Raw genomic sequence first — 60,738 nt, 5'->3', positions numbered from 1 at the left:
GCCAACTTTTAAACTTCTTTGCCAAATATATTTTCATTTAAAATATGCGCTGTGTTTAATAAGTTTAAAATGTGAAAAAATCCTCATCTGCACATCCCTAATAATACAAATCGAACAAATTGTAAGAATATATGTCCAGGTTATTTTCATATTCTGACCTAAAAGATTGATTTGGAAAATGAGATCCTCAGAGGAGCGCGTGAATGCCGCAATTGATCTGATGCCAGCTTATTTTATATTTTATATGTTAACATTCCTTCAGAGAATTTGCTAAAACGTATTACCTCACTAATGTTTTTATTAATACTTCGGCTGATATTTGCCTGAGATGGCCCGCGGCAGTCACGGGTGTCAAGTTCATCGGAGACAAGCAGAAAGCATCAAAACATGAATGGTTTTACAAGCCGATAAGAAAACATTTTGGATGAATTCCAAATGCTGTTTTGCGCCATTGAAGGGCACTTCACGAAGAGAATTTCGCATAAGCAGTCGATCCAAATAAAGAGAAAAAGACGCTGTATTTTATTGCTCTATTTGCCAAGTGTGTTTAATTAGCCACACTATGAGACACAATTGCGCAACTTTCTCTAGAGTTCAAGAGATCTGATCTTCGAAGGGAATAGGACATAGGGAGGATCACTTTCGATTAGAACTCGCCCTTTATCTTTTTGTGAGCGGCAGCCGCGTAGGCTTTAACCAATCATTGAACAGATTATTAACAACCAATCATAGAACATTTTTCTGAGCTCAAAGTGGAGTGTTGAGAAGATTTTATTAAATTCACAAATCAAAAATTTCATGAAAAAGAAATCAAGAATGCAGGTCTTAAAAGATGATGGTGCTTTAGGCAAATCATTAATAAACAAATGACAAACAGAAAAGAATTTTCATAGTGTTTTATGCTGTACTTTCATCTACCATCTTTCTGTGACTCTTTTTTTACAAGTACCGCTTTAGGCATCGTTTAGGCACCGGAACCGTTTTAAAAGTATCGATTTGGCACCGGTATCGAAAAAAACCCCAAACAATACCCATCCCTAGGCATTAGTATTTCATCTTTAAGGCCTTTACTGGCCAGCCATGCAGTGGAGTACTTTGATGTATGTGATGGAGCGATGTCTTGCATAAAAAAGTCTTCTTGAAAGATGCAGATTTTTTCCTGTACCACTACTTGAAGAAAGTGTCTTCTAAAAATTGTCAGTAAGTCTGAGAGTTGTTTTTTATTTCCATTTTCAACCCAAAAAGGTCCAACTAGCTCATGTTTAATAATACGTGTCTGTGTCTGCCTGCCTGTATTATATAAGAGACTTTCTTCAAGCAGGGGTACAGGAAAAAATTTGCATCTTTCAAGAAGACTGATTATTTTGCAAGACAACGCTCCATCACATGCATCAAAGTACTCCACTGCATGGCTGGCCAGTAAAGGCCTTAAAGGTGAAAAACTAATGACATGGCCCCCTTCTTCACCTGACTTAAACCCTAATGAGAACCTTTGAGGCCTTCCTAAGCAGGACATTTACAGTGAAGGTAAACAGTACACCTCTCTGAACAGTGTCTGGGAGGCTGTGGTTGCGTCTGCACAAAATGTTGGTTCAGACCAGATCAAGAAACTGACTGAATACGTGAATGGAAGGCTTATGACTGTTATCGAAAAGAAGGGTGGCTATATTGATCACTGAGTTTATTTTTTATTTTTTATTACATGTTTATTTGTAAATGTAGAGTTTGTTTATTATTCTCACTTTAACAGGTGAAAAAAACCAAGTGAGATCTTTGTTTTTCATTTAGTTGCCTAATAATTCTGCACACTAATAGTTGCCTAATAATGATGTACATAGAAATATTCTCTTAAGAAAGCCAAAATTTCACTTTTTCTACTTAAATGTTCAGGTTTGAGGGTTTGTTAAGATTTTGAATTGACCAAGAGCACTGTAGTTGTACAATAACAAAAGTAATCCTCAAAAATACAACTTGCCTAATAATTCTGCACACAGTGTAATATATCACATACTGTAGGAGCCTATTTTGCTTTAGATTCAGCCGTTGAATATTTTTGTTAGAAATTATCTTAATATGTAAGCTTAGTTTATTTATGTCATTTAGACCATTTAGACAAATATTCTGTGTTTACATTGAAAATATATAGTGTGTTAAAATTGTGTAGGCTATTGTCTCTTTAAGAATTTGAAGACAATTGTGTCAACGTGTCATATTTTCTAAAATAAATTATAATTTTTCTGATTCCATATTTATTTTAATAAGTTAAAAACGTCTCCAATGTGTCCTGCTGACAGGCGTGGTGTGCGCACTTCTGAGTCTGCCACCTTGAAAGACCGAGTGCTCAGGTCGCTAGCTTAGCAGGGCGCAGCCCTTAAAGGAATAGTCTACTCATTTTCAATATTAAAATATGTTATTACCTTAACTAAGAATTGTTGATACATCCCTCTATCATCTGTGTGCGTGCACGTAAGCGCTGGAGCGCGCTGCGACGCTTTGATAGCATTTAGCTTAGCCCCATTCATTCAATGGTACCATTTAGAGACAAAGTTAGAAGTGACCAAACACATCAACGCTCCTCCCACCTAAGACGAGCAGCCACACGAGCAAGTTTGGTGGCACAAAACAAAACGTAGCGCTTTTCCAAGCGGACCCAAAAGAGGAACTATATTTTATGGCGTAATAGCACTTTTGTGAGCACTTCGACTTACCTGAAAAGTCTGCTCCCCTTCTCACTCTCATAATGGGAGAGGGAGGGTGTTACTGCGCCGAGTCGAAGTACTCCCAAAAGTGCCACTACGCCACAAAATATAGCTCCTCTTTTAAATCCGCTTAGAAAAGCGCTACGTTTTATTTTGTACCACCAAACTTGCTCGTATAACTACTCGTCTTAAATAGGAAAAACGTTGATGTGTTTGGTCACTTCTAACTTTATCTCTAAATGGTACCATTGAATGAATAGGGCTAAGCTAAATGCTATCGAAGCGTCGCGGCGCGCTCCAGCGCTTACGTGCACGCACACAGATGATAGAGGGATGTATCGACAATTCTTAGTTAAGGTAATAGCGTATTTTGGTGTTGAAAATGAGTGGACTATTCCTTTAAATTAGGACACAGCTTGTGAAGCTTCCGACGGGAAGGGTAGTGCGCTCTTTGGTCATATATTGTTTGTATATTTTTTATGTTGGATTGAAATGATACACAGGATTAAAAAAGATATTTAATCAGAAAACGGAGTATGTTAATGATTTTGTCAGACGGGCACGCGAGTGGATTGTTTTGTCGGATACGGAGCGAGTGAAACTGAAACTAAATGCACACTCACACATATATGGAGTTTTAACAGTTGTACAGCAGTGTGAATATTTTTCTGGAAACAACAATCAGGGATCGTTCTCTTCCAAGCCGATGTAAACATAAGAATATATGAACATTCATTTATTACATTTGTGGACTACAAATGCAAGTTGATGTCATACAGGGATTGCTTGGCAAAGATAATTTACAAACATGAGACTGGATGAATTATGAATTGCGCACAATATTTAAACAAAGGTATGTTGTCCCGTTTAGATTTCATGTTCATTCTATACGCACTGTCAGCCATGATGAAGTTTAATGATTCATTGCGCTGCCCACCACGGTCCTGTGACGTTAGATCAGAAATGTCTTGTCTGCAAGTGTTATTTTTTTTACAAAAAAAGTAACGCAAGTAACGAACTCATTTAAATTTCAGTAATTGTAATTGCGTTACTTGATTTAAAAAAATACTTTGTTACATGCTCGTTACTGCTAAAAGTAGTGGAATTACAGTACTCCCATCACTGGTTCTAAGGTTGCTACACATAATTTGTGTATACTCTGTTCTGTGTCTTCTGAACAGATATTAAAGCGAGTTAATACAAACATACAAATTTGTGCTTATTCCCTCACCCAATGAGAATCGATAAGGAATCGGATCGATAAGCAACATCGATAATGGAATCGGAATCGTTAAATTCTTATCAATTCCCATCCCTAAGTATAAGGTACTCCGTCTACTACAGCACAGCAAATAAAGTCATTGTAACATTAGTAGTACCAGCAGCGCTATTCAGATTTGAGGCATTTTTGCTAAAATGCTTGTGGATTATTTAATAGATTAATTTGCATTAAGTTTGTTGTTATAAAATGTTTCTGTAAAACAATACGTGTCACTTCTCGTCGTATTTAATTGTATTTATTTATACCACGAGTCTGTTGAATACTTGATTCTGACTGGGTGAGAAATGTTTCATGGGTGTTGATTATTTTTTAATAACAGCACCCCTAGCCTTTAAAATGTCTTAAAAATAGGCACCAGAGCAATGTTTGTGGTAACTGTGTTATAAGTGGAATAAATGACTCCAGTCCTTTAAATTATTTGAAAATAATGCACACCCGCGGTGTAACGTCATTACCACCTAGGTTGTGCATTATTTTCTTATAATTCAGCTGCCTGTCGTCAATTATTCCTTACTTATCAAACTACAAAGGCTACCTAATTTCAGTATTCAATATGCTACTAAGTTGTAAAACCTCGAATTTAACTTGAGCAGTAGCTAATTTTCAAAATTCAAGCTCTATCAAGCCTCTCACAGGCAGCTGATGCAGGAAGAGGTGTATTACCTCGGATTTCCACTGACTACGGAGCGGCTGCGGATCCGCTGCGGAACGGCGGCGGAGTCAATCGGTTTCCATTCAAGTCAATGTGTGTATTTCCACTGACTGCGCTCCGAATCCGTCACAGCTCCAGCCATCCGCAGCCCTCCGGCATAAATACGGAGAGCTTCTATTGTTGACGGATGCCGGACAGCTCCGCAGGGCGGAGCGATGACTTTAACGCGTGATCATACCTGAATTCGCGAGAACTCGTGTATTTTTTATTAAATCTTTGCAATACAAACATTACAAACACACACAAATAAAGTGATTAATACAGAAACAACAAATAATAGACAAGAACAGAGCCAGGGGGAGTTTCAAATAAATACATTAAATATAGAGCATAAATAAATGTTTTAGCAGCCTTCTTATTTTTTGAATTTTGGATGGATTAGATGTACTGCTCTGTCTACGCAAGATCTCGTGTTGTGATCTGGGCTGGTTTGTAAAAACGTCATAATTCAACGACATAATGGGCAGAGACAGAACTAGGTATCGCACGATCATCAAGTGAATTTGCGAGACCTCATGGGTCCTCGTCACTTCAGCACGCAGCCGCTCTGCAACAAATACGGAACTGGTGGGTATTGACGGACGGCCGAGTGCGGAGCCGGAACGCAGCGGAGCCGATCTACAGCCGCTCCGCAGTCGGTGGAAATCCGGGGTTAGACCTTGTTCACATTGTCAGTCCAAATCCGATTTTGGTGCATAACTGATAGAAATCGAATCACATTTAGAACGTGTGAACGGCCAAAAACCACATGAAATCCGTTTTTTCTAACCCTTTTCAGGCTACATCCAGTGGTGGTTTAAATTGCATTTCCGGAAATCTATTTCAGTCTGACCGCCCAGATCGCATTTGTGTAGCTTTTCGGTTATGTCATGCTGTTGCGTCATGTAAACACGTCAGACGTTGAGGCAGATTGCTGTGCCAGCGCAACTTCATTGCCATAGAAACAGTGCAGATAATCCGGAAAACGGCAGAAGGCTACAGGCCGCACAGATCAGATCTGTACAGTTGTGAAACACAATATGGTCAGCAAATCTGTCAAATTGGATATGCAGCAAAATCAGATTTGGACTGACAGTGTGAACAAGGTCTTAGTTTTGATAGAGAGACTGCAAATAGCAGGGAACGTGTCACACGGGAACACACTTCATGTGTTGACGGTTTCAAAGAAGCTAAATAATCTTCATCATCAGATGAACTGTTGGCCAATTCCTTATAATGGTCCAAAGGATCCAGAATTGAATACATTTAAAGTTAAACGTTTTAAGTTAAACTGGACATCAGCGCAATGCAATTGTTTTGGAAAGAGCTAGGGAAAATATAATTAATTGATCTCTAAAAAAAGAAGTACTTTTTGACTGTAAATAAAATTGTAAGGATTAAAAAGTACTTTTTTTCTTTAAAAATGTAATTAAGTAAAAGTATTGATTTTTAATTGTAGTAAAAATCCCCAAAAATAATACTTAAGTACAGTAATCAAGTAAAATTACTCTCAAGTACTTTACACCTCTGCTTATATCAGTTGGTCCACCCACTCCTCTGCGTTTTTTTCCACGGTGTCTACACCCATTTAAGTTGCATTTTTCAAAATGCTAGTGAGGTAGACTGGAGCTGAAACAGCGGGATTTCATGAACCTTTAAGAACAAATGATCTGTACTTAAATATTGTATGTAACTAAGAAAATATACAATATTAAAACTAGGGATGTCCCGATCAGATTTTTTTGCCCTCGAGTCCGAGACATTTGATTTTAAGTATCTACGGATACCGAGTCTCGATCCGATACTTCTATAAAACACAAAACAAGAATAAAGAAGAGCAAAAAAAACAGATCCAGAATCTCTGCAACAATATCATGTCATGCTGCACGCGTTGCTGTTTCTGTGTGGAGTCAAAAGGGTCTAACTATGTGCCAGCGCATAACTATACATAGTTATCAATAATGTCACCTTTTTGTTGTGGCCGCCATCTTTAGGACCGTAGCACCACCAACCGTCGATTCCAGGTTTAGCTAATTTTACTTTTAATTAATAGTGTCTGTGATTCCAGGGGAAATGGCAAACGTTTACGTAAAAGAAACAGGCTATGCTAACGTTACTCAGACAAAAATCGCTCATCTCTCTGATAATAAAAAGCAAATGCTTTGACAAGAAAATTTATATTTTGGGTTTTGATCCGTATTAACTTCCAAATCAACTTCTGACCCTGCTGAAATCTATTGTTAACTTGCCAAACATGTCTTTGCGCGAGATTTCCGTCTACCTCATTCACAATTCTTTTCCATACAGTGGGGAGTCCCTCAAGATCTACAAAAGCACTGAAGCGTATATGTATTTTAAATCAGGATGGGTGAATGACCCTTAAGTTTATCATCTGGAGATGAAGAAACTTTTCTTATTTACAGGAAAGGTAAGATATTTGTTTACTTAACTTTACTAGCTACGCTTCTAACTTGCTTCGTGGTGCTACCTAGGTCAATGCAAGGATATTAAAGGAGCATTTCACCCGTAGAAACATTAATCTTTATTGAAAGTGCATCATATTTGTAGTCGAAATGTAACATACATTTCGAATTTGATGCCTATTTGACAGAGAAAAGTGGTGTTTATATAGGGATGCACCGAATCCAGATTTTTTAGGTTCGGCCGAATACCGAATCCTACTCGCATCCTTATTCCATTAACACAGTAAAGCACATTAATGAAGTAAACAACGTCCACAGCAGTGTATTTTTTATTTTATTTAATTTTAACTGTACATTATGCCAGGATGACAAGTTGGAAAACTATTTTGACAATTACCATAAGCCTATGCATAATGAAAGCGATGCGTTGCGACACGCTCGTTTTTCCAATAAGCAAGCAGCTCCGCGCTGAAAACTATATACTTTGAGTTAGAAGCTCCGCTCGTCAATGTCACAGTCTTCACACGGCCGTCCAATTACAGTGGAGGAGGGGCGGGACATTACCACAGCAACCAACCGGCTCACAGCTGAAGCATCACTGCGACCAAGCGCTCGGCTGAAAAACAGCTGGCATTTGGCGTCCTCAAGGTGTTTTCAGCCGTGTTTAAAAGTTTAAGTGTGTCCAATCCCTGTACTTCTCGCACCCAAGATCGCACGGAGGAAAAGCTATCCTGAAAAGGACGCTGATCTCCGAATATACGAGAGAGTGGCTGTCTTTAAAAAGACACAGAGCTCTCACGTATCACTCTTTAGGGAAATCACTCTTTTGGTGCTCAGCTGATGATGCGCACAGGGAGAGGCAACGCACACACTAAACTCAAAACAAAAAATATGCAGAGCAGTGGAATACTGCGAGCGTCCGCTGTGTCAGTACTGCTTGTCAATCAACTTCAGCAACCGTTCCCAGAAGAGCAGAAAGTAGCTTCTCAGTAGCAGATACTGCCGGCTTTCGAAGCGATAAAAAGCTGATTTCTACATTTGCACCTGTGGCTTATATACGCACCTGGCGGGGCGGCGCCAGCATTATGCAAATATCTCAATGCCAAGTTCATTGGCGTTTTAGTAGTATTCGAAGCAGATTGGTCTCTCTAAGCGAGTTCCCAATTCGTCGGTCACGACGTGACATCGTAGTGACCGACTGAAAGGGAACAGTAATTTACTAGGATACATATCCAGTTTAATTTAAATGTAAGTTTGAATTTCAAAAGGCACACCCTATTGTTTAAATGTTATAGGGTACAAAGAAAAAGGCTGAACAGAAAAGAACAGTTGGTGGTCCTGAACCCCCACATCACAACCCGGCAGAAGAGCTGGCCCTTGGGTTGAATGTGAACCAACCCATTGTTCAGGGCATATCTTCTTCAGACCCACAGCCGGGGACCAGTTGCAGCAGTACCTTCATTACTGGTAAAAACGCTGTTACTTGTCTTTGTATATTGTACAAATTGTTAACGCCTTTTGGTGAATGTGGTGAATCTTAAGTAATGCTAAATGTCATTGATTGACACAAAGTAAAATTTTACTTAATAATGTGTGCCAGTACTTTTTCCTTTTTGTAGTTTCACACTATACACCCACACTTTTACCTGTTCCCATGCAAGTGGCTGAAGCATGTGCAGTAAGTGGACTTGGAATACTGTTTTCATCAGTAGTGAAAAGTGCCTCACCTTGCAATACGTTTTGGAATAAATTAACAGGATAGTAAACAAACTCTTTTAGATGACTGCCCTTTGGAGGAAGTACCTGTAAGTGCATAACATACTTTTGTATGTACTATACTTTAAATTTTCGTCTGCAATTTATGTGGCAGGAGGCCTGCAGAGAGGAGACTGGGAGATAAACTTGTTGTAGTGAACATCTGTGTATGTCATTATTTGAATCTAGAACTTGATCTTCCTCAAAGGAATAAAACAGATGATAAAAATACGGAATCACCAGCAAAAACACATCCCGCCAGATTCTTTCAATGATCAGTGGTCTAGAGGTGTGCAGTGTAGGATTGTTTTTTTTTTTATTAATTGTTGTATGATGCTTGTATTAAGACATACATGACTGAGGGCATACTGCAGGCTCCAACATTTGGAGTTGCCTAGAGTGACTGGTAAGTTAGTTTGTTAAGAAATTTCACAAGCTATTTTTTTCCCAAAAATAGTTCAGTTTAATATACAGTTTATATAATGGTTCTAAAGCATTCAATATTCATTTTTGCTAAATAGAGGTTTTATAAACTGCTTTGTGGATCTTCAGAATGATCTTTTAGCAAGTTTTGCTTAACTTTTTAATGAAAAAAAATGTGTTTATGTTCAAAAACTGATTGGTTATCTTTTGACAATAGCAAACAACTAGTATTTCACTGGTGTTACTATTAACAAGAACAATTTTAAAGTCCAGTGCTTATTGAATGATATAGCACCAAAGTGTTCAACCTACTGTGAAAGTGTGGTAATTTCCCTGCAGCAGGTCAAGTACTTATCCTTTAAGTCCGTAATTCCTGTTAGTGTGTCTTTACGTATTTGCCATTGTTCATGAGTCAAGTTAATTTGTGGTGACTGAACTATTACAGCTCTGTCAGGTCATCTTGGTTGACATCGAGCTGATTAAGCTGAATCCCATAACGCCCCAGCATAGCCTCCAGGTTCTCATTGTACAAGTCTTGGCTAAAAAACATTGTTTATGGCTGTTGTGTCTTGTTGACGGTTGGCAACCACACCTTCTAGCAATAGCTGATTAGGGGAACTATTTCTCTCTGTTCTTAGCTTGTGGTTGTTCCATGCTGACCTAAAAGTGTCCAGTCTTTCCTGAATGACTGGGAGATAAACTTGTTGTAGTGAACATCTGTGCATGTCATTATTTGAATCTAGAACTTGATCTTCCTCAAAGGAATAAAACAGATGATAAAAATACGGAATCACACATCCCGCCAGATTCTTTCAATTAAATAATTCTTGTGCATTGATCTCCCTGTGATTTGGCTCCTCCTTTCATTCCCATAAATGAAATTCATAAGTAGAGCAACCAAAGTGTTTTCACCACCACTGTCAGACCTTACTCTAGATGGAAGCCAGTTTTGAAAAGTTGCTCCAACAAAATTGGCCAACACTGTGAAAGCTGTGTTGTAAAGACTGCTCTTAAAAAAAGTGATGACCCTTGAGTGTCCATCTATTCCTCCATGTGTCACTATTCCACATCTGTGTAGGTAGAGGAAAAAAGACACAGCTTAGCAAAAATGTTACTATTACATGCAGGCCTGGTTTCACCGACAAGGCTTATCTAAAGCCAGGACTATGCCTTAGTTAATTTAAGCTGTTGAAGCATCTTTTATAAACATTACTGGTATCGATCTTGAGACAAATCATTGGCACTGGCATATTTTAAGATCTGCCAGTGCAAGTTATTTTCAATTGAAACCGCTCAAATATGTGTTTTAGTCTAGGACTAGCCTAAAGCCTGGAATACACTGCAGGATTTTTGCCCTCCTATAAGATCATTACCTTATCACACTGTGCGACATTGTTTAAACTCGGGTACGACAAGCATCTAGATTGTACGATGATGACATGAAAGCTTCGGCGGCTGCGTCACATGTTAGCGCAGCGTCACCAGCATGCGCTCGTGGTAAACAAATACCAGCGAGCATGTCATAGCAGCAAACACACTGTGCGATGATCATGCCAAATTTCTGACACTGTCAGAAACTATCGTAGGCTATTTTTGGACGCAAGACCGGGAAAACAGCCTCTCATTGTACAACATAGGATCACTGATGAAGAGCCACGATCACAGAAATCGCGACGATTGTTTCACGAGGGCAATCTTTCGTCTGGGACAGCAAATAATCGTGCATTGTATCCCGGGCTTTAAGACCTGTCTGTGATCTCTTGTATAAAACACCTGATTCAGCTCATCAGTTTCCTCCCAGAATGTTGGAGATGTCTCGTTAATTAGCACACTAACACACTGATGAGTGTTTTAAATAAGGAAATCTCTAAAACATCTTACCTTTCCTGTAGATAGCTATTTTCTACATTATGTTTTTGCTAACAAGCGTAAAGTCAGATTTAAAAAACGAAATTCCATTGGCAAATGTCTAAGCGAATTGAAGCGTTTTAGACCATAAAACATTTTTTGTTACATACCGGAAACATCTCCTCACTATCTGATTGCTGCCTGTCCGCTGATCAAACTGTAAAAAAACGTGATCTCTGTAGACAGCCCAGGCTTCACAAACGGCAATATCAACATAGTGGCCAAACCTAGCATCACAAAACAAAACAAAGTATTCCAGCCAATAAACGACAAAAAGGATTTGGGGGTGGGGGTTGGGCGTGTTCATGAAAGCACGGAAGGGAGGGGGAGAGGGAGGAGTTAGCTACGCTCCGTCTGTTTGAAAACAGTTTCAAACGTCAACAATAACTAACGTCTCGCAGATTCGCTTAGAGAGCCTTTAATTAAAGGGACACTTCACCCATTTGCATTAATCTTTGTATAGTTAGAACCCCAGTCATGTGTTTAAATGGTCGTGCATAATTTCTTAAGTTGCCACTGAGACAGGAGAAATACAGATTTCAGTGTTGCACTTCCTTTTTTCAATGATGTAAAAATCACCATTTTGCTAATTTAAGAAGGAAGTGGTATATTTTTGTTGAGGGAGTGAGCCTATGCACCGAATCCAGGATTCGGATTCGGCCGAATATCTGGGCTTTTTGACGGGGTTCGGGTTCGGCCGATTTTTTTTCCACCGAACCGAACCCTAGGCTTGCGCTACGCTGGTCGACGTCACGCGGCCGTTGATTACACACATCGGGTGCTGACGTGGAGATGAGCTTTTTCTTTCGGTGAGCCTTAGGGGCTGGACACACTTAAACTTTTAAACACGGCTGAAAACACCTTAAGGACGCCAAATGCCAGCTGTTTTTCAGCCGAGCGCTTGGTCGCAGTGATGCTTCAGCTGTGAGCCGGTTGGTTGCTGTGGTAATGTCCCGCCCCTCCTCCACTGTAATTGGATGGCCGTGTGAAGACTGTGACATTGACGAGCGGAGCTTCTAACTCAAAGTATATAGTTTTCAGCGCGGAGCTGCTTGCTTATTGGAAAAACGAGCGTGTCGCAACGCATCGCTTTCATTATGCATAGGCTTATGGTAATTGTCAAAATAGTTTTCCAACTTGTCATCCTGGCATAATGTACAGTTAAAATTAAATAAAATGAAAAATACACTGCTGTGGACATTGTTTACTTCATTAATGTGCTTTACTGTGTTAATGGAATAAGGATGCGAGTAGGATTCGGTATTCGGTTTCGGCCGAATCTTAAACGGTGGATTCAGCCGAACCTAAAAAATCTGGATTCGGTGCATCCCTATATAAACACCACTTTTCTCTGTCAAATAGGCATCAAATTCGAAATGTATGTTACATTTCGACTACAAATATGATGCACTTTCAATAAAGATTAATGTTTCTACGGGTGAAATGCTCCTTTAATATCCTTGCATTGACCTAGGTAGCACCACGAAGCAAGTTAGAAGCGTAGCTAGTAAAGTTAAGTAAACAAATATCTTACCTTTCCTGTAAATAAGAAAAGTTTCTTCATCTCCAGATGATAAACTTAAGGGTCATTCACCCATCCTGATTTAAAATACATATACGCTTCAGTGCTCTTGTAGATCTTGAGGGACTCCCCACTGTATGGAAAAGAATTGTGAATGAGGTAGACGGAAATCTCGCGCAAAGACATGTTTGGCAAGTTAACAATAGATTTCAGCAGGGTCAGAAGTTGATTTGGAAGTTAATACGGATCAAAACCCAAAATATAAATTTTCTTGTCAAAGCATTTGCTTTTTATTATCAGAGAGATGAGCGATTTTTGTCTGAGTAACGTTAGCATAGCCTGTTTCTTTTACGTAAACGTTTGCCATTTCCCCTGGAATCACAGACACTATTAATTAAAAGTAAAATTAGCTAAACCTGGAATCGACGGTTGGTGGTGCTACGGTCCTAAAGATGGCGGCCACAACAAAAAGGTGACATTATTGATAACTATGTATAGTTATGCGCTGGCACATAGTTAGACCCTTTTGACTCCACACAGAAACAGCAACGCGTGCAGCATGACATGATATTGTTGCAGAGATTCTGGATCTGTTTTTTTGCTCTTCTTTATTCTTGTTTTGTGTTTTATAGAAGTATCGGATCGAGACTCGGTATCCGTAGATACTTAAAATCAAATGTCTCGGACTCGAGGGCAAAAAAATCTGATCGGGACATCCCTAGTTTTAATATTGTATATTTTCTTAGTTACATACAATATTTAAGTACAGATCATTTGTTCTTAAAGGTTCATGAAATCCCGCTGTTTCAGCTCCAGTCTACCTCACTAGCATTTTGAAAAATGCAACTTAAATGGGTGTAGACACCGTGGAAAAAAACGCAGAGGAGTGGGTGGACCAACTGATATAAAAGTACTTGAGAGTAATTTTACTTGATTACTGTACTTAAGTATTATTTTTGGGGATTTTTACTACAATTAAAAATCAATACTTTTACTTAATTACATTTTTAAAGAAAAAAAGTACTTTTTAATCCTTACAATTTTATTTACAGTCAAAAAGTACTTCTTTTTTTAGAGATCAATTAATTATATTTTCCCTAGCTCTTTCCAAAACAATTGAATTGCGCTGATGTCCAGTTTAACTTAAAACGTTTAACTTTAAATGTATTCAATTCTGGATCCTTTGGACCATTCTAAGGAATTGGCCAACAGTTCATCTGATGATGAAGATTATTTAGCTTCTTTGAAACCGTCAACACATGAAGTGTGTTCCCGTGTGACACGTTCCCTGCTATTTGCAGTCTCTCTATCAAAACTAAGACCTTGTTCACACTGTCAGTCCAAATCTGATTTTGCTGCATATCCAATTTGACAGATTTGCTGACCATATTGTGTTTCACAACTGTACAGATCTGATCTGTGCGGCCTGTAGCCTTCTGCCGTTTTCCGGATTATCTGCACTGTTTTTTATGGCAATGAAGTTGCGCTGGCACAGCAATCTGCCTCAACGTCTGACGTGTTTACATGACGCAACAGCATGACATAACCGAAAAGCTACACAAATGCGATCTGGGCGGTCAGACTGAAATAGATTTCCGGAAATGCAATTTAAACCACCACTGGATGTAGCCTGAAAAGGGTTAGAAAAAATGGATTTCATGTGGTTTTTGGCCGTTCACACGTTCTAAATGTGATTCGATTTCTATCAGTTATGCACCAAAATCGGATTTGGACTGACAATGTGAACAAGGTCTAACCCCGGATTTCCACCGACTGCGGAGCGGCTGTGGATCGGCTCCGCTGCGTTCCGGCTCCGCACTCGGCCGTCCGTCAATACCCACCAGTTCCGTATTTGTTGCAGAGCGGCTGCGTGCTGAAGTGACGAGGACCCATGAGGTCTCGCAAATTCACTTGATGATCGCGCGATACCTAGTTCTGTCTCTGCCCATTATGTCGTTGAATTATGACGTTTTTACAAACCAGCCCAGATCACAACACGAGATCTCGCGTAGACAGAGCAGTACATCAAATCCATCCAAAATTCAAAAAATAAGAAGGCTGCTAAAACATTTATTTATGCTCTATATTTAATGTATTTATTTGAAACTCCCCCTGGCTCTGTTCTTGTCTATTATTTGTTGTTTCTGTATTAATCACTTTATTTGTGTGTGTTTGTAATGTTTGTATTGCAAAGATTTAATAAAAAATACACGAGTTCTCGCGAATTCAGGTATGATCACGTGTTAAAGTCATCGCTCCGCCCTGCGGAGCTGTCCAGCATCCGTCAACAATAGAAGCTATTTATGCCAGAGGGCTGCGGATGGCCAGAGCTGTGACGGATTCGGAGCGCAGTCAGTGGAAATACACACATTGACTTGAATGGAAACCGATTGACTCCGCCGCCGTTCCGCAGCGGATCCACAGCCGCTCCGTAGTTAGTGGAAATCCGAGGTAATACACCTCTTCCTGCATCAGCTGCCTGTGAGAGGCTTGATAGAGCTTGAATTTTGAAAATTAGCTACTGCTCAAGTTAAATTCGAGGTTTTACAACTTAGTAGCATATTGAATTCTGAAATTAGGTAGCCTTTGTAGTTTGATAAGTAAGGAATAATTAACGACAGGCAGCTGAATTATAAGAAAATAATGCACAACCTAGGTGGTAATGACGTTACACCGCGGGTGTGCATTATTTTCAAATAATTTAAAGGACTGGAGTCATTTATTCCACTTATAACACAGTTACCACAAACATTGCTCTGGTGCCTATTTTTAAGACATTTTAAAGGCTAGGGGTGCTGTTATTAAAAAAATAATCAACACCCATGAAACATTTCTCACCCAGTCAGAATCAAGTATTCAACAGCCTCGTGGTATAAATAAATACAATTAAATACGACGAAAAGTGACACGTATCGTTTTACAGAAACATTTTATAACAACAAACTTAATGCAAATTAATCTATTAAATAATCCACAAGCATTTTAGCAAAAATGCCTCAAATCTGAATAGCGCTGCTGGTACTACTTATGTTACAATGACTTTATTTGCTGTGCTGTAGTAGACGGAGTACCTTATACTTAGGGTAAGAATTTAACGATTCCGATTCCATTATCGATGTTGCTTATCGATCCGATTCCTTATCGATTCTCATTGGGTGAGGGAATAAGCACAAATTTGTATGTTTGTATTAACTCGCTTTAATATCTGTTCAGAAGACACAGAACAGAGTATACACAAATTATGTGTAGCAACCTTAGAACCAGTGATGGGAGTACTGTAATTCCACTACTTTTAGCAGTAATGAGCATGTAACAAAGTATTTTTTTAAATCAAGTAACGCAATTACAATTACTGAAATTTAAATGAGTTCGTTACTTGCGTTACTTTTTTTGTAAAAAAAATAACACTTGCAGACAAGACATTTCTGATCTAACGTCACAGGACCGTGGTGGGCAGCGCAATGAATCATTAAACTTCATCATGGCTGACAGTGCGTATAGAATGAACATGAAATCTAAACGGGACAACATACCTTTGTTTAAAAATTGTGCGCAATTCATAATTCATCCAGTTTCATGTTTGTAAATTATCTTTGCCAAGCAATCCCTGTATCACATCAACTTGCATTTGTAGTCCACAAATGTAATAAATGAATGTTCATATATTCTTATGTTTACATCGGCTTGGAAGAGAACGATCCCTGATTGTTGTTTCCAGAAAAATATTCACACTGCTGTACAACTGTTAAAACTCCATATATGTGTGAGTGTGCATTTAGTTTCAGTTTCACTCGCTCCGTATCCGACAAAACAATCCACTCGCGTGCCCGTCTGACAAAATCATTAACATACTCCGTTTTCTGATTAAATATCTTTTTTTAATCCTGTGTATCATTTCAATCCAACATAAAAAATATACAAACAATATATGACCAAAGAGCGCACTACCCTTCCCGTCGGAAGCTTCACAAGCTGTGTCCTAATTTAAGGGCTGCGCCCTGCTAAGCTTGCGACCTGAGCACTCGGTCTTTCAAGGTGGCAGACTCAGAAGTGCGCACACCACGCCTGTCAGCAGGAAACATTGGAGACGTTTTTAACTTATTAAAATAAATATGGAATCAGAAAAATTATAATTTATTTTAGAAAATATGACACATTGACACAATTGTCTCCAAATTCTTAAAGAGACAATAGCCTACACAATTTTAACACACTATATATTTTCAATGTAAACACAGAATATTTGTCTAAATGGTCTAAATGACATAAATAAACTAAGCTTACATATTAAGATAATTTCTAACAAAAATATTCAACGGCTGAATCTAAAGCAAAATAGGCTCCTACAGTATGTGATATATTACACTGTGTGCAGAATTATTAGGCAAGTTGTATTTTTGAGGATTACTTTTGTTATTGTACAACTACAGTGCTCTTGGTCAATTCAAAATCTTAACAAACCCTCAAACCTGAACATTTAAGTAGAAAAAGTGAAATTTTGGCTTTCTTAAGAGAATATTTCTATGTACATCATTATTAGGCAACTATTAGTGTGCAGAATTATTAGGCAACTAAATGAAAAACAAAGATCTCACTTGGTTTTTTTCACCTGTTAAAGTGAGAATAATAAACAAACTCTACATTTACAAATAAACATGTAATAAAAAATAAACTCAGTGATCAATATAGCCACCCTTCTTTTCGATAACAGTCACAAGCCTTCCATTCACGTATTCAGTCAGTTTCTTGATCTGGTCTGAACCAACATTTTGTGCAGACGCAACCACAGCCTCCCAGACACTGTTCAGAGAGGTGTACTGTGTACCTTCACTGTAAATGTCCTGCTTAAGAAGGCCTCAAAGGTTCTCATTAGGGTTTAGGTTAGGTGAAGAGGGGGGCCATGTCATTGGTTTTTCGTCTCTGGGGCCTTTGCTGGCCGGCCATGCGGTGGAGTGCTTTGGTGCATGTGATGGAGCGTTGTCTTGTAAAATAATCAGTCTTCTTGAAAGATGCAAATTTTTTCCTGTACCACTGCTTGAAGAAAGTCTCTTATACAATACAGGCAGGCAGACACAGACACGTATTATTAAACATGAGCTAGTTGGACCTTTTGGGGTTGAAAATGGAAATAAAAAACAACTCTCAGACTTACTGACAATTTTTAGAAGACACTTTCTTCAAGCAGTGGTACAGGAAAAAATCTGCATCTTTCAAGAAGACTTTTTTATGCAAGACATCGCTCCATCACATACATCAAAGTACTCCACTGCATGGCTGGCCAGTAAAGGCCTTAAAGATGAAATACTAATGCCTAGGGATGGGTATTGTTTGGTTTTTTTTCGATACCGGTGCCAAATCGATACTTTTAAAACGGTTCCGGTGCCTAAACGATGCCTAAAGCGGTACTTGTAAAAAAAAGAGTCACAGAAAGATGGTAGATGAAAGTACAGCATAAAACACTATGAAAATTCTTCTCTGTTTGTCATTTGTTTATTAATGATTTGCCTAAAGCACCATCATCTTTTAAGACCTGCATTCTTGATTTCTTTTTCATGAAATTTTTGATTTGTGAATTAAATAAAATCTTCTCAACACTCCACTTTGAGCTCAGAAAAATGTTCTATGATTGGTTGTTAATAATCTGTTCAATGATTGGTTAAAGCCTACGCGGCTGCCGCTCACAAAAAGATAAAGGGCGAGTTCTAATCGAAAGTGATCCTCCCTATGTCCTATTCCCTTCGAAGATCAGATCTCTTGAACTCTAGAGAAAGTTGCGCAATTGTGTCTCATAGTGTGGCTAATTAAACACACTTGGCAAATAGAGCAAAGTGTTCATGCGAAATCCTCTTCGTGAAGTGCCCTTCAATGGCGCAAAACAGCATTTGGAATTCATCCAAAATGTTTTCTTATCGGCTTGTAAAACCATTCATGTTTTGACGCTTTCTGCTTGTCTCCGATGAACTTGACACCCGTGACTGCCGCGGGCCATCTCAGGCAAATATCAGCCGAAGTACTAATAAAAACATTAGTGAGGTAATACGTTTTAGCAAATTCTCAGAAGGAATGTTACCATATAAAATATAAAATAAGTTGGCATCAGATCAATTGCGGCATTCACGCGCTCCTTTGAGGATCTCATTTTCCAAATCGTTCTTTTAGGTCAGAATATGAAAATAACCTGGACATATATTCTTACAATTTGTTCGATTTGTATTATTAGGGATGTGCAGATGAGGATTTTTTCACATTTTAAACTTATTAAACACAGCGCATATTTTAAATGAAAATATATTTGGCAAAGAAGTTTAAAAGTTGGCTATTTAATCTTTAACATTAGATTATTTAATATTTCCATTTATTAATCAAATTAATTTTTAAAATGTTTGTTCATTATTACTCTTAACGAAAAACTCAACTCCAATAATGTTTATTAATCAAACAAATTCGACGGATGGTATCTGCGTTAAAACACAAATAAATGAAAGATTTAATTGACATAATTTTCATTACTACGAATGCTTATTTGTTCATTATAATTTTTTTATTAAAACAGAACAACAATAAAAATGTAAAATGACTCGGTTATATTAAACAAAACGTTTAACAAAAACGAATAGACGGTAAACATTTTACCCGCCCTATAACATAAATAAATCTAAGATCAGTGGCGGAGCCAGAGGGGTGTCCAGGGTGGCACTGGACACCCTTGACATGTCACTGGCCACCCCGTGTGCCACCCCAAATTTAATGCGCTACTTTTACTTAATCGCTATGTTTATTTTCGACGTGCGGCAGCGCAGCACATTGGTAAAAACAAACATTATGAATATTAATTAACCCTCCCTGCGGTCGCGGCGCAAACTCTTTATTTTTCAATCACTGCGTAAAGAGACTTGGATTACTCTGCTGATTTTGGACATACAGATATGATTTATACATCATTTAAAAGGTTCAAGTGTCATTTTTTGTGTGTCTATAAAACTGAATGTTGTGCTTTTCACAAAACTAAGAAAATATACATAATGCGCATTCTGTTATCTCTCCATCAGTGACGTCTTTTCAAAAACGCGTCAGAAAAATTACTGTAACTTAACTAATACTTTTCATACCATCAGAAGATAAATGTCTACATAATGCTTGGAATCTCTTTAAAATTATGTAAGTGAAGTCGTACATTTTGCTAATACTACATGATTTATTTTCACCGTATATGCTGGAAGTGTGGTAATTTTCTTGTGAACTGAATACAGTCTAAGATTGTTAATTCTTTTTACAACAAAACCCAGCACCATGTTTTCATTCTTGACGTGATCTTTATAGGCTACTGTATGATTGTTAATTCGACTGGATTGCCACATTGAATTTGAAAGCGCGACGCGCATATCCGATAGTGCGCGTGCACAGCCAGAGCTTAAACGACTTCATATTCGCGTCTTTTTGGCTTAAACGGACAAATGCTTATATGTCAAAATAGCTGTCTTGGTGATTTTCATACTAAACATTTGGTTACTGTACGTCTTAAACGAATAAACATTTTATTGCATTCGGTCTTAAGCCTAACCTGTTGAAGTCTCTCTGTCATTAAAGTTAATTAAATAGCAAAAGAAAAAAGAAAACTTTTGCATCTTCTGTATCTTCGTAAATAAAGATTAATCGAAACATCCTTTGTGTTGAGCTCTGCTATTTGAAGTAAGTTTAAGGTTTATCATGGAGTTTAGATTTCCTGATCTTTTGCTTCATTAAAGGGATAGTTCACAAAATGAAAATTCTGTCATCATTTTTACATCCTTATGTTGTTCTAAACCTGTACAAATTTATTTTTTCTTATGAACACAAAAGAAGATATTTTGATAAATGATGGTATGCACACAGCTGTTAACCATTGACTTCCATAGTAGGAATAAAAACAACATAATGGAATTCAATGGATATACCATTAATTGTGTGCTTACCATCATTTATCAAAATATCTTCTTTTGTGTTTATTAAAATAAAATACAGGTTTAGAACAACATATGGGTGAGTAAATGATGACAGCATTTTCATTTTTGGGTGAATCCCTTTAACAGACAGTAAATGAGATGTATAAGAAATACAGTAGAAAGATTTAAAATTCACCCTTATTATGTTTACATCTAATGCGATCAAAAGATTCATTTATGCTTTCTTGATACATGGTTACATGTCATTTTCTTTTATGGACTATGGACCCCCTAAAGTAGCTTTGGCCACCCCCTGGCCACCCTATTAAAAAAATTCTAGTTCCGCCACTGTCTAAGATCCTTAGATTTTTCAAAACAAATGATTGGTTTCCCTTTTTTATCAATATAAAACTACAATAATGTAAAGTATGAACAAACTCGCCTAAGTTAAGCTAAGGAATCAAACTTGAATCCTCTGTATTATCAAATCTTTCCGACTTTCACATTCACGTGAATTTTGTAAGTGAGGAAATTATTTACACCATATGGGTGCAGTATAATTTAACTAGCGATTGTGCTGTGCTTGTGTGATTATGCTTTTTGCGCTACAGAGAGCAAAATACTTCAGTCAACCGTTCATGCATTAAGAGGCACCGAAATGAGGCACCGAAATCTGTGTTCTGCCCATATAGGCTATGGCACCGCGTTTCGGTACCCAACCCTAATTTTTGGTCAAGCAGTATGAGTTGTGAAGGATATTGCTGTCCAAATTCAATATTGTCCCAAAGTCAGTTTCTACTATGCGATTTGCAATTTACAGTACTTAAGGGTTTTAAAAAATATTCTTTCTTCTTGCCTTTAATTTAGGAATTCATGTTGATGCTCGTGGTTTGCAGATCTCAATTGAAGCACTCTTTGTTAGCATTTGTCAGAATAAACACTATCTTTATAGACAAAATGGTATGTATTTGTCTGTCTGCGCGCGTGTCTGTCTGTCTGTGCGCGCCTGTCTGTCTGTGCGCGTGTGTCTCTGTCTGTCTGTCTGCGCATGTCTATCTGCGCGTGTCTGTCTGTGCTGCGCGTGTGTCTGTCTGTGCTGCGCGTGTGTGTCTGTGCTGCGCGTGTCTGTCTGTCTGTGCACGTCTGTCTGTGCTCGCGCCTGTCTGTCTGTGCGCGCCCGTCTGTCTGTCTGCACGCGCGTGTCTGTCTGTGTGCGCGTGCGTCTGTCTGTCTGTGTGCGCGTGTGTCTGTCTGTCTGTGTGAGTGTGCGTCTGTCTGTCTGTCTGCGCGTGCGTCTGTCTGTCTGTCTGCGCGTGCGTCTGTCTGTCTGTGCGCGTCTGTCTGTCTGTAGGCGCCTGTCTGTCTGTGCACACCTGTCTGTCTGTGCGCGCCTGTCTGTCTGTGCGCGCCTGTCTGTCTGTGCGCGCCTGTCTGTCTGTGCGCGCCCGTCTGTCTGTCTGCAAGCGCGGGTCTGTCCGTGTGCCCGTGCGTCTGTCTGTCTGTGTGCGCGTGCGTCTGTCTGTGCGTCTGTCTGTCTGCGCGTGCGTCTGTCTGTCTGTGTGCGCGTGTGTCTGTATGTGTGCGCGTGTGTCTGTCTGTCTGTCTGTATGTATGCGCGTGTGTCTGTCTGTCTGCACGTGTACTCACTGGATAGGTTGAATGCAGAGGTCACATTCCAAATATGGGGTTTTATTGGCAAATACTTAAATTCAATAATTGTTTTGGCTCTTACTACAGATTGCAACAAAAGGCGTCAGAAGATTGGCCAAGAAAAGAAACGCTTGCTGGAGGAGATCCAGAGATACAACCAACAACCTGATGGTGACCCTGTGGACACAAACTCGGTTGTGCAGAAACTCTCCAACAAAACTCCAGAGAGCATGATCTGGCCTTGGCAGGAAGAAAACACAGGTATTGTATGAACATTTAACTTTTAGTATTTTATTTAAAATGTATCATTCTCAAATATGTGTCACGGCCGGGGCGGACCCGAGATTGCTAACAGGCCACGCCCCTCTCTACTTTCCACCTCGAGGAGGTTCCCAAGACCACCCCAATGACCAAACAGACGAGTATACTACAATTAAAAGGTATTTTTATTAAATATTTAAAAAGGGAAGGGAAAAAGGGGAAGGGCAGCTTAAAAACAATCTTTTCGCCTCCAGGACGAGTTGTGTTAACATGTAATTTCCCCTGTATACTGTTCTTTACGGTAAACGGTGTTCATGTTACTTGGGTACTAGGTTGGCGCATGCGCAGTGTGTGGGGGTGCGCATGCGCAGTATTGTGGTCGGGCGCGCTGTGTTGTTGTTTTGCACGGTGCTCTCGTGTGTACCGAGTGGTATACTGAATAAAGTGAACCATTTGAAATAAACGTTGTGTTTATTAGAATTAACATGGTAGCAGAGGATGGCTGCTAGTTATAAAGTTCCGCCGAAGTTTGATGAGGCCAGGCCGTACGAGTGTTGGAAAAATGAAGTCAATATCTGGATGCGGGTCACTGACCTCGACACGAAAAAACAAGCCCTTGCTGTTGCTTTGGGGCTCGAAGGAAGAGCTCGGGAAACGGCGATGGAAATACCTGCGGAGGACTTGGACAGTGATAACGGTATGGAAACGTTAATGGCAAAGCTTGACGGAATATTTCTGAAAGAGGAAAAGGATCGAGCATATGAAGCCTATTCTTATTTTGATAGCATAGCAAAGAATAGTTCAGTTTCCATGTCGGACTACATAATTGACTTTGAACAGCGATATAACAGGATGAAAAAGTATAATATGACGCTTCCTGACGCTGTCCTGGCTTTTAAGCTATTGGACACGGCTTGCCTCGACGAAAAAAGCAGACAGTTAGCATTGACGGCTTGCACCGAGTTAAAGTTTTCCTCCATGAAGTCGGCTTTAAAACGGATTTTCGGAGGAAAAATTGCGATAGGCTCGTCACATGGAATACAAGTGAACCAAGACACGGCGTTGTTTACAGAACAAAGACCACAAGGAAGAGGAAAACGGAACGCTACGTTGCAAAGTGGGCAACTAAAACAGCCGCTACCGGGGACAAATCCACTGGATAAATTCGGTAAGCGATCCAGATGTGCTATTTGCCAGTGCACATATCACTGGGCTAAAGACTGTCCACATAAGAAAACTGATCAAGTAAGAATAACTGAAGATGCAAATGTAGAGGAATGTAACATTACATTGTTTACAAAAGCCTCGATGTCCGACTCAGAGATATTCATGACTGAATCGTTGGGATCAGCGATTATTGATACTGCTTGTACTCGTACTGTTTGTGGGGAGAAGTGGTTGCAAAACTATGTTAAAGACCTCACCGGGGATCAAGTGAATCAACTGATGCAGACAGAAACCCCCAGTTGCAGGCCATTTCGGTTCGGAGATGGGAATTTAGTGTATTCAACGAGAAATGTGAAACTACCAGCTAAAATAGGACTGACAAAATGCCAAATTGATACTGAAGTTGTTAAGGTTGACATTCCACTACTGCTGAGTAAAACATCCTTGAAGAAAGCAGGGACCATTTTGGACATGGAAAAGGACAGTGCAGTGATGTTCAAACAATTAATTCCTCTTGAATTTACTAGTTCTGGACATTACTGTGTTGATATCAGAGACAAAGAAAACACAAAAGATCAAACTGAAGAGGAAATCCTAACAGTGACAGAGAAAATGTCTTCAGATGAGAAACGTAAAGTCCTTTTAAAGCTCCATAAACAGTTTGGTCATGCGTCAGCAGACAGGCTGCAGAGGCTAATACTTAGTTCAGGAAACAAGGATGAAGAATGTTTTACTATTTTACAGCAAATAGTAAATGACTGTGAAATTTGTCAGAAGTACAAAAAAACAAAGCCAAAACCTGCTGTGGGGTTGCCCTTAGCTTCTGAATATAACGAGACGGTGGCAGTGGATCTGCACGAGTTGGAACCGAGTGTATGGTATCTTCACATCATTGACCATTTCACACGTTTCAGTGCAGGAAGTATTGTGAAAACAAAAAAGTCATCTGAAATTGTGAACTCATTTATTCACACTTGGATTAGTGTCCATGGCGCCCCCCAAAGGTTGTACAGTGACAACGGTGGAGAATTCAACAATGAAGAGATCAGAGACATGGCTGAAAACTTTAACATTGAGACAAAAACAACAGCAGGTTACAGTCCCTGGAGCAACGGACTGCTCGAGAGACATAATCAAACACTTACCGAGATCGTCCAGAAGGTAAAACGAGAGAAAGGATGCGACTGGCAAACCGCCCTTGATTGGGCCCTCATGGCTAAGAACAGTATGTTGAATGTTCATGGCTACAGCCCGTATCAACTTGTGTTTGGACAGAATCCTAATCTTCCTTCTGTATTAACTGACAAACCACCTGCTCTAGAAGGTACTACTGTAAGTGCTAGAGTGGGAGAACATATTTCTGCTTTACATGCTTCTAGGAAAGCATTCACAGAATCAGAGTGTTCTGAGAGGATAAGAAGGGCATTGCGGAAGCAACTCAGACCTACAGATGATATGTATGTGACAGGAGACAAGGTATATTACAAGAGAGCAGACTCTCCTGAGTGGAAGGGACCTGGAGTAGTTATTGGTCAGGATGGAGCTGTTGTATTTGTAAGACATGGGGGGACTTTAGTCAGAGTACATCAATCCAGGCTCTGTAAGACAAATACACAGGATCAGGGATCTCAGGATAAGAATACTGTACCAGACAACAGACAGATTGCAGATGAAAAAGGCAGCTTAAACAATGCAACAGAAAGCACAGATAGCGAACATGAAGAAATAAATGACAGGGAGGTTAATACTGAAGAAGTGGTTAATCCTAATATGACACAAACTGAAACAGAACACGAAAGCAACAGTGACAGGGAGGTTACTACAGATAAAGTGGTTCATCCTAGTATGACACAAACTGAGACAGATCACAATGTCTGTGTTAAGCCTGTTTCTTATGCCTGTGTAAAGATAAAACCAGGACAGACTGTAACATTTATGAAACAAAGTGGTGGAGGTTTACAGAAAGCCAAGGTTCTAGGCAGAGCGGGCAAAGTTTCTGGGAAATACAAAAACTGGTTTAATCTGCAACATATTGAACATGATGGTAGTGATGGGCAAAAGGAGACAATAGATTTGTTGTCTGTTAATAATCTTCACATTGAATCAACTGATAGGGAGGCTGATGTACTTATAACAAAAGACATGTCATTTAACACAGCCAAACAGGATGAAATAATGAACTGGTACAAAAACAATGTGTTTGAAGAAGTTGATGATGCAGGCCAAAATGCATATCTACCAGATGGGTCTGTAGTCTTAAAGAAACTCCCAATGGTATTGTGCCCAAAGCACGTCTAGTAGCCAGGGGTTTTGAAGAGTTTCATGTTCAAGAACTGCAAAAAGATTCCCCGACCTGTGCTGCTGACTCCCTTAGACTATTGTTGGCAGTAATCTGTCAAAATAAGTGGCAAATCCATTCTATGGACATCAAATCTGCTTTTTTACAGGGCATGCAGTTGTCTAGAGAGATTTATGTCCGCCCACCTCTTGAAGCAGGAAAGGAAAATATTCTATGGAAATTAAACAAGTGTGTTTATGGCCTTGCAGATGCATCACTATATTGGTACAACAAAGTGAAAGAAATCATGCTGAATACAGGTGGTAGAATGTCTCAAGTTGACCCAGCAGTATTTTATTGGGTGGATGAACAGTCTAATGTTACTGGATTACTTGCATGTCATGTTGATGATTTTCTTTGGGCCGGCTCACAAAGCTTTTCAACAGATGTGATACCTATACTAAAGTCTGCATTCCAGGTTGGACGTGAGGAGCATGGAAATTTCTGTTATGTGGGTATGAACTTTCTGACTATTAATGGTGTGGTTCATGTACATCAACATAGTTATATTGATAACCTACAGCCTATTCAACTACAAGCGGCACGTGCAGTACAGAGAGATGTTTCTCTTAACGAGACTGAAAGAGAGCATCTCAGTCAAAAATAGGTCAGATACTGTGGGTTGCAAAACAAACCAGACCAGACATTATGTTTGATGCAAGCAGCTTAGCGTCAAATATAAAGGGTGCCACAATTCAGTCTATTCATGAGACAAATAAGGTCATTAGAAAACTTAAGTCTGAAAAAGTCACACTAAAGTTTCAACATTTGGGAAAACGTGATGCTTTGAACTTTGTAGTTTTCAGTGATGCTTCTTTTGGAAATCTCCCTGATGGGGGTACACAAGGGGGAACATTGATTGGACTCACAGGAGAAGGAGGGAAGTTTTCTCCTTTGTGTTGGCAATCTAAAAGAATAAGACGTGTTGTGAGGAGTACTCTGGCAGGGGAAACGCTGGCCTTGTCAGATGGAATAGATAATGCTATTTTTCTAGCTACCCTGTTTTCTGAGCTCACCACTGGAAATGCCAAGCTAAATGCTCCTCCGTTGGTCTGTGTTACGGACAACCACTCTCTGTTTGATGCCCTTAAGTCCACAAAACAGGTCACTGAGAAACGACTTCGACTGGAAATAAGCAGCATAAGAGAGCTCATAGAAAGTAAAGAAATAAAGGAGATACTTTGGTCAGACACAAAAACTCAACTTGCTGACTGTCTCACCAAAAAGGGAGCATCTGCCCTTATGTTACTGAAAGCACTCAGTGAAGGACTGTGGTGCTACTGAGAGCACTCAGAGAAGGACTATGAAAAAAAAAAAAAGGAAACACCTGAAAATGTTCAGTTTATATGCAACAACAGTTTTGGGTTTAACTGTGACTAATCTAAAAGAAACACCTGAAAATGTTCAATTTATATGCAACAACAGTTTTGGGTTTAACTGTGACCAATGTTATATGTTTTAAATCTATGTTTTATTATTTTATTTTAATTTTGCTTTTGTTTTCTCGTTTAAAGTATAGGGAGATTGTTAACATGTCATTTCCCCTGTATACTGTTCTTTACGGTAAACGGTGTTCATGTTACTTGGGTACTAGGTTGGCGCATGCGCAGTGTGTGGGGGTGCGCATGCGCAGTATTGTGGTTGGGCGCGCAGTGTTGTTGTTTTGCACGGTGCTCTCGTGTGTACCGAGTGGTATACTGAATAAAGTGAACCATTTGAAATAAACGTTGTGTTTATTAGAATTAACAAGTTGGACCAGGGGATGGGGGCCAAGGATCTTCTTCCTGGTTTTTCTTGAACTCGTGGCGCCCTCCGCTTCCTCCTGGAGGCAAAATAAGGAAAACACAATTAACGTTGGTCCAGCACCGAGTCACAACTTATCTGACCGTTGTTTCTGTCCCTCTCGCCCTCAGGTCACTCCGTCTTGACCTCACTGGACGCAGGGGATCCACCACAAGGCACGGCTGCAGACACAGGTAAGTTACACTCTGTACAGGTAGGTTACTCACAACACTAGGCCTTTAATACACTCCAAAGCATCCGTGGAGACAGAGGTAAAGGGTTTTCTCACTACTGACACTGCTTGGTCCTCTTCGAGGCGTTGCTGCAAACACAGGGAAGTGATATACTGCACAGGTAGGTTACTCACAACACTGGACCTTTAATACACTCCAAAGCATTCGTGGAGACAGAGGCAAAGGGTTTCTCACTACTGACACTGCTTGGTCCTCTTCGAGGCGTTGCTGTAAACACAAGTAAGTGATATACTGCACAGGCAGGTTACTCACACTACTGGACCTTTAATATACTCCAGAGCATCCGTGGAGACAGAGGTAAAGGGTTTCTCACTACTGACACTGCTTGGTCCTCTTCGAGGCGTTGCTGTAAACACAGGTAAGTGATATACTGCACAGGTAGGTTACTCACACTACTGGACCTTTAATACAATTTCTCTCCTCTGGCTCAGGCCTCAACATGCTATTTTCTTCGCACAATCTACACAGGGCCCGGGCGGCTTCGTTTACTGTCAATACAGCACACACACAGCAAGCTTAGTGAAACACACGGTAAAAGCCACACTCACCACAGCACTCTGCACACGCACTCCACGTGAAGTTTAAGGCTTGGCCGCCTAGGTCTTGGCTGCTCGAGAGGCGGGTTGGGCGTTGTACACGCCAGAGAAAGAGAAAAGATTTCACAGGTAAATATATTCACGACGCCCCTCTATGTCTTCCGGTTACTTCTTCGGCTCGCCTACGCATTCAACCTCCGCAGGGCCGGTAACCTTCAACACCCCCAAAAAGATAATAGTAACTCCTCTTCTGGATAACACAGAGCGTTTCGTGGTGATTGTTTACTCACGCTTGGTTGTCCAACCGATTTCCCAATATACATCCACCAGCGTCGTGTTTGCTTCTCCACATCAAAATCACATGATAACTTCCTTATTCCAACGTCTCCAACCTCTCGTCTTCCCTGAGGGATAAGTGTGAGTCAACCCAGCCGATCTCCACCGTAACAACGAGCACAAGCAACGTATGCACAAAGTGCCACCAACAACAACATCTGACACCTTCAAAGCTCTTTATATCCTCAACCTTCTCTCCTCTTCAGCCTATCAGCGATCGCTGTGTTGATCGCTCTCACCTGAACGATATCAGGCTTGATTTAGAGTTTTGGGGAAGCCCCGGGAATTCCAGTGTTTTGCCTCAGTCGTCCTGACGGAACCATCGCCGGGCGGAACCGATCTTACACACTTTTGGTTCCGCCCTCACGGATCGTCACTTGGTGACATATGTTTATTAATGTATAGTTTTTATTCCTTCAGACAGTGTCAACATTATTACTAAGAAGAAGCTCTTTGACCAGCTAATGCTTGTCTCACGACTGACAGAAGAAAAGGAGATCCTTGTTAAGGAAATGATGCAGCACTGTCAGTACCTTAAGAACTCTCTAGCAAAGGTTCAGTCACTGATGGCCACTGTTTCAGAGTGCACACAAATAGGAAGTAAGTATAATTTAAACTCTTATTTTTTTTCCAAATTGACTTGGTATTTAAGATTTGTCTTGACATAAATAAGCTCTCTGATTAAATGTTTAGTGTGTAGGTAATTACATTGTTATTTTTGTATGTGTGGACTTATAGGCTATCCAAATGGATTCACAGAGGATGGGTGCAAGGGCCTCCTCTGTCTACTCAAGAGAAGACTGCAAGACCTCAGACTCAAACAGCAGACTGTGGCATGCACAAATAGAGGCATTCATGAAAAAACTCCTAGGCTACTGGAAGAGGAGGAATTGGAAATAGAGGAAGAAATGGACTGGCAAAGTGACATCAGCTCTGAGGACGAAGATGATGAAGAATTGGGGACCCACGTAAATTGAATTGGAAATCAAGTCGCATGTTTGTACTTCGATAACTTAAAAAGGTTTCTGGAGTTTTGAATTTCAGAAACTCCTGGACATATGACAGCATGCTGCGGCTGTGACACTGCTCGAGCTGCTTCATATGAGATCGCTTCAGCATTGGTTTTACGATCGAGTCTCGAGGAGAGCGTGGCGCAACGGCATACACTGTGTAACCATTACACCTGCGTGTCATTTCAATTTTACCCCGTGGCAGACCCAGCATTTCTTATAGCAAGATATGCCCCTGAGTCGGGTCTCCTGGCATTCTCTGGCACATACGATGCCCCCAGCACGGGATGAGCAGCCACGTATGACGGGCTTGCAGTCTCAGGGGTGTGCATAGCACCCCAACTGCCGCGAGCGGTGCGCTGTATATCTGGGACTTGTACGCTCCACTATGGAGATGCGAGGGAAGGATGTATTAGCCGGCACCGACAACATTGCGACTGTTGCGTTATCAACCATTACGGTGGTTTTTGCGCTATCATCACCTGTCGCATCTCGCTCGTAATCTCCTCCTTTGGAGTCAGAAGCATCTGAGGTCCCTTCGTGCCATTCTCATCCCGGGTACGCTCAATACAGCGGCTGATGCGCTTTCCCGAGCTGCGCACACCGGCGAATGGCGACTCCACCCCCAGACGGTTCAGCTAATTTGGAAGAAGTTCGGTCGTGCGCAGATATATCTATTTGCGTCACCGGACGATACCCACTGTCGCCTGTTTTATTCACTAACCGAGGGCAGCCTCGGCGTGGATGCGTTGGCACACAGCTGGCCGCGGGGGACGCGCAAATACGCATTCACTCCAGTGAGCTTAATCACACAGACACTGTGCAAACTCTTTGCAATGCGAGGACCCCAGAGAATGCTTTACATTGTGCTTTTATATATCTTCAACATAGGTTAGATCGTAGGCTGTCACCCTCCACCATTAAAGTTGATATCGCCGCTATTTCTGCTCATCACTCACTTATTAACGGCAGATCAGTTGGCCAGCATGATTTGGTTATTAGATTTTAAGAGGCGCTCGTAGGCTAAACCCCTCGCGCCCTCCCTCTATTCCTCCGAGACCTGTCCATGGTGCTGAAGCCCTACTACAGGTACCGTGTTCGAGCCTTTGCAGTCTGCGAGTCTGAAGCTTTTGTCAATGAAAACTCTGACCCTGCTAGCATTGGCCTCCGTGAAGAGAGTAAGGGATTTATATGCATTCTCTGTTGACGATTCGTGCCTTCAGTTTGGTCCTGCTGTCTCACTGAGACCCAGACCAGGCTACGTGCCCAAAGTTCCCACCACTCTCTTCAGAGATAAGGTGGTGAGCTTGCAAGCTTTGCCCGCGGAGGCGGCAGACCCAACCATGGCTTTATTATGCCCAGTATGAGCGTTACGCATCTACGTGGATCGCACACAAAGCCTTAGGACCTCAGATCAGCTCTTTGTTTGTTACGGTGGTCAGCAGAGAGGGAAAGCTGTCACTAAGCAGAGGATGTCTCATTGGATAGTTGATACTATCGCCCTTGCTTATAATCTGCAGGGCATTCCTTGTCCATTTAATTTGAGAGCGCACTCCACACGGAGTGTTGCCTCATCTTGGGCACTCGCTCGTGGTTCCTCGCTAACAGACATCTGCAGAGCTGCTGGTTGGGCGACACCTAATACGTTCATTAGATTTTACAGTGTTCGTGTCGAGCCTGTCTCCCCTCGTGTCCTTTCCTCGTTAGGGGAAGCACAGGGAACAGGCTCGCAGGTCGGCTTGCAGCCTCCGACTGCTGCTCCAAACTGAGCTCAGTATGGAAGGCCATCGAGGCAAAAATGCGTAATAATTTGTTTTGCCTTCCTCCGCTGCCTTGGCAGCCTGATGTTGCGGAGCATCCGCTGCCAGCCTTTCACTAGCTGCATCCTCGTGAACCTGTGTTTGGCTCGGGCATCCACATTGCGTCCCACCGGGTTCCTTTGTGAGTATTTTTCCGTGGGGTTAATCCTACTAGCCCACGTTTCCCTCAGCAGAGCACTGCTTTGCTTACACAGCCACCGCTGTCATTATACCTCAACTACGGTTGACTTTCGCCCACCAATAGCCCTTAACGGGGCGGTGGCTTCCGCAGCGTCCCTATACCGCTCAGATAGGGCGCTTCCCAGTCGCTGGCACTACTGTGGGTTAAAGGAACATCTAGTGCCCGGCCTTCTGCCTTAAAACCTAATTCTCCTTATCCTTAAGTGGAACCGGAGGGCTTTACGCAGACACTGGAAGAGGTCAGCCCTCAGTGGCGTTTTGGTAGGGATTCCCAATTCGTCGGTCACGACGTGACGTCGCGAGTGCGCGACCCGGATATATAGACATCTACACAAAATTACAGTTTTACAAATATCTGTTTTGATAAGAATTCACGCAGGTAGGCTCTATAATGTTATGTTTTAAGTAAATGTTTGGTTAACTGTTGGGTAAAAATATCTGATGTATAACATTATATTAGATCACTTAGATTTTAAGCAGTCTGTCAATGTCAATCAAACAAAAGGAAAAAAAGTTGAACATACATTGCTGATGTTTTTGCTTTGAGTGTGCTAAATCTATTAGTTTTACCAGTGATTTTAAGGTATTGATGTGGTAATATAATGTATGGATGTGGAAATGTTTGTGGTAATTTGACTCTTTCAACTTCAAACACGTGTAGTTCTGTCATATTTTGTTATATTTCAACAAATCATGCATTGTTCTATGTTTTAATAGAGAATGTCAAAATATGAACAACTTTTTTTTAAAATTTGCTAATTCCGACTCAACTTGCCAGCACAGGTCACAAATGATGCACCAGCAAACAAAAATGGAGAAAGAAAAATCTTCTGAAAGGAAAATTCATATACAAAACAATGGCTGGTGATTCTGTTAAAATGTAAACAGGCTGTTGTTAACATACATTTCCATAAAGCATCTATATATGTATATATGAATATTAAAAACCTGAAAAGTGTTAAATTAGGGTAAATTTAGAATGGATAAAAATGTGCGATTAATTTGCGATTAATCGCAGTTAACTCATGAAATCATGCGATTAATCTAGATTAATTTTTTTAATCTATTGACAGCCCTAATCAAAACACAAAAAGCCCATAGGCTTATTTCCATTGTGGTCCTTAGATGGAAGACGACTAACAATACATGCACTAATAACATTGAGAACAATAAAGGAAGGGAGCATAAAACTACAGATAAATAAACAAAAGAACACCATAAAAACACATACAAAACAAATACTAAAAGACAAGCAGACACACCAGCAGACAATACAGTATGCCTACTACTTCAAGGATTTCTGTTTCCTTACTTTTTCCTTTTTCTCTTTATATGTTTAATAACCATTTTTTAAATAAAAAATTTAAAGTGATAATAGGAAGAGCTCAACAGTTTAAGGTTTAAAGATAAACCATTCCACAAAACAGCTGCGGAGTATAGGAAAGAATACTTTCCGACACAACTCTTAAAACGATAAAGCCTGTAGTTTGTGGAACTCCCCCTGGTGTGGTAATTGTGCATATCACTAATTTTAAAAAAGTAATCACATAAATACTTTGGCGCCAGATTATTTCTTATCTTATAAACTAAACACAGTTTAAGTTGAGAAACCCTCTCCTCCACTCTGAGCCATCCAAGCCTTAAGAAATGGTCAGGAAGAAGATGAGTTCTAGGATGTAATTTAAGAATCACTCTGATTAGTTTATTTTGACAGATCTGTAGTTTGTCTTTAAGACCCTTAGCAGTGCCTGTATACCAAGATGTACAGGCATAGTCAAAATTACATTAAAAATCCTGGCTGATGCGCTTGTTCAATGTTTTACTGTCTAGGATGCTGGATATTCTTGCCAGGAACTTAGTCCTTTGGCTTATTTTTGAGATTATTTTTTGAGCCATAAGCTCCCCTGATAGTTTATTATCTAATATACAGCCCAAGTAAGTAACAGCTTCCCTGGCTATAATTTCAACATTACCTACGACTACCTTAAACTCCATAACATGGGTCATTTCTTACACATTTAATTTGTCTGCCACTTTTTGCCACCCCTCTCTGCTGGCTTTTGCAGCCTTTGATGTGTTACCAGACATTTTAATTAAATTCTGAAACTTTTTATAGCCTTCCAGAAACAGCTTTTGTTCCGCAGCTGTGAAATAATGTGCGCGTCCTTTGGCCATAACAACCAATAGCAGTGTTGCTCATCAGTGTTTCCGTGATCGATACATAGCCTTTTTAAACCAACCCATGAACGCGCAATGATCTCAGATAATTCAATCCAGCCATACTAATCCTCAACAACAGGTGCGTTGGAAGAACCGGATAAGCGAGACCATAATTAACAAGATCTGAACATCTAGGATGTGTCATTTGATATCGGATGTATTAAGCGGCGTACGAAGAACGGACCCCTATGCAAGCAGCAATTACAATCCACAGCTGAAAAACCAGCCAACCAGCCTAAGGTTTAAGATGGAAATAGCTTGTTTTAGCTGGTCTCCAGGCTGGCCAAGCTAGTCTCCCATCCTGGCCAGCTTAAACCAGCTAAGACCAGCCAGCCTAACCAGCTAAGACCAGCTTAAACCAATACTTACGTGTTTGACATCATTTGAAACTGTGAAGGGTCTTCTTTGATTTATGTACATTCACAAAAACAACAAATCTTTGAGTTTGTCAGATAAAGAAAATAAACAGCGTGCACATTCAGACATTTCTGTCTCCGCCAGCTGTCTCTCAAAACATGTTACAAAAATCAATACTCGTCACACAAACATGATACACATATCCAAAGAAAGCCTGAAATGTCTAAACAAGCTAATTATAATGGAAAACAAATATTGCCTGTTTATATAATCTGCATTGAAGTAAAGAGAGTACAGTTTTTCCTGGCTGACTTGATTATCTTTAATACCCGCAGGTACACGCTGTTCACATGGTAATCAACAGACAAACCGTTCAAACAATGACAAACAAAGCGTAAAGTTTTATCAGATTTAAAGACTTCACCGCATGTTTGGATGATAAACTTTATACACACACGTAAAGGGCTCGATATAGTTGTGTGTAGGTCCTACAGCGTAGCTGCGGCGGCGTAGGTTGATTGCATGAAGCTGTTATTTTATAGTTTCATTATAAATCAAAGCATTCTAGGAACCAAAATCTGAAGGAAACAACAGAAAAAGGTTGATGAGGAATTCTGGTTCGCACAATGCTTTGTTATTTTATAGTTTTATTCTCTAAATAAAAATACTTATTAATGTTTAATGTTCATTATCTTTAAACAAACTGTTGCCAGTCAATAACATAAATTTAAATCTACAGTAAGTTACTGTCAAACAGCTGCATAACTACAGCAATTTTTTTAACAGTGTGAGAATAAACCAGTCGTTTAAAATCTCTCATACTCCCAGGGTTTAACGTGATGACTTGTGGCTCTATAACACACACATAATTTGTAGGGCTGGACCAGAATATTCGAATATTCGTTCCGTGGGTTCACATTCGATTTTCAATTTTGATATATATATATATATATATATATATATTTTTTGCAGCGTTAATGCAGAGCTTTTGCCAAGCAGGAAGTGCGCTTCACACTCCCGCTCTATAGGTGGCGCAGAGAGACCAACATCCATAGCCAACAGCCACCAAACCCCACCAGTAGAAGAGATCGCCTCAAATGTAAAGCGCGCTTCCTGCTTTGGCATTCACGCTAATAGTGTTGTAAATAACGTTCAGTTTCTTGCAAAAACTGATTTCTTAAAGCGTGCGGATCGGTTGACTTGCATAACGGAGCACTGGGGTTTCTGCAAAATATCTTCTATATTGTTCTACTGATGAAAAAAACATATTGGATGGTGTAAAGGTCTTTACACACCGGGACGTTTTTCGGGCGCGTTTATCGTTGACGTTTAACGTCTCGTGACTCAAGAACGAGCGCCAATGTGAGTGCGCACACCCACGCGAAAAGCGTGACGCGCAAAAGCGTAATTTTCAGAAAAACGCCTCGGACGCGTTTTTTTGGTTTGACGCGGCACGTTAAAAGTTGGCCGACCAATGAGTTTGGCGCTTTTGTTCACGTGCCTGGCGCTGCTGAAGTTCCAGTAAAACACGACTTGGTGGCGCTCAAGCACAAAATGGTCTTGCGGAGCACGTGGAACAGGTAAACACACAAAGAAGATGCATCGAGGCTGTGGAGGTTTATGAAGGTGTCGGAGTTCCTCACATCATCGACTGAATTTCGAAGGTAACATATATACATTAGAACATTACAATACATAGCTGTGTGGGCCATATGATTAGATTAAACTTAATTGTCATTACACAAGCACAAGGCAACGAAATGCAGTTAAGGTCTAACCAGAAGTGCAAAAGCAGTAAAAAAAGTGCAGGGTATCAATAATAATTGCATAGGTGCAGGATTATGTAATACGATGTAAACACTTACTATGTATGGGTGGTACTATGAACATAATATACAGAAATGTACAAATGGATATGTACATAATAAACTAAACAGAACAGTAGTGAAATTAATATTTAAGTAGTGCATGAATGAATTTGGATTGTAGTTAGTTAATAGTGCAATGGCTTAAGTTATTGTGAATAGTTATTCTAATATTCAGTACACAGGGGTGCAAACGATGCAATTCAAGTAGTCCAGCAGTGCAAATGAACAGGGAGTATGAAATAGACAGTCCAGTAGTGTATTGAACAGACCAGTAGTGCAAATCTACATTATAACTGTGCAAGTAATAAAAAATTATTATTGGTGCATTACATTACGATATGTAATGCACTGACATTGAACACTTCATACCATGGCATGTTCCCTGTACACCGTGATATCACATGTTTTGTTGTTTACACCATAGTACTTCATTGTGTGTAACTGGAACCTGTTGTACACAAACGTGGACAATTACACTGCTTCATGTTCAAAGAAAAATATTTGGTTATTATATTCATTGCTTCTTCCTAACCCCAAATAGCTTGGAGAAATCTAAAATGCAAGCCAAACCAAAGGTGGGGTTTTAGGAGGTTAATTTGTGTTCTGTGTTTAGGTAACATCTGCTGCATTTGTTCAGCCAGATAAAATACCATGAATCTAAATTACATTTGTAATCAAATATTGACCTCATGGATATCGTGGCATGGCCCTCAGTATGAAAGATTGTTTCTGATGAAAACTAAATTTATCTTTACACTGTTCACAGCAATATTTCTGCTAAAATGATGTGAGCAAAAGTGAGGAGGCCCCAGCAAGCACGTCTTCAGGATCATCCAGCACCAGCCGTGACAAGGTCCAATCTAAACAAAAGAAAACAGTCCGAGACGAACCTCTGGAGATGTACCTCTTATCAAAAGATGCTAAAGGGAAAAAATTGAAAGCGAAGCACAGAAGAGAGAAAGAAGAGCACAGAAGGAGCGCTCTGCCAGTTTTGGGTCACACCTATAGATGTTTATTATATACCATTTTATTTAGTTATTTTTTAATGTTTATACATTCAAGAAATACAGTTGAACATGTACATTTCATAGATATGTTTATTTGCACTACAGTTCACTTAGACTTCTATCATTGTGACTTATTTGCTCTACAGCTCTGCCAGTTCTTGTTTACACAAATTAATGTTTATTATATACCATTTACTTATGTATTTTAAGTGTTTATACATTTAAGAAATACATTTGAAAATGTCTAATTTCTAAATGTTGATTTGCACTACCGTTCAGTTGCACTACAGTCATTGTGACTTTTCTGGAGTGGACCAACATTTCTGAATCCTGTTTTATTTAATTTAAACTGTCATGTCTCTGATTGTTATTGCAAACTGCAGTTCATTCACAAAAATAAATGTTTGATTAAAAAAACTAATTGTAAATAACGTGACATTTTGGCACTATGCTTGTACATTAGTATTGTTGACCTTTTATTGTAATAACTACATATCTAATTATTGCATCATTATATTTATAGGCAACACTTACCAATTTGCAGGAGTATTAAAATTTTTGGGCACAACAAAAATGGTGGTTCCTTGTTCTACCCACCCAACCTCTATAAAACAAGTATATTGGTTAAAATGAGAACTTAAATCTTTAGCCAAATCACAAACTACAATACATTTGGCAGGAAATTTGAGAAAATTGTTAACAGAGAAAATGCTTGTAAAAGATTTGTTAAAAGTACACACATCGGATCACCCATTACCTTATATTTTGTGAAAGTTTTAATTTTGATATAACGTGTTCTATCAAAAATAGTTAATTTTATGTGGAGATGGTGATATATTAACTGATGATAAAAGAATCGAATCAAATAGATTTCATTTAAAAATATATTCAAGTTCACGGAGATATTGTTTGTACAAAGATTATATATATATTCAAGAGCCATGTTTGTTTGTTTGCCCGTTAACCAAAAATCGTATATGAATGGTTATTGACTGACTACACGCGAGTGGCTCTCTTCTTCTGTGTGACAAGTGAGTGTCAGAACAGACGCATAACGTCTCGCAGCGCCACCCTGTGTACCGGCATATATCTGTTTTGTATTAGGCGCCATCTAGTGTCCAGGGAGTGAAATTGCACCTCACTCGGCTCAGCGCCAGTAAAAATCGTTTGAGTGTGAAAGCAGAAAAACGTGACGTTAAACGTCGACGATAAACGCGTACGAAAAACGTCCCGGTGTGTAAAGACCTTAAGGGTTATAAATAAACTTGATTTTGAAAGTATGCTACAGTTTTATTAGTTTGTTGAACTTAGTTCATTTATTTTTGTTGTTTTATTTAAATGGTCTACCCTTTACGTTGTCAGTAATTACTGTGCTGCTAATTTCTGATACAGGAATGTTTGTTTGTTAGTAAAATGTTAGGCTACCTTATTATAAGTATTGCTCTTGTGTTTTGTTTCACTAATGCTGTTCTCACAGGACGCGTGACAGGCACGCCGCTTCCGGCTTGCGCTGTTCTGTAGTATTTTTAAAGTTTATTAATTCTAAACGTGTCACATGTCCATATTGCACAAAAAAAGGCACTACACTCCCTTGGGTCCGCAGCAACACATCCGCCACATAATAAAACTGTAGACAGACAGACACAGACGCATACACACACAGAGAGATTCCTGCCTTTATTAAAGAGAAAAATATGTTCTGCCCCTCCTTCTGAAGCTTCGAATATTCGATTTGATTTCTACTAGAGCTTTGAAGCTCAAAAAATGGTATTCGGAACAGCCCTAATAATTTGCCATTAAAAATGTTTTGTGTAACATGTCATGTAATAATGATTGGTCAAGAATATGTGAAGAGTTTGGTTCCAAAATTCGATAAACGCCATTTTTTGAGAAAAAAAATGAGTTACTGCCAAAATCAGTATTATATCAGGTCAGTTTTTAAAAGTAAATTCTTAATCCAATATCCGCTGTGTTATTCTGTCTTCTTTTCTCCCTTTTTTCCCAAAACGTGATAAACACCACTCCTTTTTATAGAATGCAATTAATCCGCTCCACAAATTACAGCGCACCATTCCACGCATTGTAAACAAACAAGTACACAGAGACCTAGTTTTCCTCATCTACTTTGAACTTCGTGATCAACAAACAAACAAAAACAAAATAATACTTTAATGGTATTGATAAACCTGTGATGGTTTTCTGTGAGGGGAAAGAAATGTAAGCCATCAACATCTAATAATTTACGTGAAAGGGACTTGGGCGACGGGTGCTTGTTTTCCCGACAGCATCAAGCTTTTCATGCTAACACATTGATCCCAGGGGATCTTATGAAAAACTTTCCATTATTTTACTCAAAGTCAACGAAAATCAAGCAGGACCAAAACATTTTACAGCTGATCGCTGTGAACAATGTTAAGCGACGATGTCAAGTATAACCGCAGCAATGACAGTGATCTTAATATGACATTAATATGTTTATATTAAGTGTTTTGTTTTGATTAATGTTTATTTTTTTTAATCAGTGTATACCACTAGTCAACTAAATGAATTTAAAATGGCAAAGATGAATGCACATTTATACATTGATTGAATAGATTTATAGCATTTTGAAAAAACTTGTCATGGATTCAGGGGCGCCATAAGGGGGGGAAGTTAGGACGATTCTAAGGGCCCATGAATATTTTCCTTGGCCCCAGCCAAGGACAGTGCTGCACACGCAACCCCCTTAAGCTGAGCCCTCTTAGCTCTGCCCCGTCTTTACTCTGCGTTTTAGTGCCTTCTTTAATCCACAGCCTCACAGTGCGGAGTGAACTTCACAAGAGAGCAAGGTATGTGTATTTGCTATGATATCTGCATATGTGCACTTCCTTACTATAAATGCAGTTTACACAATGTGACGCTGGACCAATACAATGCAGTTTTCTTTCCAATGTAAAGTCTTCACTTTATTCACTCCAGTTTAAAAAAACACACAAGGGGATTTACGTTCCCTGTTTTGTGTTATTCTAATGCGAAGTAAGCCCTTATAAGCTGTTTTAAAATAACGTTGCCCGTATAAGCTAATTGCGATCGGTTACTTCGATGTTTGGTAACGCAATATGCCAAAGAAGGATTTTTAGGCAGTCGAGAATATAGTTGATTGTGATAAAACAGAAATGCAACGAAGGCTAAACTAGTCCAGTTATGTATATTAAAGGGGGGGTTTAATGGTATTTCAAGCATTCTGACTTATTAACACAGTTATAGAGTTGTTTCCTCATGCTAAACGTAGGCAAAGTGTCAAAACAGCAGTTGGACGTGTTACAGAGTATTTCTTCGCCAGGGTTCGTACAAGTTTCGGCAAGTTTTTTTCGATTACAGTTCTAACTGACGTTTCAGGGGTTTTCGATACGTATCACTTCTTTATATGGGCACTTCCCCCGGAAAACCCCGCCCACCCATCAATCAGCGGGAGATGCTGGAGCTTGCAAACATCATATCACGCGACACAGCTTTGTTTAATTTCAAAATTCAACAATGGCACGAAAGATGAAGTGTTTTTGGATGTAAGGAGAAGACATCCAGCCTTATGAAAACAATGGATATAGTTTATTATATGGGGTAGCAGCGGAGTTTTGCGTGTGTGTTTGATGCAGTGAATTTTCCCAACCGGGTCATGACGAGTTGCACGCAGTAAGTAAGACTTCTGTCTTATGTTGTAAATAGTCGCGTGCATATTATATAAATGACACGAACATGTAGTGAATCATAAATTAAAACAGTGTTGTACAGTGTTGCATGACTCGTACTCGCTCCTCCCACGTATAACTCCTCCTTCTTCATTTTTTTCGTACGTTATCGGAAAGATTCTGTAAAGCTGATCTTTCTTTTATAAATCTGATTAAACTAAAGACTCTTCAGAGATATAAAGGATGTCATACTACTCTATAGGTACTCCAGATTAACATCAGAAATGCAGAAACAGCGTGTGTTATGTGAGCTTTAAAGCTTCTCACCTTGCAACAGCTTTAAGAAATCAATGGAAATTTGTCGTAATCTGCTATAGTTGTCATTCATTTCATTTTAGAGTCCCGTTTAGTAATAAACAGTCTGAAGACTGATTCACGAGCATAGCTGTTTTCTCAAGTTCACGGTTTCAACGATCTGTCGTTATTTTTGCTTTACTGTAGCTGCTGGTGTGTGAAACCTGTTATTCACATTATAAATAATGCTAATAATTATAATACAAGCTTTGGTCAAGCGTTTTTGACCCAGCCTTATTTGAGGCATAAGGTAACTGTATAGAAAAGATGCATTGTAGTTGTTCGCCATTTTTAAATGTTACAATGTTATTGGTGTGTGTAACAGCTCAAGTATACAGTATGTCACTGAGACTGTCTCTGAAAATCAGACTAAATTCTCAAATGTTATTGTGAGATAAAAAGAATCACAGCATTACTTTCACTAGGATTTCAATCGCTGACATGACATTACTCAGTCAATATTAAAGATATCATGTTTATATTTTTACAAAATTTTTACCGAAATTTGTCAAAATGGATTTATTGCGTTTTGAAACCAAACTCTTTATGTGTAACATATATAATTTTACACAATCATTCCTTGTACTCCTGTAAATTCAGAAATGCAGATGCTGTTCACCCACCATGCTCTCAGTGACCCCATTTTTTCTTTCAAGAACAGTTCATCTGCAGGAGTAAAGCTGTGCTGCTGATAGATACCAGCTCTCCTCACTGCCAGTCAACATCTTTGGCAGCTAACATCATGAGATTAGACACTTCTAGCATATGATTATGCTTAAATCAACTACACTTCTTATGAACAAAATATTTATGTTTTATTTTCACCTGTTACTTTTTTGTCCACTCAAGTTGTTGATTTTGAAGTGTACCCACAAATAAAAAAACTTTAAATTTAAGTTACATTTAAAGTTTAATGTATTAAAATCTGCAAAATATTTATTATATGGGTTACTTAGTATATTACAAATAATAAAAGCAAGTAAAGGCAGTAGACCTATTTATAGGTTGTATAGGTTTAAAATTTCAAATAACCTAAAAGTTAAGAACTTCAATTTTTTATTAATATATAATAATAATAATAATAATTCTAATAACCTAAAAGTCAAAAGTTAAAATCTGTGTTATGTTCAAATAGTACAATAAAGAATACAGAAAAGTAGAAGCAAAATAGAGCCACATGAGTATCGTGAGATGGGGATTGAACTCGGGTCGCTGAATGCGCTTGAGAGCACTGACCATCACTTCTGACATTCCTTCAGGCTTTAATGTGATCTTTTTAAAATATGACAATAGATTTTTATTTAGTTGCTGCATGAAATGATTTAATCCATAAGGACTTTTGAGTTATTTTATGGGTTTGTTTATTGCAGCAGTATTTTAATTTTCAGTCAGTTGTAAATTCTTCATACATTTTTATCACAAAACACCACTCTCTCTTTAACTTTGATCGATTTGATCCACTAGGGCTGCTCAAGAATAGTGTGCACGCGCAATTATCTTGAGTAGGGAAATCTGGCCTTATTTGTTAGGTTAGTACAAGTCAGGTTTGTAACTTTAATCCTCACGTTTCCAAGCGAGTTTTAGGCACTGCGAAAGGCCTTTAAAGATTTGGTCAAGCTGTTCTAGGAAATATTATTTCTACAGTCTTTATACAGTTAGGTCCATAAATATTGGGACAGAGGCACTGTCGTAGTGTGCCCCAAGTGAGGCCAAGGAGAGGTGGTAGGAAGGCTTAGATCACACAAACTTCATTCCCAAGAGTTGTTTATTACAACATTATGACACAAGCGTGGCATGAGTGACAAATACAAAAAAGTGCAAAAAAAGAATGATCAACTACAAAACATTTCGTAACAAGGGCACTCAAATCAGTGCCAACTTTGTCAGTACCTCAACAAAGAAAAATGCTTTATGCAGCAAAAGCTAAGTTTAACACACAACCCTCCGTGTACAGGTGTACTGCCCAGACTGAGTTAAATAACCTAGGCAAATCTCACTAACAGTGAGCCCTACCAAATTCACGGATCACTGTTGCAACATTTTACATATACATAAACTGCACAATAGACAGCAAAATAAAGTACAATCTTCAACTACCCAACATTGGGAGTAAAATGTACTGCTATAAACAGCATCAAACAAGCATTGTCCATAAACCCAGACAAAAAGCAATATTCCTTTTTCCCTATATAACAAAATGGTTTGACCCGAATGAATAAATATGTGAGACAGTTTACCTGCCCTCCCTAAGGCGGAGTCACAAAACCAGGAAGTATTCGATGACGTTAGATTACGTTATCAAAACGTTTGTGCAACGTTGTGAAAATACGTATTTATAACGTTCAAAAAAACCGACATTTGGTCGTATTAAGTACGTCGGGAAATAACGTTATCACAACCTTTTCACAATTTGAAAAAACGTTTTTATAACGTTTTTATGTTTGCTGGGTATACATGTTGCACATGAACTGTAGCCTAAAAGGCTGTAGGTTCTGACACATCTGTCTTCCATTATTTTAGAGAAAAGTGTAGTAGATATCACAAACACGTTATAAAAACGTTTTTTTTCACGTTGTGAAAAGGTTGTGATAACGTTATTTTCCGACATACTTAATACGACAAATGTCGGGTTTTTTGAACGTTATAAATACGTATTTTTACAACGTTGCAAAAACGTTTAGATTACGTTATCAACGTTGTGAAAATACGTATTTATAACATTAAAAAAACCCGACATTTGGTCGTATTAAGTACATCGGAAAATAACGTTATCAAAACTTTTTCACAACGTGAAAAAAACGTTTTTATAACGTTTTTGTGTTTGCTGGGTTATTATTACCTCTTATGTAGTAGGCATACGTTACCTCATTCACCAGAAGCGGTATTCACCAAAACCCTCTGGTTTATATCCTTTTAGCTGAACCTTGCAGACTTCCGTGCATTATACCTCTTTGTTCTAGCTGCAACGTCGCTCTTCCATTAATTCGTCGTGAAGTATATTTAAAAGCAGGAAATTTGGGTTGGAAATAGCCAGCATTTTTAAGAGTGTATAGAAAACTACTTTTTAAAACACAGTTGGGCCAAATAAGAGACAAACTTATAAGATAATTTTTGTTACTATTTTAAAAACAATTTCTATGCAACGCAATCTTAACACATCTGTAATATATTAATAAATATATAATTAAATATACGATAAAATCAATAAATAGTATAAACAAATCAACAAAATAATCTGGAACTCATCTTTAAACACTGAGACATCACTGGAATAGAAACAAGCAATTTTAATAATAATTTATTGATTTAAATATCAATAGCCTACAATTATTTTTTAGAAATATGTATAAGAATAATACATGTATATATGAACAGAATGTAATGGACACATGTAATATTTTGATAAATTTGAAAAAGGTAACAATAAAATCAATAAATACTATAAATAAACCAACACTAAAAAACAGGAATTTTAAGAAACATTAAGATTTAACTTTTTTATATTTTACTGATACATTAAATTTAATATAATAACAAATTTTAAATAATAATAATCCTTAAAAATATGGAGAACAATAACGCTATATGCACACATTTAATTAATACATTTTAAATAAATAATGATTAAAAAGAGTAAATATTTAAAATAAACCAACAGTAAAACGATAAATAATTCGCCAAAACACCTTAACTCTCGTCCTCACTGTCTGAGTGCAATAGGGAGGGAGACTGAAATTCATAAATAAAATTAATTTAATTATAAAATTAGTTCTTTAACTACACAGCAAAATCTCCAATGTTAAATTACAACTGCTAGTGTATATATAATCAACACTGAGGGGCGGTTTCCTGGACAGGTATTAGACTAGTCCATCTAAAATAAATGTAAGAGCTGTCCAAACTGAAAACAACTTGCACGTATACATCTTAAAATAAGTTTTAAGATAATCCCTGTCCGGGAAACTGCCTCTGTGTTCATTTTACACTGGGGGTTGTGTAGAGAGGTCAATTTAATAAATTGTTTTTGTTCTCTACCTCAATGGTTAATGTGTGACGCAAAATGAAAACGTACCTTTGTAATCTGCGTCTGTAAAAGAAAAAGAAAAAGCATCCCATGATTGTTATTCACACTTTGTTCTGGTAGATCGTTTATCCACGCTAGAAAAAGCTGGCAAGTAGCCTATTGTGTATCACTGTGGTCGAGAACGTGTTTAGCTGGCAGAGCCATATACGGTTTTTAATTAACTCTTTCTCCACCAGAATTTTTTAAAAAGTTGCCAGCCAGCGCAAGCATTTTTATGATTTTCACAAAAGGTGTTTTATAATTGGGTAAGACCGCTTTCAAGTGGATAATAACGGAAATATGGATTGTCCTAAAAAAAACTTCATTGGCAGGGAAGTGTTTTCTCTTTATTGACGAAATAACTGAATGGCATAGCTTACAGTTCACCTAATGGGTCTGTGGCAGGTGGATATTATTTACGGTAACCACCTTTAAATGTATCAACGCATTAGTGGTTAATAGATTTGTAATTGCTTTTTAAATAGGGCCTAAAATTAGAACAACTATTCTCTTAAGACTATCCAATGAAATCTGAGCAAACGAGAAATATTCAAAAAAATGGGCATTGTCTATTAATTATATAATATTTTAAATAACATGGATTTTTAATTGTATCGACAAAAATAAATTTGTCTGATCGCCACAACTCGCGAGCAATAGCTTCCCGATCTTTATGAAAATAGACGAGGAAAAAGCCTACCTCGTCGTCCTCTTCAGCTTACGGCACGTGAGTCTTTAAAAAAACATAAGACATTGCACAAAAATTATGTCTAATTGCAAAACAAATGAATGAATCAGATGAGACAGATCTAAGAAGTGAGGACATTTCATAAATGGCAATTTTTAATTTCAATGGATTTTGTTTTCTATAACCCCACCGCTATACAACCATCACACACACATATTACTCAAGTTTTATATTGTGATTATATGTATGCTTGCAGATAGATAAGTTGCCTACCGTGAGATTCTTTGAGCCTTCACGTTTATGTGGGGCATGTTTTAAATACTCTGCAACTTCTCCGTGTATGGCCTGCATCTTGGCTGTTTTAAATGTTTGAAGGCATGCTCCTGAAAAGAATGAAAGAATATATATTCTTATACCCTACAGTGTATCAGAACAAGAACAATAAAAAATATGAAATATAGGAAAGAGAAATCGAATTCGAATAGGTATATTTTTTTCTAAATTTCCAAGTCTCAGTATTACTTGCACAATCTATTACAGTATTTTATTATACATCACAAATGAATGCAAAAGTACTGCATATACTAAATAAAAAGAACACATTATTTTTTTGTTTTATTTATTATTTTTTGTCATCAGCTCATTTGCAGAGAATCCAAGGGTGCTTCTCAATGTGCCTCCTCGCTTACATCCTGCCCGGAAACCAATCAAGCTCCGCCATCATGTATGATATCTAATTGTACTACGAGGAGTGAGGCTTCTTAGGAGTCATGAGTGTATCCTAAGTGTATCCTATGCAGCAATGTTTTATTAGGCTATAACGAAACCTGACGCACCTATAAATCTCCTCCCCCTTCACACCATCACGTCTTTAAACATGCATTTAATACAATCTTTTTATTAATCATAAAATTATTGTAAATGTAGACTCGTTTCAGGCAGAATTTAATATGCATGTATATATTATATAGACACATATATTCATTTTACAGCACTTTTAAGAATGTCTTTACCTTAGTAGGGATATGAACTCTAACTTAAATGTGAATTTAACTTTTTTAGTTGTTTATTGTTAAATATTTTGGGTTTTTAATGCACTTGATAATAGATAATGAACTTTATACAGATGAGAAATGAGGATATGCCATTTAACTTAATACTTCGTCTCCCTTGTCCTCGCGTCTTTTCGTCGCTTTGAGAAGAATTAAAATGGATGTACCGAGGGGCAATTTCTCCTGTAGATGGCGCTTGGCGTTAGGGATACAAAAGTATCTTTCCCGCGCTTCCAAACGTGAAACAAAGGAAACGTGGAAGGGAAAAAGACGTGTGCAGGTCTGTCAGAGGTCAAAGGAAGAGCAATGGCTCAGAGAGCATGAAAAATTTTATTCAGGTGAGCAAAATCAAGCATGTATAATTTAAATCATTATGTTTGCGAGAAACATGGTTATTGTTGTGTGCTGGGATTCCCCGCTGAAGCAGTGATCGACTGTTTAATTACTGAAATAAATGCACACTTTAATTACAGTAGTTTGCTTGTAAAAATCAATATTCTATTTTTTCATGATATGTCGAGAGCAGCCCATTAGAAGTTGATATAAACAGACTAATCTTACGTGAAACACATTATTTCTAAATGGGAGCTGCTGCACAAATGTACAGACTTTTCAGGTATGCCAATTAGCAATTGATAAAAAACGTAATGAACCAGGACGTTTTCAAGAGACATAATAAGTTAGGCCCAGATGCGTCATGCCATTTTTTGAGTGAAATGGATTTTGCATGCGATCTCCAAATCAAAGAAGCGTCCATTAATCAGTTACTTGTTTTTTAATCTGTTTAATATCGACAACATTATTAATTCTGTGCTGCATACTTGTCACTTTTCAGAGATTTGATTGTTACATTACATTATTCTGGTAGCAGGCGCTGCAGACTTAACAGGGCCGTCACAGACATCATCAGCATCTGAGTGCGCTCACGTTGCTGTTGCTACTGCATTTTGCTATCGGAAGAATTTAAACATCGCAAGAAACGCTCACAACATTCCCAAAACCTAGTACGGTAATGTGCAGCTAAACTTCTCTGTGTAAAATCTTGATATAATGCCAGAGTTCGCCTGGGTTCACGGGGGCGCGGAACCACACATGCTCACATATGAGGTAAAATTTAATGCAAATATGCATTCCTCTATATAAACAGATTTTTTTATCATTACTAAACATTAAAATCAATCACGTGAATATAGCTTATATAATTTTCGTTGTTTATATACTTTATGGATTTAAAAGTAAATATAGCATAACGCAGTTGTTGTGCAAATGCATTAATGGGACAATTAAACAAGTCATTTAACCGAAAGCAACAGGAGTGCAAACGTTACAACTTACCCTGTAGGTGGGGTTAATTGTAACAAACTGAGGGTTTGTTGTAACAACTGCTAGAAAATTTGGTTTAAACACAAATAATTCAATAAAATTCTGTCTATATACTAGTGGTGGATACTGTTTATACAGTATATCTGCTATAATGGATAGATATCCACACATTCATCCATCCATCCATCATCCTATGTGGTGGTTACAAAAATGTTGAAATATATGTGGTGTTATACATTTTTTTTTTGGAGATCAAAATTATAAATTTTATGCAACAATGTCTGAATATAAACCTGCATGCGCGCTCCCGAGCCACTCGCCTCTCGCCTCGTCTACTGACTTTGATAACAGACTGAAACGACCTCCTCCCAGCTCAACACAGACTCCAACACAAACTCCACATATTGTGAAGAAAAGTTATCTGCTGAAGTTCGTTAGGCAAAACGTGAATCGGATCAACTAAGGACAAAAACGCGGATTAATATTGGCAGGGCATATGAATTATGGAGAAACCTCCGCTTTGTTTTGGGTAAAAAAACGGATCCGGAGTTTGCTTCCATCCTTTTGGACAGGTAAGCTAACATTACTACAAAGCATGTCAAATATATTTCGATTATCTGCTTTAGTTTTTTAGACGTTATTTCTTTTTGCTAGCCTTCGCTTTAACGTGTTTGCCCAGCCGTCGTCGATCGATGACGTAAAACTGCGGACGCGTTTGTTTGCATGCGTCCGCTTTTTAAAAGTCTTTAAACTCGTACAGTCTGACATTGATGGAAACTGAGATTATACAGTGTGACATGGACTAAACTACGATATTGATCGCACAGTGTGGCAAGCAACAACCCTAAAGGACTATTTTAAATAGCACAGTATATACCGGGCTTTACTGTTAATACTGAAATTGTTCAGTGTAGTTCACTAATCGTTTTCTTTATCTTACCGTAAATGTACGTAACACCACATAACAGGCTAAATGCAGTCAATTAAACGTTGCAGTGGGAGTTTACCTGAGTTTCCAGCGTATTGTGTGATGCTTTCTCCGGTGTGTTAAATCTCAGTCTGGCCGTCGCTCATGAGTTCGAGAACGCGCTTGTAAACTTATTGGTTGCAATCTGAAACATCACCGCTAGAGGCCGCTGTAAACTACATACAGCGCCTTTAATATCTCCCCTCATCAGGTATGGACTATAAATGTCATAAAAATGCGTGTCTAAGATGTTAAAACATCACAGAGAAAAGTGTTATTGCTCAAATTGTTAAAGTTATTGTGTTTAGCACTTTAAAAGTTTGCTCTGTTCAACTTGTATATTACTCAGACTGAACACGTGCGCCATTCTAATGTGCTCATGCGGTTTTTGAGATAACGTGTTAAAAATGATATGTTTATATGCATTACATAAGTGCAGATGATAAAGGTTTAAAGGGAGATTGAAGTTGAAAATGTATTATAATAGTAAATACACACTTAAATCAGAGAACTATATACATTTATGTTCATCTTTTGTGTTAATTGTCTTGTATGAACAGTGTGATAAAACAATATGATGAAAAGAGTTGTTCAAATATAGTGTAAAAGAAATATGATTCTCTTGTTGTGGGCAATAGAGAAAGTGTTTGATGTAAGTTTCTATTTTCTTCTAATATATACCACTTGATGATGCTAAAGAAATACTGTCATTTTCAGTTTACCTTTAGTGAATTTATTCATGTTTATTTGAATTGATTACATTAATCAATGTGCCATATATAACAAAATGTTAACTGTTATATTTCATTCATGTTTATTTGTATTGTGTGAAATAATTCATGAGACACATGTTGCATTATTTGAATAAGTTATTGATTTGCTCAGAAATACACAGACTCCTTGTGAAGCAGCAGCTCCGTGCCTTGTGTGTGTCTTTTCTATAACATTAATATCTCCCCTCATCAGGTGTGAGGGTGCTACACCTACATCTAAACATCCGGTAACACTTTACAATAACAGTACATGAATAATCATGTACTAAAACATACATTAATAATCAGTTTAATATGAACTAATGATGAGTTAAGCTATTTACTAATCAATAACTAACCGTAACTATGTTATGAGTCATATGAATTCATGCATGAATTACACCCACCTTAACTACACATTAATACATGTTTGTTAGTTAATGCATTAATTAACACTTTGCGTACCACATATCAAACAAGCTCTCTAGAAGAACGAAAATAACTTTTGTTAATGCAAAATGTTTAGGTTTGTAATGCAAAACTGTTTATACATTTGCTCCTGCCGCTGAGCTAAAAACATTGAATGGCACTGGATGTCTTGCAACATTTACAGTTAACCTTAATCATTAAATGTGCAATTATGGATTAATAATTAAAATTAGTTCCACTGCTGCCATTAAGAGTGAAAGACGCTATTCTTTCTAAATTTAAATCAGTGTTAGCCTACAGACGATGGTTATTGTGTGAACTGGCTCGTCTTATTATCAAAATGCACATACAGTATCTGTCTTGTTCTTCTTTTAAGCCATTATTACCCCTTCCAAATTTCTGACCAATTTTCACATTTGCTCCTCTCCTTTAAAACCACCAAAAATTAGGATTTTGATGAGCTAAATTTGTATAGAATGTGTAATTGATAACTTTTTAACAATGTACCCCTCCAAGAAAAGTCATTGTGTAGGGCCTACACAATAATACATTAACAAGTCATTAATTTATGTTAGTTTAAGAGTAGTTAACGATGAGTTTATAATGATGTGCCCCCTCAAGTAAAGTCATGACCTAATCATACATTAACAAATCATGAATTTTTGTTAGTTTATGAGTAGTTAACGATGAGTTAATAATGATGTGCCCCCTCAAGTAAAGTCATGACCTAATCATACATTAACAAATCATGAATTTATGTTAGTTTATGAGTAGTTAACGATGAGTTAATAATGATGTGCCCCTCAAGTAAAGTCATGACCTAATCATACATTAACAAATCATGAATTTTTGTTAGTTTATGAGTAGTTAACGATGAGTTAGTAATGATGTGCCCCCTCAAGTAAAGTCATGACCTTATCATACATTAACAAATAAAAATATAAGTTACCCAGTGGCGGAGGCAGAAAGTGTTTTTGATAGGTGGGCATCTATACATCTGCGGGCCAGAAAAATTCACATACTTTTTTTAACTTGCGTTAATTGGGAAGATAAAATGACTGTGTTTTTTCAGTCAGTTTTGTACATTTTAAGATGGAATTACGTTATTCAGTCTAACTGTATTACAATCGGCCGTCTCTTAAACAGAAGGCTGCATCCTCCGGAGGTCGGATATGCAGACTGCATACGTCATTAAGCTTGGTTTATTTCAATTAAATAAGCATAACATTCGCAAGTCATAAGCATATTACAACGATTTACGATGAACTATTTAAGCATTGAGCATTTATTTAGCTAAACGCCTGTGACTTACCTAAGCACTGGTTCTGAAACATAGAGGACCCAGAAGCAAAAAATTCAACACTGCTTTATTGAAAATCAACTTAAACAGTCCAGTCGGGCCGTCGAGTCCCGAGCCACCAAGAGCGAGTTAACTTTAGTGTTGCTGGTGTACACCGTTTTTATTTAGAAGTCTTTTCTTTACCGCAGTGATCCACACATTCACGCGAATCTGCTACTCATTGCAATCTAACCTACCGCGCTCTACTTAAACCCGCCTCTTCCGCTCTAGATGACAGCAGCAATTGGTGGACGGAAAGCAAGACATTACAGTAATAAACCATATATTGTCACGGTCGGGAAACAAAGGAGACGAGGAAAACCCAAACGCAGACTAAAATAAAGAATACTTTAATATGAACAAACACACAGAACCAAAACACCCACGAGGGGGTAAAACATACAATAAACAGACACGAGAACTAACTAACTACCTAAACACTGAGAACGCTAAACTACATAAACTTACACAGGATATCAGGAACAGGAAACATTCAGGGAAACTTGCAGGGAACACAGAAGAATACCAACGCACGGAGGACAGGACAGAAGGGTATTAAATAGGGAGTACTAACAACATACACCTGTAGCTTAATCAAACATAAGGGAGCGGGAAACAATTCACGAACCCTGAGAGAAACGTGGACCGCGGAAGGGCCTGTCACACAACTCTCTCAGGGCAGACACGTACTGTCACAACCTAATCTCTCTCAAACTCGGATAAGACAAGAAATAGAGAGATCAGGTCATGACATATATTGCCAAAAGCGCAATTTGTTTTCTTTAGGAGCAATTCAAATTTTTTTGATAGTTCAAATGGTTGAAGAATTACGGTTTGAATGAAAAAACAATGTATTTCCATGAATCTGATTGGGTGGGCAAGCTGTTAATCCACCCGTAGATCCGCCCCTGGCTGAACGCTGATCCTGATACAATGTGAAAAATTAAATAAACAATAATTAAAATAACATCAAGATATCTTTCACAAATAAACTGGTATGATTGACGGTTTGATGGTCTTTATATGAACACTATACATTTGGCATTGTGACTTTGGTTAACATGTTTGTCATTTCTGAGGAATAGTCAGAATGATTTTAACTGAAATATTTTGACAGAGCCAAAAGCAGCAGACCACAAGTGCAACGAGCAAATGTACCACTTGCATTAAAAACACTTCATATAACACCAAACAAGACCAGTTTCAGATACATGTGTTTTGCAGAATGTAGCATTCCATATACAGTTTGCTTTGAGAACATGAGGAGAGGGGGATGAGAACGTGTGGTAGGGTGTGTGACGCTTCTCTTTGAGAGAGGTTTCAGTCTCACCCCATGGGGTAGTGTTCTTGGGGGGTAGATGTGAACTCTTTGAGAGAGGTTTCAGATGATAATTCAACAGGAATTAGGAAGCAGTTCCCTGCGGATTCAGCCATTTGCTGCTGGCTTTTGAAATACCTTTTGTCAGGGTTTGACACCACCTTACAACATCAGTAACGTTACCATGCGTGATTCAAAAACAAAAAGATAATTCTGCGCAATGCGCGGCAGCCCGCCAATCCCATGAAGCCGGCCACACCTCAAATCACTGAGGCACTATGGTTTAAAAGGATGTCGTGATTTTCGGAAATACAGTCAGTCAGGTGCAGAATGTACAGCGCCGTCAAAAGTTCAATGGGTTATCATCTCATATTTAAACATCAAATGTCAATAGATACCAGAGAGCAATATGACCATTAACATTACATCTTGACTGAGGTAAGAGGACGGCACGACACAGCTAAACGCTAAAATGATACAATTAAAGCTGCTTAATGTTATGAAGCTTGAGCTTTGACTGGGTGTGTTTAAAAGTGCGCTGTTTATGATGCATATCACAAAGGGAGTTAAACTTTCTTTTTTTTTTTAGATAACTTAGTGGAAGTCTTGCATTTTATGCACGTATGTTGAGACATAAAAAATACAACTAATATGCGCTTGTTAAACTTTTCAATTCTAAACAACTAAAATGAAATTTCGCAGACGCTTTGATGCTTTCAGCATCAGTCACTGTTTCAGTTCATCACAATAGGCTTCGGGTCTGGGCTTGGTGAATGCCAGTCAGGATCTTGCAGGCCTCATAGGTGCACAAATGGGCCCTGTTGTACTGTAAATGTTTGTCTATAGAGATTTCATGGCTGTATTCTTGATTTTATGCATCTATTAGTAACCAGTGTATCTGAAATAGCCAAAAACTATAATCTTGAGATAGGACCAACCGCAGAAGCACAGAAACATACGTCATGACAGTATGTGAGACTGACAGCCCCAGCCTGACAGTCTGAGGCCAGAAGTGGGGAGTTGTAATCTCAGACCGGAGATGGACGGAGAATTATTAAACGTTAAATCTATTAAAATGTTTTTTTTTTAATTCAAATCAAATGCTCAAGCTTTATTTTTTAAGATTTTTGTTAAATTTATTTTTATTAATTTATGACACATAAAAAATGGATAATAAACTATACATTTAACAAAACAAAAAAACTATTAACAGTTTTCTGTAGCAATTAGCAAATAACAATTCTTACGGTTTTTACACAAATACATAAATATAAAATATAATTCATCTCAAATGGCAAAAAGTGTATCAGTCATTCTGAAATCGCCCTATATATGTATGTGAAATATAAAATCACACTTTGATTTGTTAATTCAGGTGTGATGAAGGAATTTATGATTAAGTTATTTATTTTAAAGCACTAAGCGATATCTGAAACTGTTTGTCCACAACAACAAAGATCTAGATCCAGTTATTTATACTAGATGTCATGCTAGCAAATATCACAACCTTTGAAGCAAATTCATGACTGTTAATGATATACTGATGTAGTTGGCATTGACATTATCTACTTTTCTTTGTGTGTTCATTCCTTCCTCCACCTCCTGCCCCTCCCTCTTGCCTCTTCTTCCTTCCCTCCATTAGATCCTCCCACAACCACCACCACCACCATGCCCCCCACCACCCCTGTGCACCTCCTAACCGCAGACATCTCTGCCACAGAGCCTGGTTATAAGCGACGAGCGCTCATCACCTCTCCGACCCTGGCGCCTCTGCCGGAGGGTAGCCTGGGTGCCATTGTGGGCGGGGCCCTCTTCCTCCTGTTGCTGCTCATTCTGGCCAGAATTTATTACCAGTGTCAGCGTCAGACGTTCAGGGGCGACTGAAAAAAACATTTAGGAAATGCATCAGACTGCAAAAACGACACAAAGATTTTTTCCCTAAGATTATCAAACAATAACAAATTGTTTTGCTCTCATATGATGTGTGACACTTGAGTTACAGTGCACATCAAGGAGTTGTAAAAAAATAAGTAAAACTTTCAGTTAAAAAAATTTGTACAGGTTTCGAGATAAAATAAAAGATTCACAAAGAAATGTATTTGCAGTGTATAAATGATACCGTGGAATATGGTTTGTTTTAAAATAAAGCACCTTTTTCGGGGCCCTCTGTTGGCTCAGATCAGCTTTGTGTTGGTTGGAAGAGTGCGTGTTGAAGAGCTGGGTGTGACTGGTTGCTTCAGCTGCAGAACTGTTCCCTATGGGGGTCTCCTCCACTTCCCTGGAGGGCTTGAGCGATGTATTCCTCACGCCCTCTTTTCCTTTGCTGTGGTTAACCTACTTCATCTCAAAAGATCTCTTGTGCACCGAAGCTCATTTTCGGGAATATTTTGTGGGGAAAGCCTGCAGCTAAAAGCTTCCTGTGGATGAGGGGCTAAACTTCCTCTCAGACTTACCTAGGATAGTCCTAAAGCAGAGGGATTATGGGCTTGTTGATCCTTGTGTTTGCACTGGTGTTCTGTTGATCAGTGTGAGAGGAGATGAGGGTGTTGTAGAGGTTTTTTTTTCATAGTGTTCACTAAAGTTGGGTGTCCTGTTCATCAGCATTTACATTTATGCAATTTGCAGATGCTTTTATCAACATTTAGATTAAAATGCCAATATCATAGATGCATTAGATGCACTGTAAATTTCTTGGTTAAAAATACATTTATTTTTTTATGTACACTTCTTAATGTTAGACAATTAGCCACTTACCCAGTGTCTGTCAAATATTTGAACCAATACATACAGCGGGGAAAATAAGCATTTGACACATCAGCATTTTTAAAAGTACACAATTTCCACCAGATGTAGCCATCAAGCCAAATATTGAATTCATACAAAGAAATCAGAAAATTTAAGTATACAAGTTGAGTCATAATAAATAAAGTGAAATGACATTTATTGTGTCAAATACTTATTTTCCCCGCTGTAGATATAGTTATCGTAATGCACTTTTTCTCCTGTGAAATGCCATTAATTGAATAGCCCAGTAATCTAAACACAATTTACGCTCGATATCATCCCAGTTTCTGTCCTTATCTTTGAACAGTATCCTTAAAAATAAATAAATAACAATAATATGTTACAATGGTCAGCATACACAGAAAGAAGAAATATATTTATAAAAATACATCTACAGTATTAATACTCTGTTCAAGCTTGATCCTATATAACGTCATTAGATTATCTGACACATTTCAATACATTTTTAATCTCTTGATGACTGACCTGATTTTGCCAGCAGTATTATCTACAGACTGTCGGATTTTTGAAGACAGTCGGGAAACTGATGTCAGCAATTAACTGTCTAAGATCGCCTGCAAAAGACCCATTAAGGTCAAATCAAGCAGTTATTAAACAATTACATATTACCGCACAAACTAAACAATGCAACATATAAGTGCTATATCACAGGCATGAAAACGGGTCAGGGGTGAAAAAGGTGAGAAGGGCGCTCGAGGGGCGATGTGGCCTCTGATGGGGCCGCGAGGTGGGAGGACCCCTCCAGAATAAATATTATGGCCTCACTAGGGAACATGCTGTAACTTAACTTATTTATTCTTCAGGCATGTGATTGGCCAAGGACAAAAAAGAAGGAAGGAACGCAACATCCCTCCATGTGCGCAGAAACAAAATGCACATCTTAACATACGCAAAAATACATTATGACCTTTATTTCAATTATTTAATTCTTTCAAATTTAAAATGTAAACATTTAACTAGTGACAGAAACCATGTTTAATTAAATGGGTTGATAAATGTGGAAAGCTGTAACAAGTAGCATTCCCTTACTATTTTAAATCTGCAAATTTTTTTATTTTGCCATAATAATCTGACCATCAGTCGCAAGGCCATACAATTTTAAGTTGGCCTTGCAATAGGGTGGACCTGAAGGCCTACATCTAATTTAAAATTAATTAATTTTACAATATAGTACTGGTTAAATTAATTAAATTATGGTTTTTGAGTCATGGGTTGAATAATTTTCAGATAAGCAAAAAAGTGATGTGGGAAAATAAAATAAGAACAAATCAAGACATTACAAGCATATAAAATAGAAAAGAACAAAGTTACAAATAAAGTAAGATCTAACAGTATGGATTAGGTTGAAAAACAGTATCAAATTAACATAACACGGTTTTATTCTAAATTAAATATAATTGACAGCTGGCCCGCCTAATCAGAAATGTAAAAAATACTACTCTGTATAGTTAGACATGTATACTACTTCATGTGGTGTAATTTATCTATTGTATGTTATGTTAAAAACAGTAAAATTATAAGTAAGCCTGATAACTATTTAAAAACTATTAAAGCAGTTGAATGTTGCGTTATAATGAAATATTCCCCGAGCAGCTTTCAGCCATGATCACTTTGAGAACTTTTTTTGCAAGCAAGTAGAAAACGTATTTTGAATAACAACACGTTATAAATATGTGCTGCGCGCTTTCCTCTCAATAACATAAACACACAACAAATATGACAGCGGGGTAAAAAATAGAAAGAAAACATCTGATCATAGTGATGTTGTTTGATATAGCGATATAGCAGCACTATAAGTCACGCCACGTTTATTGCTACACTTTATACAATATAGCCTATTGCTTTTAATCAACAAATAGCCTATCATAACAACCTATAAGCCTACTGTGTAATTGAGACATTAATTTAAGAAATGCATTAAAGCAGAAAGACGTAGGCTGCGGAAATATAGTGGGTTCACTTCAATCCACACCACAGACGTTCTTGGTTTGCTTCTTATTTATTAAATCGAGGCAATTGTTTGATCAAACATTGATTAATATTAAGATACAATTTATACAAAACGAAATTCACTTTAAAGAAAGTCTTTCTACAAAACAAACCTCGCAAAATCGCTTGCCCGACGTCCATTACGGGCTATGGCGAATTCCTGTCGGGCTAAAAAAATGATGCGCCTTGGCCGTCGGGCGGAGGAAAAAATATTGTAATGTGTTTGCATTCTCTCAGATTTAGTTAGGTAATTATGTTGTATGTAATTCGGCGTCATCTTGTTAGCCATTACTATCCTCACTAACAAGTGAAACTGTCAGGAAATGGCATTAAATCCATTATTCCTTTCGTTCACGTCTGATATGCGCGCTCCTCGGCTCCGCTCTTCACGAGTAGGCTTGCTCTTGTGCTCATCAAAAAGTATATTAAATGTTTATTTATTTGTCATTTCGTTTAACCCCAGAGTCTAACATTATTCTAGCAATTCCCTTTTTCTTTCTTTATTTAGTAAGTTAACTTAAATATGTGAGAACGAAAATATATTTTTAGTGATTTGCATGAAGAGAATATGATGTTAGAAGCTTCATTTTAAGCATTTAGTAGCCGTATTTATTTAAACATTTTAATAGGTTATTTAAAAAAGTATAAGGTTTTTTTGGGTTCATTTATATTTCCTGTCACTGTGTGCAGGTTCTCTTTTGTAGGCTATGAGAGCCCAATATTTTTTTTTTACCAAAAAGGCTTAATATATGTCACGTTGCATTACAATTTAAAGTATCAATAATGTCAAAAATGTGACGTGCAGTTCGGGTGTGTGTGTATGCTGTTTAAATTAGTGTTCTGAAGTTTTGACGAATTTTATAGACTTGTTATAGTTTCTTATTCAAAAGTGACACCCATAGATTCAGGCCCACCCGGACTTAATCCATGCCCACCCATATGTCACGTTCTGCATCCGCCACTGCAACGGAGAAGCGATCACTGACACATAATCAACTGCTCACTTATAATAAACGACTGTTTTTATGAGAATACTTGCAGAGACTGTGGTATTAAAATATAGTTTGTGCGTATATCTCCTGTCAAGCCCAAACAAATATGCGTTTGCTTTGCGTGATTTTTGAAACGCGCGTTGGGCGTGGGCTTTTGAGTTTGTGCGCGTATCAAAAATCGCTTAAATGTTACTGTAAACTTTCTTATTAGCAGTATAAATAATAGTATGTTCTTATTACAGCATTTCATGCAATATTTTGCAGTTTCACCTTATTTACATTTAAGGGAATGGTCTACTCATTTTCAGTGTTGAAGTGTGTTGTTACCTTAACTGGGAATTGTTGGGTCATCCCTCTGTCATCTGTGTGTGTGCGCGTGGGCGCTGGAGCGCGCTGCGACGCTGCGATGGCGTTTGGCTTGGCCCCATTCGTTCAATGGTGCCATTTGGAGATGGAGTTGGAGGTGACCGGACACATCAGCGTTTTTCCTATTTGGGACGAGTGGTTGTGCGAGCAGGTTTGGTGGTACAAAATAAAACATAGCGCTTTTCTAAGCGGATTTAAAAGAGTAACTATATTTTATGGCGTAATAGCACTTTTGGGAGTACTTCGACTCGGTGCAGTAACACCCTCCCTCTCCCATTATGAGAGTGAGAAGGGGAGCAGACTTTTCAGGCGAGTCGAGGTGCTCCCGAGGGTGCTATTGCGCCGTGGAATGTAGTTACTCTTTTGAATCCGCTTGGAAAGGCGCTATGTTTTGTTTTGTACCACCAAACTTGCTCGTATAACTACTCGTCTTAAATAGGAAAAACGTTGATGTGTTTGGTCACTTCTAACTTTATCTCTAAATGGTACCATTGAATGAATGGGGCTAAGCTAAATGCTATCGTAGCGTCGCAGCGCGCTCCAGCGCTTACATGCACACACACAGATGATAGAGGGATGATTCAACAGTTCTTAGTTAAGGTAATAACATATTTTAATATTGAAAATGAGTAGACTATTCCTTTAAGTACTTACAGCCGTAGACCAATGACTTACAAGTGAGGAGTACATCCATAATTCGTTCCAATCCATTCCAACAAAAATATTTTAGGTCACTTTGCAGTGTCAGTCTGTGTAGATATGTTGTTTTCATTGGTTGATGCCTTACAATTCCACAATGATAGTTTTACAGCGCTTTGTGTTGACTTTACGTCCCGAAGGCAGTCGCTCTACGCATCTTCAACAAGCTTGTATGACGAAGAACACAGAAATGCGGATGACATTACAGTAGCGCGAGAGCCGTTCGAAAGCAGACTTCCTTATGGCTTCTCGATTCACTCTCGTGATACTTTGATGTCACCTGCTTGCCTGTCGGGTTTTGCAACGAAGCATGAACTCAAACAAATCTAATGTGTGCGATACATGTTGGATGACAGCGAAGGGCGCGTCTACAAACAACGAGCGCATCCCCCCCCAAAAATGTTTTCTCATCGAATCTACATGATTCACGTGGGTCACCTTTTTTGGCTTCAAAACGGCGAATTTCACAGAAAGGTGAGGGATTTTCATGCCTGATATCAACAAGTTTGAATTAAATAAAAAT

General features: G+C 38.5%; 2 protein-coding genes and 1 long non-coding RNA gene across 3 annotated transcripts in view; 1 reads left to right on the top strand and 2 right to left on the bottom strand.

The window, feature by feature from the left end:
- The first annotated feature begins 13,155 nt into the window (after window positions 1–13,155).
- LOC141368888 (uncharacterized) lies at window positions 13,156–29,979 on the top strand. The gene is made up of 5 exons (XM_073873675.1): window positions 13,156–13,175; window positions 13,336–13,355; window positions 22,363–22,536; window positions 29,370–29,549; window positions 29,688–29,979. The coding sequence occupies exons 1-5, from the start codon at window positions 13,156–13,158 to the stop codon at window positions 29,924–29,926; spliced, it is 633 nt and encodes a 210-aa protein (XP_073729776.1). The 3' UTR covers window positions 29,927–29,979.
- A 14,930-nt stretch (window positions 29,980–44,909) lies between these two features.
- LOC141368995 (uncharacterized) lies at window positions 44,910–57,497 on the bottom strand. Its single transcript, XR_012372433.1, has 6 exons — window positions 55,516–57,497; window positions 55,116–55,244; window positions 46,458–46,567; window positions 46,197–46,229; window positions 45,506–45,520; window positions 44,910–45,162 (listed from the first exon to the last, which is right to left on the bottom strand). It is a non-coding gene; the product is annotated as an uncharacterized lncRNA (long non-coding RNA).
- A 2,715-nt stretch (window positions 57,498–60,212) lies between these two features.
- Window positions 60,213–60,738, bottom strand: part of LOC129435212 (centrosomal protein of 170 kDa-like) — a 20,661-nt gene continuing 20,135 nt past the window's right edge. The window contains exon 8 of the mRNA XM_073873866.1: window positions 60,213–60,738. This exon is cut by the window's right edge and continues 188 nt beyond it. The gene's annotated coding sequence lies outside the window, so the exon portion shown is untranslated.

The sequence above is a fragment of the Misgurnus anguillicaudatus genome, chromosome 12 (assembly GCF_027580225.2).
Source record: "Misgurnus anguillicaudatus chromosome 12, ASM2758022v2, whole genome shotgun sequence".
NCBI classification, from domain to species: Eukaryota; Metazoa; Chordata; class Actinopteri; order Cypriniformes; family Cobitidae; genus Misgurnus; species Misgurnus anguillicaudatus.
This window is presented reverse-complemented; position numbering and strand designations above follow the sequence as displayed.

What these genes read in the sequence shown, in the direction of transcription:
- LOC141368888 (XM_073873675.1), top strand. Translation starts at nt 13,156, where the DNA reads ATGGCGGCCACAACAAAAAG. An exon ending in ATGGCGGCCACAACAAAAAG is followed by an intron (nt 13,176 to 13,335) that starts GTGACATTATTG and finishes TGTGTTTTATAG; the next exon opens with AAGTATCGGATCGAGACTCG. An exon ending in AAGTATCGGATCGAGACTCG is followed by an intron (nt 13,356 to 22,362) that starts GTATCCGTAGAT and finishes CTCTTACTACAG; the next exon opens with ATTGCAACAAAAGGCGTCAG.